General features: G+C 35.9%; 2 protein-coding genes and 1 non-coding gene across 3 annotated transcripts; 2 read left to right on the top strand and 1 right to left on the bottom strand.

Annotated features, from left to right (window-relative positions):
• Positions 1-11,085: 11,085 nt before the first annotated feature.
• On the bottom strand, positions 11,086-17,891 carry LOC107799364 (protein transport protein sft2-like). Its single transcript, XM_075242108.1, has 4 exons — positions 17,575-17,891; positions 14,989-15,256; positions 14,744-14,848; positions 11,086-11,391 (listed from the first exon to the last, which is right to left on the bottom strand). The coding sequence occupies exons 1-4, from the start codon at positions 17,760-17,762 to the stop codon at positions 11,281-11,283; spliced, it is 672 nt and encodes a 223-aa protein (XP_075098209.1). The 5' UTR covers positions 17,763-17,891; the 3' UTR covers positions 11,086-11,280.
• An 18,251-nt stretch (positions 17,892-36,142) lies between these two features.
• Positions 36,143-36,249, top strand: LOC142175590 (small nucleolar RNA R71). Its single transcript, XR_012704698.1, has one exon. It is a non-coding gene; the product is annotated as a small nucleolar RNA R71 (small nucleolar RNA).
• Positions 36,250-46,170: 9,921 nt separating this feature from the next.
• LOC107799365 (zinc finger protein CONSTANS-LIKE 9) lies at positions 46,171-52,279 on the top strand. Its single transcript, XM_016622471.2, has 6 exons — positions 46,171-46,389; positions 47,207-47,907; positions 48,377-48,604; positions 50,570-50,868; positions 51,537-51,686; positions 51,805-52,279. The coding sequence occupies exons 2-5, from the start codon at positions 47,323-47,325 to the stop codon at positions 51,661-51,663; spliced, it is 1,239 nt and encodes a 412-aa protein (XP_016477957.1). The 5' UTR covers positions 46,171-46,389; positions 47,207-47,322; the 3' UTR covers positions 51,664-51,686; positions 51,805-52,279.
• The last annotated feature ends 19,810 nt before the right edge of the window (positions 52,280-72,089 follow it).

Below are 72,089 nucleotides of genomic sequence, written 5' to 3'. Positions count from 1 at the left end.
AGTGGTTGCTTTCACGACTCAAATATGTGACCTATAAGTCATACAGTACCAATTTTACCATTACTCCAAGATTTTTCTTTCTCACAGTATAATGTATGTACATAAAAAATTTGAGGTAGGTGTCAATTGATACCTCTAGACTAATTGGCTGCGTCACTGAATTCAATGACTTCGCTAGAACCAAGCATTTTTAACACAAAATATATATACACACATATAAGAAAAAAATACTAATTTTTTTAATATATCAAAGTATTATATACTAAAGACATTATTATGAGTGTAACTAACTAACCAGCAGTGAACATATACACAATTTAAACCATCAATTTTAAATCTTAACTATCTATCTATACATATTGTTGTTTACTAGAATTGCATATGAGAGATTAATTATATTCTAAATTCATTAGTACTAAATACTAATACAAAAGAATTATAACAAAAAGAATAATAAAGCTATAGGCCAGGATCTACGTGGGCATAGGAAAACCATCCATGTGAAAGAGATAAAGTAGGCTAATTTTACCAAACGAGTCGCTCTCGCACGAAACCAACACTTCATCTATTCAAACACCATGTTTGATCTCATGAACATCCTTATCTTATCTTATTTTTTTTTATACCGGTGGCATTCAGGTCAATTTACGATTAATTTTATATATAGAATACTTATTATTTCTGACCAGCACAAGTGTCTGGTAATTTCGAAGTAAGGAATTTCCCTTAGAATAATTAAAATTTAATATATATGTTAAAGTAAGTTTGAATTTTATATATATATATATATATATATATATATATATATATATATATATATATATATATATATATATATATATATATATATATATATATTCAACTGACCATCCTTCATTGTATGTGACTGCGTTATTGATATCGTGTAACTCTATCCATTAAAATTGTCTACTAATACTTTTGTCTCCGTTAAGATTTTAAACCTTGAGATCTTAACATCCTTATCTTATTTTATTCACGATAAAGACTAAGTATCATAGTAGACATGAAGAGTAAAAAGAGAGAGATATTTATACGGACACTATATAATTAACCATAATATTCCTGATTCAAAATATTAATCAACTTGGTTTTCCTAGTTTTATTTTTATCTTCACTCGTCATGTTATTGTTCAAAAGATAACTAAGTGATAAAAACATATTGTTACTCTAACAATTTAAAATTTTAAATGTTGCGGTCATATAATTCAATTTGGTAGCAGAGTTGGCAGAAGTCTTGGGGTTCTAATTGTCACTACCACCATCCATTCACCAAAAATAGATTTCTATGTATTGGCTAAAAACTGGGGGAAAAGGTTTATCATATACGTGAGGATACGTGATGAAAATATATTATACATTAAATATTAATAGCATACTCTTTTAGATGAAGTGATCATACACTTCAATTTTTTAAATATACTATCGAAGATCTAATCATACTTTTTGTCTAAACCTATTTTCTTGATCTTCACCATGTTTCAACACCTAAATAGCTATCCTGTAACATAGATTTGATTAGTCATTTTAGTTTCCGAATTTAAATTTAGTTGTGGGAACAAACTAATTATATGCTGTAGTGATATGTTAAGCTAAGTCAAGTGGCAGTCTAGAAAAAAGGCACATGGCATAAGTAGTTAATAATTAGTTATTTAGTTAATATTATTTATTGGTTATTACTTTTGAATTTAAATATCTATAAAATAATAAAATAAAATATTTTATAATAAAAAACGAAAATTAAAAAAACATTGTCCATTCAAATTGGGTAGTAGTTTCAAGTTGGAGTTTTTAAATTATTTTAAAATAAAAAACTAAAATTACAAAAAATAAAAAACTGCCAATTCAAAATTTCTTTGTTTTTTTTAAATAATTTTATTTTTTCTTTTTAAAAATAAAAAGCTTATTTATTCAGAATATATTATTGAGAATAATAGAATAAAATAAAAATAAAAAATATATATATTCTATTATATTACAAAAAAAAAAGCAGCATACAAAAATTTAAATAAAGTAATATGCTAATAAAATTATTTCTATTAACAATGCAATAATACTAAATATTGGATAATATAATAAAGAAAAATACAAAACAAAAAAAGTTATTCGATGCCTATATAAGTCTCTTTAATTTAATAAAAATTTTATTCATTAAAACTCAGATAATATTATTGTTAACAATCTATATCTATATCTATTCTATATATTATTAAAATGAGAGAAAAAGTACTCTACTGAATAAAAAGTTTAATTATTCAGAAAATATTATTGAGTATAATAGAATAAAATTTAAATTAGAAAAAATATATATCTCAATAATATTATATAAATTTTAATGAATACAATAATAAATATTTTATATTTTATATTTATTATTTTGATATTTTAATGAATATCTATAAAATAATAAAATAAAATATTTTATAATAAAAAATAAAAAATTAAAATAAATGTCCATTCAAATTGGAGAGTAGTTTCAAGTTGGATTTTTTAAATTATTTTAAAATAATAAACTAAAATTACAAAAAAAAAAAAAAAACTGATTTTATTCATTAAAATTCAGATAATATTATTGAGATCAGTAGAATAAAATTTAAAATAAAAAAATATTTCAAGATTAATAAAATATATATATCTTCTATTATATTACAAAACGAAAGTAGTAGATAAAAATATTAAACAAAGTAATATGCTAATAAAAATTTCTATTAACAATGCAATTATACTAAATATTGGATAATATAATAAAGAAAAATACATAACTAAAAAATTATTCGATGACTATATAAGTCCCTTTAATTTAATAGAGATTTTATTCATTAAAATTCAGATAATATTATTGAGAACAATAGAATAAAATTTAAAATAAAAAATATTTCAAGATTAATAAAATATATATTTTCTCTTATATTACAAAAAGAAAGGAATCAGACAAAAATATTAAACAAAGTAATATACTAATAAAAATTTCTATAAACAATGTAAAATTACTAAACATTGGATAATATATTTAAAAAAATATAGAACAAAAAAGTTCTTCAATGACATATAAGTCCCTTTAATTTCATAGAGATTTTATTATTGGGTATATCGTATTGACAAATAAAATGATAATTTAAATTTATTAAAGCAATACGATTTAATATGTTCAAATACGCCCGATCAGAATTTAATTTAATTAATATTGTTTAATATTGACCGTGCATCGCGCGGATACAACTACTAGTTTTAAATGAAAACAAAGGAAAGGCTAAATAATGAGTGGAGACAGACCATGTGTTCTAACTTCTAATTAACCATATCCAGTGCCACCACACGTGTTGACAATGTGACTTTGCTTGGTTTGGTCATATGGATTTCCCATTTGCAATGAACCAATTAAACAGACTGAATAATTGATTGTAATTAAAGTTTAATTGTTATAATTAAGTCCACCGTATCGTTTAAATATAAGGTTTCAATCTTGTAAAGTTCTCCCCTCTTATATCCTCCCAAACTATTTATAGATTCTACAACTAGACCTAGAGTGTTGAAATCGGGTTTAACTGAATTTATTGTTTTCAGCATAAATCATAAATATGTGTGAAATTGTTTTGAGCCCACATAATTTTGGGCAAAAATTACTTTTAGCGTGTGGCCAAAAATTTATATTCGAGAGTCGCAAAAGTGTAAAAAAAAATTCTATATTCTTTGTATATAATATACAGAAATATATACACACACATGTGTGTGTGTGTATATATATATATTTATTTATTTATTTATTAGAGAGATTATACATTGTTTTCAAAGAAATTTATATCCATTAGGTTTTAGAGCCCGTTTGGATTGGCCGGAAAAAAAGTGACTTTTAAGCATAAGTACTTAAAAGTACTTTTTAAGTTCTTGAACTTGTTTTACAAATAAGCAGTAACGTGCTTGAATAGAAGTGCTTAAGCTGAAAAAAAGATATTAAAATATTTGGTAAACAAGTGCTGGTAAACACCTTTTTCTGTTAAAATGACCGAAATGCCCTTAAAGCTGTCAATACTAAAAATAAGTTTATTGATGCATTTTTAATTTTAAATTAACTCAAATACAGATTAATTTATGTATCAATTCAGTTTATGTTATAATACTCATTAGATAAGATTATTTTAATTAATATAAAGTACTTATTAGGTAATGCATTATTTAATAATTGTAATTAAAAAATACTTAAATTATATAAACAATTCATATAAAATTACCTACAAAGTAATAAATTAACGTAAAGTACTTTTCAAAATCGAAGAATCACGTAAAAGTTACTTTCTTGCCTTCTGCTTTCATTTTTGATTATGCAAATGAATCAAAAAATGGAATCTGAAGGAGTTAGAAAGTTTTTGAAGTTGAGAAACAAGTATTGCTAATCAGTTTAGAATGTTTCTGAGGTTATGATACCCCAGTTAGGAAGAAATGGGAAGAAAAATAAACGGGTTAGATGTCTTAGTAATTGAGGGTACTTTGATAATTATAGAAGTATGTAAGGGATAATAAAGTAAATTATTTGGTCAAACTCAAATAGTTAAGTTGGGATAGACAAACTTATTGTTTTTGAATTTTTTTTAGTTTTTTGGCTTAAACTTTTTATATTTGTCAAACGCCAAAATAAGCTAAAAAATACTTTTGAGGTGGAAGATTCAAACCCCGTCGATAGCGTAGCCTCCCGTACCCTTCCCATGTAATAATAAAATTAATATTAAAAAGATATGAGCTTTGGTGAGCTGTAGGTGGATTTAACCAACTTGTCATATTGCACTCAATAATCTCCTATCCTCAAACCCAACTAGGATTATTATATACCAAACATTTCGCTTTCACAATTTATCCAAAAAAGGGATAAGCATAGCCCACTTGTGCAAAAAGCACATCACTTTTTCTGACAAAGAAAAGAGGGCAAAAAAAAATATTATTATGCCATTTTATTTTCCACACAAATAATTAAGCAGAAGTTTCTCATTCTTTCTAAGATTTGATTTGATGTTAACATTTAACAGGATTCCATATTCTCGAAATACTGCTTTGTACTACTATTTTTTTCACGAAAATATTAGGTACGGTCAGACTTCTCTATAATAGTCATTCTTTATAGTAAAAATAATACGGGTAACTAGTTTTCGAACTGATAATTGAAAAATAGCCAGCGTTTGCAAAGTCATTGAAAAATAGTCACTATTTTATTGCAACACGGACCGGTCCAGCATAATATACTGGAGATTGATGCACCTGTGTATGAACTTCCAGCATATTATGCTGGAACTCCAACAAGCTGAAAGTTTCAGCATAATATACTGGAGATTGGAGCACCTGTATATGAACTTCCAGTATAATATGTTGGACCAGTATATTATACTGAAACTCCAGTGTATTATACTGGAAAGTATAATATGCTGGAGTTCCAGCATATTATACTGGAATATTTTCCGGATTTTGAACAGTATTTTCGTTCAGATTTATCTTTACATGAAAAGTAACTAAATTTCGATTAGTTTTGAAACTATGGCTATTTTTCAATGACCACTTGTAAATCGGCTATTTTTGAATTTCTCCCTTCTTTATAGCAACACTGTACTATAATGGGCAAATTTTCATTGGAACCAATTTTTCATGTTATGTTACAATATATATTTTCTATAACAGCATTTCAATATAATAACAATAACAAAAAAATATATCAAAACAAACGAGGTTGTTATAAAGAGTTTGTATATGACTTTTTTTTTAGAAATCAAAATATGATAAGACATATCCTTGTGACTAGGAATTTTATAGTGCCTATTTAAGGTCTTTGCTTCTTAACCTTTTTTTCCCATAAAGTTATCTTCTAACTATATGCAATCCAAATAGATAGCCTTTCCCACTTCTTCCTTTTGCCTTTGCTTCTATATATTTACATCTTTTTCCTTGAGATGGATTTAGAAATTCCTATTAGCTCACAGGCTTTGACAAGCATAGATGAATTTGAAGACTTGGAATTAGTGACACAATTTGATGAAAACACACTTAGGGAACTGCTTGAAGAAGAAGAAGAAGAACCAAATTATGATATCCAAGAAGAAAGAGTAGATTGTGTAATTCAACCAATGGTGATTGAAATGGCTCCAAATTATGATAAGCTCCCCCTCGAGGAGGAGGGGGAGGGGGAGCTTATCGATGATTTCGAGTGGCTAGAAATGATGGAGTTGTCACATACAGATACAATCGCCTGCCCAGAGGGAGTAAATGAGATTTTTGATGTGGGAGAATTTGCCTTTGATTTTTCTCATTTTTGCAGTGCAGTTCCATTGGAAGAAATAGGATATGATGTCTTGTGGCAAGACAGTTCCTAATATTACTCCTATGATATGTGCATGTCTTGAGCTTTTCTAGCTAAGACATGTCTGAAAAATGGTAGTGTTATTGTTTTAGTTTGATGATAACATGCTTGAAATTATTCTGTTATGAAATTTCGTAGCCATTAATTATCACCACTCTATGTTGGAAAATTTTATCCATTTTTCTGCCAAGAAAAATACTAAACCTTGGCATGAGATTTCAAGAATTGGTTCGTTGTAAAATCTTAGCCTCAATAAGTGCATTCACTTATGCATAAAGTACTTCCGCGAGGGCGAGGGAGCGACCGTAAAAAACGGGGATAATACGATGAAAGTTGACTTTCAATAAATCGATTTCAATACTAAATAAGCTCCTCCTTATATAAGTAAGAAAGTTCAGTATCTCGATCAGTTCGACGAAATTGCCTAATCAGTTGTGCTAGGTAATAGAGAAGAAATGATAGAAAAGGGCAGCCCGATGCACGAAGCATCCCGTATTCACGCAAGGTTCGAGGAAGGGCCGCATCCCAAGGGGTATAATGTGGGTAGTTTATCCTAAATGTAAGAAGCATCAATAGCTGGTTGATTCTATGGTTCGAACCCGTGACCAATAAATCACACGGAAACAACTTTACTGTTGCTCCAAGGCTCTCCTTCAGGAGAAGGGATGATAAATATTACCAGATGTGGAAGGGCTCTCTATAATTAGAAATCAATCGAACTCGCGAAATTACTTCTGAGTTATATTGCAACACTAAGGGGGAGAAATTTAAAAATAACCAGATTTACAAGTGGTAATTGAAAAATAGCCATAGTTTCAAAAGTAATCGAAATTTAGCCACTTTTCATGTAAAGATAATTAAATCTGAACGAAAACACTGTTCAAAATCCGAAAAATATTCCAGCATAATATACTGGAGTTTCAGTATAATATACCGATCCAACATAATATGCTGGAAGTTCATATACTGGTGCTCCAATCTCCAGTATATTATGCTGGAACTTTTCGCGTGTTGGAGTTCCAGCATAATATGCTGAACAGGTGCACCAATCTCCAGTATATTATACTGGACCGGTCTGTGTTACAGCAAAATAGTGGCTATATTTCAATGACTTTACAAACGCTGACTATTTTTGAATTACCAGTCCGAAAACTAACTAGCTTGTGCTATTTTTTCCACTAAGGGTGCCTTGCCAAACTGTTAGGCCAAGCCCATAAACCTCTGCATTTCATGTACTGTAACTACGAAAACAAGAAGACTATTTTGTGCTAGTACAATTGCCTAACAGAAAGGAACACATTAACTTCCCCGACATTTTCCTAATCAATGACCCCTTTCATGTGGCAAATTCTTTGTTAGCCCCAAACCTAACCTACTTAGGGGTGGCAAAATCAGTATTGGGTCAAAATTGAGCAGGCCAAAGACAGACGGAGGCGGATGCAGCCTTATAGCAGCGACTTCACCAGAATTCAATATTTTTGACACGAAATATAAATTTATACGTAATAATTTACTAAGATTGGAAAAAATAGAAGATCTGAACCTATAAGTTCAATTCTAACAACATTAAGAATTGAACTTATAGAGTTTAAATCCTGGATCGGCTTGTGAAGATGGATTAAGTAAAGAGGAATTTTCAGAAACCATTATTGTTTTCTGGCTATTAACTTCTTATAGCTACCATATACATAATTACTTCCTATAGCTATTATTCAGTTGTTACGGTAGTGTATTCGTTGTATTCGTGATGCTGTATTCATGAACACAATAGCAAAAAATGCCTAAAATCAGGGCAGTCCAGTTGTACGCACATGTATTCACATGTATTCGCGCCATGTACTCATGAATACAGTAACGGCAATCACCTTAAAAATAGGCATGCCCAACTGTCTAATAACGGAAATAATCAATTTGCGTGATACACTGCTAATATAACTCAACAAAATCAATTCTAACATGCCTCATTATCAACCCAATTAATTAGAATAATTTTTCAGTTGTATATAACTGTTGTATTTAACTTTTTTATTTAGTGTGTTTCAATATTATTTTTTTACTGTTGCATTTATTAGATTCAATATTTGTATTTACTGTATTCGTTATTTTATATTCAGTATATTCAAATGTATTTGTATTAACAATATTTTAGTTATTCCTAATACATATTATTATTGTTGTATTCAGTATATTTCATTGGTTGTATTCACTGTATTTCTATTTTTATTTAGTGTATTTTACTGTATTTCACTGTATTTTAAAATTAAATGTATTCACTGTTTATATTTTGTTCTATTTTAATATTTGTATTCAGTGTATTTCAATGTTTATATCATGTATTCATGCATATTGTATGTACAGTATGCATGAATATAGGTGTATTCAACTGTATTAAAAAAATACAGATCTTTGAAATACATAAATAGATGCAAAAAAAAATTCATTTATATAAAAATACAATGTGTTTGAGTGAAATTTGTACATAATACAATGTATTTATATAATTGTATGTGACTAAATAGCAGAGAAGAGAAGAAAGTTCGTCGGAGATGGCATTTTCCGGCCAAGAAGAGAAGAAGTTCGTCGGATCCGTACAACAAATTTATGATAAGAGTTCATCACATTGCTCCTTTCCGTTCAAAAAATTCACTCTTTTTTTGTTTCTTGGCTGCCTTTTACTCTATTCTAATGTCTCGTCAGCCATCAATACTAGGGTGTGTATCTTGAGTTGCTCGAAGAGAGAGAGATACTTCTTTCTCGTCAGCCATCAATACTAGGGCATGAGTTGCTCGAAGAGAGAGAAGGAAGAGAGAGAGAAAGAAGAAAAAAATCTGAGAGAGAATCGAAAAGAGATATTCTTCTTTCTCGTCGGCCATCAATACTAGGGCTTGAGTTGCTCGAAGAGAGAGAAGAAGGGAGAGAGAAAGAAGAAAAAATCTAAGAGAGAATCTTGTGTTAATTGAAAGAGAGAGGAAAAACATAAATAGCGTATTTCATGCCTCAATGGTAGTATATACCATAAATACCTATTTTGCTATAAAATATAAAAGGTAGCTATAGAAAATAATATTTTAAAATAATTTTAGTTTATAATAAATAGGGTGTATACCTTTACTATAGGAGATAAAATTTCCTTACTAAAAAGTAAGGGTGATGAATAATGCCGTAGATTTGATCACAAGATTTTCTAGATGTTAACATTGCCCTTGTATAATTCCTTACCTGCTTTTCTGTACAATTTGAAACCAAATAAGTAAGTGCATGATACTATATTGTCAAGATGATCATGGCATGAAAAACTTGCTTGCCGTACCACTCTGCACTAACTTAGGTATATGATATTTTTCTAGCCAATCTAGAAGCTATCCAGTTTGGTTTTGTGGTTAAGGATGGTGGAAACTTCAAAGCTCGAAATAGCTGTAGACATCAACATGTTAATTAGGGTGAATAGACAAAATAGAGATGCAAGAAGAGAGGGATGGGCAAAACATTTGAGTTGGGAAATTGGTGTGACTATTCAATAGATTATTCTCAACGTGAGAATCGTATTTAGGATCTAGATTCAGTAGGTTCGAGTGAACTCAAGCACGAGCCTTCCTTGATTGAACCAAAAAAGGGGTATCGACGTACCTACCATTACCATATAGGGAATGAATTGAGTTTGAGAAATATGCTTCCTTTATTGATAGCCAATACCGAACTATCTGAAAGCCCTCTAAAAGGCTCAAGAAAAAGGATTGAATAATCTGCGAATGAGAAACTACAATGAAAGCCCTCTAAAAGGCTCAAGAAAAAGGATTGAATAATCTGCGAATGAGAAACTACAACAATTGCCTGACTAAAGTTTTACCCTTTCTTTCCCTTTCCATTGGCATTATCACACCACCATCACTAGATTCAATAGCTGCTCCTAGCCCGATTCCAAGAACTGAACAGATTTGTAAGTTCAAGCAGCCTTGATCAAATATAGGAAAGTACTAGTTTTCTACAGTGACGAGGACTTCGCGTGAAAGCATTGATTTCCAATGTCATGGTGGCAAAGAAAAAGGAAGAGAAAGGGCTCTTGTTCTTGTTGCGCGGACCCCACAATAAAGTGAGTGATCTAATTATATGTTATATTTATAATTTTTTCATATATGTATATACATAATTCGCGAGAAAATAATGAATTCAGTTTAACTCATACGACCTGCACTAGAACTCATACAACCTGCACTATATCCACCCCTGCTCATTGCAAGTCCATGTATTGTGTGTACTTTCCGTGTGTATGTTAGGCCAGAGAAAGACCTCGAATTTTTTTATATCAAACAATATATTAAGCTCCAATTTCCTGGATGTAATGTGTCTTTAGAGCTCTCTAGGAACCTCGTTGCTTCTGTACATTTCCTTGAGGAATGAAGCTTCAACCTTTTGCCGAAAACACCAAAAAAGAGGATCATTACTATTTTTTTTAATAATGGTGGTGCCCTAGCCAGCTTTCGTGCATCTCAACTATTCCATCCAGTATTTGCCCGGCTTGCTAGGTTCCACCAACACAAGTATCGGATAACTTGTCCACCAAAGCCCAAACAGATCAGAATAGATCACTAAGTATCTTTTGTCTGTTGGGACTTTAAACTTTGGTCGCCCATGATTTTCACCCACTTCATGCGAAAATAAAATTCTAATCCTTCCGTCCGAAACGCAATACGTCTAGATTTTGGGCTTATAGTACATCATACACACTCAACTATGTAAATAACTAATCCAACTACCAATCAAGTTCAAATGTGCACAGAAGTAGGAAAAAAGATGTGTCAAAAATAAATCTTGATTCCCTTCTCATCATTTATCATTCAATCAACTCATCAAGAGCATACAGTTAGTTTCTCAAACTTTGGACTATTCTCAAAAGTAAGGGAAAATGGTTAGGAAAGCGGATGTTGTCACCTTCCAAAACATCTGAAAATAGTGGATGTAAGGGTTGAAGAAAGAAATCTCATCCCAGCTGAACCTCCGGGGAAGTAGGAGATAACATAATAAGATAGAGCAAGGACCTACCAAGAACAGAATATTACAGCATATTAGTTATGTATTACAACTGATATAATCATGGATGGATAGTAACAACCATTGAACTCTGAGAAAGCGACAACATTGTTGAAGAGACCCAATTATTCATGAAACTAGTAAAAGAAGCAGCATAACATTTCTGTAACAAATCTGCCAAATAGATCCCTGTAAAGTATTGTTGTTTATTTTCTTTTCTTGCGCTGTTGAAGAGGATTGTCTGGAGGAAAGCTTTCTGATAAAAAGTTGAAGCAGCTAAATGCTTGTAAGCAACAGCTACAGACCATTTCATTAACCTTTTCGTGAGAGTAGGCTTTGTTTAGGTGTGGGCACCCATTAGTATTTCCTTTCTCAGTTCTGTTCTTTCTTTTTCCTTCTTTCTTTTGCATTTAGAGGATAGGAGGGTGCGGATAGTTGTCAAATCGCTAATCTTCCAATTTCGTAGAGAAGAATGGGAATCAACTCAGGTCATGAGGAATAACACTTCTGTCCTCTCTGATGGTTCTAAAAGCTGTGTTTTGGTCCTCCCCTAAATTGAGTCAAACTTGATATATCTGGAGGTGAATACAACCAGATTACTGCTTGGCCTCTGAAGGCTGGCTCAGTTTGGCCCCTCATGCAAAGGGATGGCTAATTGGCCCGGTATCTTTCCTATTTATTACTGTAATTTCTTTCTTTTTTGGATATAATTTAAACATCTTTTTGTTAGTTAATCTATGTTTTATATACTCAATACTCCTTAAGTTCATAAAATATTTCAAGAACCGCATTTGCTAGGGGGGCCTTTTTTCCTTCCTCTTACCATTTACAACTGCATGTGCATTGCATCCATTCACCTTCATTCTATCACGAACGAACTTATTAACAGTCGCACTGTTTCTTGCTCATTTGTCTGACTTATAGGATTTAACTTAATGAAGAGAATGAAGTCAGGTCCTAAACAGGTAGGTACAATGTCAACCTGTATCTAGATTTCTTTTCAAGACTAGAATCGCATTTGTGCAATTTAATACTATGTATCATATTCATCTCTAGATACACTTTATTGGTACATCTAAAATAGATGATAACATCTAAAGGTGAAGACCATCAATAACTACATCGAGTGTACCTTATTAAGATTTTATGACCACAGGATTCTCCAGAGATATACAAGAAAGCAAGAGGAGAGGGCCCCCCACATGTAGTTCATATGAAGATACAACCTTTTGCTACAATACTTCCTTTTTTTTTTTTAATAACCACGAAATCCCCAACGCCAACTAGCGCATAGCCCACCCCTCTACCCTTCTCCACTTAAATACCACGATTTTGTCGGCAACAGGTTTCAACCTGGTGATGAGCATGAGCTCATACCACTAGACCAAAACCCTGAGGCACTTCCGCAACTATAGTGCCTACTGTTAAGAAGATGGACCTGAGATCTAACTCAATCCCATTCCCAAAAACTAACTCAATAGGTGAGGATTTTCCAAGACCATATAAGTAGACAACAACTCATCACCAGGTTTCAACCTGGTGATGAGCATGAGCTCATACCACTAGACCAAAGCCCTGAGGCACTTCCGCAACTATAGTGCCTACTGTTAAGAAGATGGACCTGAAATCTAACTCAATCCCATTCCCAAAAACTAACTCAATAGGTGAGGATTTCCCAAGACCATATAAGTAGACAACAATTCATTCTTCCAACTAATAAGGCGACAGTACACACACGCCCAAAGACTGGACATTTAGAACGTAGACAACATCGCATGAGACATAACATTGGATAAACCAAGAATAGGGAAGTGTGTCTGCTCTGTTACCATGTTAAAAGAATTGACCTTGAGCCTAACTCAACCCCAAAGGGTAGCTCATGGTGAAAGGTTTGCCAAGACCATATAAGAAAACATCAGCTCATTCCCTTAACCAATATGGGACACTTCACACCTTTAACTCACAACTCCACTTGTGCCACCACCTTCTAGACTATTTACTTGTCTCTTTGTTTAGCAACTTCTATCACTCACATATCCACTTACTAAGTTATGCTCATAGCTGAACTCTTTTTTGGTATGAAATATTAACGAAAAGCAGACTCGGGAAAGTTTCCTCAACATTTTAAAGGAAAATATTCCAAATTACTTGGTGTCTCATAATGTAGACTAAAAAGGAACTTTTAATTTTACAACTAATCATAGACCAAATATTGAAATTAATATTTAAAATTTAAACACTCACAGTTTTGAGTATTTTTCAACACATAAAGCTTATTAAACTAAATTGAATGTAACTTTCCAAATTCATTCCAGAAAAGGGGAAGCTCCACCATTGCGGTACAAGACGTGATTTGGCAGGTACTAAGATCCATGCTTAGTACTATTTAAGGAAAGACACAAATCACATGATGTCCCATATACCCAGAATCTGTTTAACTGCCCATATGTGGGTTGTTTGAAATAGGATAATCTTTTGGTACTCTGTGTTTACCATGCATGTAGATAAAACTCATTCTTTTAGTGTCCAAACACAGTCAAAAAAGCTAAAAGATCAATGCAATATGGACTAGTACTTAAGAATTAGTAGACAGCAACCTACAAAGTCAGGGTGGTGAAAAGCAAATAACGCCTATAGCAGGTATGACATTGCGCAAGCATCAACTGTTTGGTACCAGAACAAAAAAACATGGGAAATAAAAAAGTAAATAGTACTGCTCACGAACCAAGCAAAAATTATATCACTAGCTTCAGTCCATTTTAAATGCCAGATAAGGTTTTGGCACACTCATTAAGAAAATCATTTAATAGGATTAAGTACAAGAGTTATTTGACTATATTGCCCTTGTATGAATCATTTATTGGAGCAAGGATAGATTTGGAAAAAATATAATTGATGTCTTCCTAGATTCCAAAAGTGACACTTATTTTGGACCAAACTTATTTTGGCTAAAAAGACATTTAAGATGGACCGGGGGTAGTAACTTCTAGTTGATAGAGCTGTACCCCGTGAAAGTGGCTAAAAATGTAACTTCACACATGAAAGCACTTCCCAAGAAAACAAATGGCAGAATGGCTGCTAAAGACAAAAGAAATCATGGATTGGAAGAGAACTTGCAATATCGGAGACTTGATAAGTTGGAGAACTCATAGTAGCATATTTTTTGTTCTAGAAACTTTGCTTTTCTTTTTGGGGCTATATGTCCTGGAAATATTAACAAGCAAGTTTAAAAGCGTTCGGAGAGCATTTGACTCTTCTTCCATCTTTAGAGGCTAATAAAAGAATTTATTATGGCCAAAACATTAAACTATTTAAGCATTAGCATTAAAATTAAAGAATAAGGGGGCAAAAATCCAATACCTGTATCACCGAGAAGAGCACAGAAAGAATATAACTGTGAAGCACCATAGAGACGTAAATTGTCCCTACCATGCTGCCAACAAATACCCCTGTAAATGGAAGTCTCTGGAAAAGGAAGGAAGAATAATGAGATTGCAGAAAATTAAACTATCACAAAGGAAGGGAAATGTGCTCTTAAATATTTCCCCAAGCAACAGGTTAGACATAATAGAAGGCAAAACCATGAGTGAGAATGACTAAAATACCTCTTTTGATGTCATGTGTGTGAGCTGATTCTTTGGACCTTTGAGAGCAAAGAATGAGCCAATAATGAATGCACAGCCAATTGTGAAGCAGATAGCAAATTTCTGAGGCATCAACACCATGACAGGGAGGAACATAGTGAATGCAATGAAGATGAAAAAAACACCAGCTGCAAGAAATAACCCAAAGTACATAAGGGACCTCCCCGAAGGGACATTGCTGGTCGCGGAACTAAAGCTTCCTGGTAAATCTCTTACTCCTTTAGAAACCCTATGCAGAAAAAGGAAAAATTAACAAATGTCATCAGCAAGTGAACAATACAACCAAGACACCAGGTGGGCACCTATTTTTATGTTGCAATTAGATTAAAACACTCGAGACCAACCATATTCATCACTTCTTCAATTGTAATATCTAAAGCCTATTGCCTAAATTACCACATAGGCACATAGGTGCTACCTGATGCATGAATATATCAGAATGCTTCCACCACTGCTTTGTCCAAATCATCAAACTACCAAGTCCATGGAAGTCCGTAGAAGAAATATCCCAGAATATTGACAACTCAGAGTTTGAGCAAGATCAATGAAAGATACACCCATGCCATAAATTCCAAAAACTGATACAAGATTAACTGAAAGGGAAATCACACAAATACAGCAAGCAAACATCATTACGCATTATACTAATATCATCAATCAACTTTGTCGTTATGCCTCAATCCCAGACTAGTTAAAGTCGTCTATATGAATCATCTGTATCCATTTCACTCCTTTTCTAAAAAAAAGGTAACAGGTATTTTATTAACCATTAAAGTAGTCCTTTGCACAAAGACTGTTCTAAGAGATACCAGAGTTATAGGACCCCAAAAATCAAAAAGAAAGTCCTGTGCTAGTAACAAAGATCCTAAGATGTCAACTACTGAATCTGCATCTTCTACTAGAGCTTCTTTGCACTAAAATGAAACAATAATATACCATTTCACTCAATTTTGTCCCTTCAATATCTGATTCATCATAATTTGACGAGTTTACCCTACCTGATTTAACAAAGATGCTAGTTTACCCTGATCATCAACTTAAATAACCCTCTTCCTTTATCCAAGCATGTGATTCATACTCCTTCCATTTCAATTAATAGAGGCGAAGTTTGACTAGGCCCAGAGTTTTAAGAAAGAAGAAAACTACAAAAGACTTGTGAAACTTGTGATATTAATTATGTCATAATTTTGTGTGGCTATAAAACTCTTTATGTTTGTGTTGTTAAACATGTCATAATATTTTTGTGACTATAAAAACTTGTCATTAAGGGTAAATGTGAAGTACAAGTTAGATTATTTTCAAATTTAGGAAAGATGTCATACTTTTTAGAACAAAAGAATAAGAAAATAGCGTCATTTTTTGGAATAAAGGGAGTAAATTTTAGATTAATGATTGGCTACAAATGGATTCGTTTTTAAAATGTCACAAGCTTACTTCTACTTTTTTCTTTAAGTTTTGTAAAAATTTTGTGAATACATAATTAGTGAAAGGGATGGGAGACTTGCTCCATAGACTCTCCCCCAAGGTATTGAGTCTCAAATGCACATACACCTCCTACAAATTATTTTGACAAACAACCAATTTTAGGACCGCTGATTGAAATATATCCAACGTTTGCAAGGTAATTGAAAGATAATCACAACTTAAAAATGCACTAAAGTAATTGAAAAATAGCCGGAGTTCAAATTCCAATAATTTTCTTGAAGTTCGAACTTTTACAAGTGAAAGTGAAACTCCAGCAAAGTGTCACGGATTTAGAACTTTTACAAGTGAAACTCCAGCACTGGTAGAACCAAAGAGAAAAGGTATGATAGGGAGAATACATCCACGGAAATCATCAATCATATTGGTCAAGTGCAAAAGCAAAACAATGAAGTAGGTGTAGTAGATGCCATGATTGGAAAGAACATGGAACCTAGTTTTCTATTAGATCACCTTGGACACATAGCAGAGACTCACACACCATTACATAACCTTCATACTCATTCTCGACCGAACAATGTGGTGGGTTACGCAGGCTAAGAAGGAAAAGAAAGTCCTCAACCTTACCATTGGCTAAGAAGGAAAAGAAAGTCCTCAACCTTACTTTCCAAATGGTGGCTATATTCTGATTAGCAGCTCTAAAGGTAGCTACCCAGTATCATTGTTACCACCTCCCACAGCAAAATGAGGTTGCATAATGGAAAAAAAGATACATTTACATTTTACTAGATGTAATTAGGGTATCTTCCTGCTTTGTAAACGCAATTACAAGTCCAAAACTTGAAATTAAGCTTGCCACCAATTCAAAAAATTAAAAATCTACGTTCAAATTTGCATCAAATAATTTACTTTCGTTGACTCTGATACCCTAAACCCGCCATCCTTTTTGAACAAGGGAGTAAAAAACTGAAAAAAAATTAATCCAATTGGAAATGTCACGAGTGCCTTCTTCAACCAATTATCATATTCTTAACAATTTTTCAAAAATTAAAAACTGCACTGGGGTTTGAAATTCAAATTAATCAAATATTTGAATTTCCACTTTTCAGATAAAAGTACACTTACACGTTAAAAGTGCCGGAGACTTTATCTCTAACGGCGGCTTCAAGATCAAACCCTAGATCGGAAGATGAAGAACCCTCCTCATTTTTAGCAGCAGCGTAAGCATTCCAATCAGCTAACAGGGACGATTGTGTCTTTTCTAGATCGTTACTTGGCCCTCCTGTAAACCAAGATTGTGCTGTTTTATGCATATTTATTCTGATGAAATTGTTTTCTGTAGCAGAGTGAAGGAGATCTGATGTTTTAGGTTATGGGGTACGGGACTGTTCTGGTCCTCACCATTACATAAATTCTTACTTCCTTCTTCTTCTGATTCTGTTTTTTAATTTGTATATGTGTGTCCTCGCTAAGGCTGTCCAACTGGACGGTCCCGTCCCACTTAATTCTAAACGGGATAGGCTCATGTTAAACAGGACACAGGATGGGATGGGATGGCTATTTCGTTCCGTTTGTCTCGTCCCATCCTGTCCCGTCCCATCTCGCCTGTCCCGTCCGTCTCGTCCCGCATTTTTTTTTTAATTCTAGCCATTGGGCAACGGCTTCAATTACAAAAATAGTCGTTCCCAACGGCCAAAAACGGCTATAATTGGCCTCCACCTCTCCCCTCCCCTCAAAAGATATTTGTACTAGGTGGAATTCTACTTATGAAATGCTTAAAGTTGCTTATGATTAATGGTGCCTATACAAAAGGTATTTAATATGCATAATGGTATCCCCGCTTATCAAATTGTTGATTCTGATTGGGATCATATCAAAGAGCTTACTAAATTTTTAGAAAAATTTTATTATGCTACAAAATAATTTTCTGGTATATATTATCCTACTGTTACCCAAATATTATGGTATATTTATGAAATTTCTGTTGTATTTAGTAAGTATAAAACTAATCCAACTTATGCACCAGCCATTAATGAAATAATTGCAAAATTTAAAAAGTATTCTTCCCTATTCCCCAAGTTTATTTAATTTATATTATACTTAACCCATCTTTAAAATTAAGAGGTGCAAATGGACTTGTTCGTAAAATTTATGAGAATTTAGCAATTCAAGAAAATGAACAACCATCTCTCGAAGACTGTCAAGCTAACATATATTCTTATGTTAGATCAATATTTGATAAATATAAATATATGGAAACAACAGGTAGTGAAGCTGCTCATTCTACTTCTAAGTCTAGAGTAGAAGTTCTATGGGAAGATATGGATGATATAACAGGTTTTGATTCCTATATTGATGATGAACTTGATTCTTATCTTAATCAAGGATTGGAAAGTATTAAATACGAAGAAGGCAGCGAACAACTTTTGGCATGGTGTAGGGAGCGTGGCAAGGCTTTTTCAACACTTTCAATAATGGTCCGAGATACCCTTGATATTCAAGCATCATTAGTAGCATCGAAGAGTGCTTTTAGCGCGGCAAGATTTTAAATTGGAGATCATAGACATTCATTAGCGGAGGACAGCCTAGAGATTTTCGTATTATTCAGAGATTGGATTAATTTAGAAAGAAGAAATCTTGATTTTAAAAAATTAACTACTAGGGAAGAAGAAGAATACAATGAGATACTTAGCTCTGGGAGCGATGACGACATGGAACTCATGGAACATCAATCAACATTGCCAATTCCAGAACAATGTCCGAGAGAAATTATAGATAAGTTACAACGAAATTATATAGGAGCTTACAAATATTAGTATGATAATTTATAATTGGCTACTAAGAGGCCTAGTTCAAACAGAACCCTTCCTAGAAGGTGGCTGCGTAGATTATGTGCTCTTCAAAAGAATTATATTTGTATGTGAGATTTGAAAGTTCTATTAATAAAATAAAAGGTTCTAAGCGTTGGATTTTTTTTATGAATTGTCTTACACTCTTACTTAGTTACTTAATAGCTTGAAATGATATTAAATAAATTATAACTCTATTATAAATTTATAATTACTAGAATATTTCATTACAAGTCTTTTGTTTTAATATTTTATAATTCTTTACTTAGTTTCCTAATTTCCGTTTAATTTTTAAGTTTATTAAATAAGTCAAAAAACTAGTTGTTGCAAACTTTAAAAACTTAGTCATTGTCAAAAGAATAGCCGTTGCCAAACTCAATGCTTAAATACATATTTTTTTTAAAACGGCACTTAATGCCCGCGAACCCGTCTCGTCCCCTTTGTTAGTTGGACGGGATGGGCCTATCGTCCGTCCCGTCCCGTCCCGTTTGTTAGCGGGACGAGATGGGCCTGCCGTCCCGTTAATTTTGTCCTGTCCCGTCCCATCCCGTTGGACAGCCATAGTCCTCCCTATCTTTTTTAAGGAATGGTACTTTAATTTAAAGAATTGCACAAAGCATCCTGAAAAAGGGTCGCAACTCAAGGTTGTAATATAATCGGTTAGCGACTGATTTTATGGCTCGAATCCCACCGTGAGATTTCCACGTTCTACTTTGATATAAGTTTTAGTAGTTGATTTTACAGCTGAAACTCATGGCCTATTTTTATATTTTGTGAACTTGTTTATTTTAACATTCTTATTTACTATTAATAATATTCTCTTATATAAAGGAGATGAAGTGTTAAATATCATAAAATTCAAATAATATTTTTATTGTGTCCTACATAGCTTTAGTTTAGGATCACACGATACAAGTTTTTTCTTTTTTTCTGTCAAGATGCAAGATTTTTTACACTTTAAAAATTTGTATCCGATTAAATTGAAGCATATAAAATAAAGGGAGTACTAAAGTTTTCTAGTTATAGATATAAATTACTCGCACATAATTAATTCGAGAGCAATCAAAATTTCTTTTAAGGAAAGCAAAGAAGAGCCCATTGTAGAGGAAATTATAACTTTTTTGTTCTCATGTATGATGTGATGTTCACATTCTCTCTGTTCTCTCTCCTCTCAGGCCTTCTTTTACTACCAATAATTCCTCGTCTCCCTCACCCGTCTCATCAGATCTTTACCATGAATGTCCGATCACAAACCACCGACCCACCATCCAATCCCTCTCCTAAATTAAATTTTATGCAAATAGATTCCAACGCTCCAAGTCCCGAAAATCCCTCCTTTAATAAGTCGTGCACAGATATTCACTGAATCATCAAAAACGTCTGCACTCAACGATTCACTTGACCTTGCTGACGAAACTCGTGCAAATGTAGACACTGGCCCTTTCATTCCTCTCACAAGCATTGAGAAAAACAGACTATATTCCCCATGAAAATTTTTCGTCATCATCAAAGTATTTGGCCGCAAAGTGGGCCATCAATTGTTGAGGCAAAAAATATATTCGCAATGGAAACCAACGGAAGAGCTTCCTCTAATAGACCTGGGAGCGGATTTTTTCTCAGCAAATTCCAACATGAAGAAAACATGAAAAAAGCTCTTCATGACGGTCCATGGTTCATACTCAACCACTTCCTATCTGTCCAACGTTGGGAACCAAAATTTATCGCATTTAAAACACAGTTGACTTACTCAGCTATATGGATCCGACTGCCAGAACTATCCACTGAATTTTATGATTTAGACATTCTAACACGAGTGGGTAACAAGATTGGGAAATTACTTAAGATTGATCCATTCACACCAACCACCTCTCGTGGCAGGTACGCAAGAATTTGCATAGAAGTCCCAGTTGAACAACCCCTACATACACATATCTATATAGGTACACACAAACAAGTCATTTTATTATGAGGGCCTACATTTATTATGCCTAAATTGTGGCAGACTAGGCCACAACACGCAATAATGCACTCATCTCACAAATACAACTCCACACACATCCCCACAATCATCACTCAAACATAGCAACATACCCATTCCGCCTCAAACCCTAAAGCCCCTACAAGAGACCAGCGAGTGAAAGATAATAGTTTTCCCAAAAATAAAAATACATAAATCAGCACACCAAATCCATGCATCTGACATCCACTTTGCACAGCGTACCACTATGGACAAGGCACCTACGTCACCTAAAGGTAAGTTCACTAACTCGAATCTACTCAAAGAAAAAATCACTGGTTTTATTAGTAATGCCAAAGCAGATTTTCCTAAATTCTTTAGTGACTCAAATTTATCGCATTGTGATTTGTCTGAAATTAATGAAACTTCTCTTAATCCGGAAGCACATGTGCCAATTTCACCCACAAAACAGGCCAGCACAATAAGAGTTAAACCAAAAATCCTAGCAAGTCCCTTAGACCAAACCGCCATCGCAAGCCCAGGCCAAAATACTTCTAACAATACTATACCAACTAACATTGTCTCTTCCTCACACGCGGCACTACATGTCACCAAGCAACTACTATCTTCTTCCACAAATGCTGACTCATCCATAGAGACACGAGTTCAGGCCTATTTTCATAAACCTACAACCCATCATTACCATATCGAACAGCCCACCTTAAATCACTCCCATACCACCGCCAATAAGCTATTGGGCCTCACCTCTAACACACGTCCATCAACACAGCCCATCTCTTCTACTATCACTTACAACCCTCAATTAAGCCTACCAAAAAGTCCCCTCTTATTGACATCTACTCACACGGACACTGAGTTACATCATTCCACAAACCCCACTACCTAGGCCCCCACCTTTATATCACATGACTCATCACCTTCGATACTTTCGCAGACGCCATCACCCTCACCCAGTCACACCTCGTCCCTCACGACACACCCAGTATCACCATCTACTCATGAACTCCACAACAACAAACATGAATCTATACCAACAAATTTTCACAGCTCAACACTACATGGAACGACAGACACCCATTCCTGGTTGGAATTAGACCTCCAAAATCAAGCTCTCACTTTTACCATGGAAGTGAACAACCAAGCGGTTAGGATACTACTACACAACCCCTCCGACCTTGCTCAGATAGTCACAGAGGGCATGGGATTGGCGATGAATCTTTATGGCCAGTACCATCGGTCTACGACATCGACCCACACTACCCAACCACTGAATCTTCCCTTTTATCCGACCCCCCCCCTCTTGCTCCACAAACTCCTTGGATTCAGCCCTATATCTTAGCTCCAACACCACTCAACAACTTTCCACCATCCCCCAACAGTCCCCACGACCTATTCTCTTCATCCAGCACAACTCCACAACACCACCACATCAACCCTCACACTCCAGATGAACCAGGGGAACCCGACCATCAGGAAATCGCAGAGATCATGCACCACTACCGGAAAACAAAAACGGAGTTGATTTATCTCAAAGAAATCCAAGCCTATGTCCTCAAAGAAAAGTACGCAAAAAAAACTATTTCTCATATGCCCTTCAAACCTTCGTCATTGCTTATTCATCCTACACCCAACTATCAACCCAGTTGTGGGGAAATATGTAGTGGTATCCAATCCTACACTGCATGTGGAAGATCCTCCAAACCCACTTCCCCCTAATATGAACTTCATCATATGGAACTGTAGAGGCTCCCAATCACCTGATTTCCATCGTAACTTTCGTTACCTCTTAGACTACCACCGTCCCGCGCTTGTTGTTCTCAGAGAAATGCATCTCTCTAATCACACGACCCTTGGGGATGATTTTTAATTCACAAATATGGCATAGGTGCCTGCTGAGGGCAACTTAGGTGGCATAGTTATGCTTTGGAGTCGCGACCTACTCACTATGGAGGAGATGGCTATGACACGTCAGCAAACTCACTGTATGATTCAGGTAACCCCCTTCCTAATAAATGGCTTCTTTCAGCTATATATGCTAGTACTACTTATACAGATTTATGTATCCTTTGGAATAACTTAAAATGCATCTCAAAAAATTACAAGGAACCCTGGATAGCAGGAGGCAATTTTAATGAAATAATCCGAGAAAATGAGAAATTAGGTGGTAAAGGGGTTAATTTATCTTGTGCCAATAACTTTTTCAATTGCATAAATTCCTGTAATCTCACCGACTTAGGGTTTAAAGGCAGCAAATATACTTGGACAAATAACCGTACGAATGGCCATACTATTTTAGAAAGATTGGATAGAATTTTTGCAAATTATGAATGGATCAACCTTTTTCCGAACTGTTTAGTCACCCACCTACCTCGTACTCATTCAGACTATTGTCCTATTCTTCTTACACTACACGGCTTTACTTCCCCACCTGACAAGTTGTTCCGATTTAAAATTATCTGGACATCCCACCCAGAGTTTCAGCCTATGGTATCCACCATATGGAAAAACCACTCCTATCTCCTTCAAGCCATTCACCACTTCACCAGCACTGTCAAAATGTAGAATACCAACACCTTTGGAAACATATATAAGAAGAAACGCACATTGCTATCCGGACTTTCTAGAATCCAAGCATCCTACCATTATCCTACTAGATCCTTCCTACAAAATCTTGAGCGTGAGCTACTAAATGAATATAATCATATGCTAAATAGAAGAACAATTTTAGACACTAAAATCTCGCATTAACTAGCTCAACGAGGGTGATGCAAATACCAAATTCTTCCACCTTTCTACCCTCCAACGTCGTAGGAGAAATCGTATTACTGCACTCCAAGACACTACTGGCAACTGGTGCCATGATATTGTAGTCAGCGAGAACACAATTATTTCACACTTACAATCTTCATCTCCTCCCCCGGCTTCTTTCCACATGCCCTTAATAACTCAATTACAAATGTTGATTGTCTTATTCTCTTCAAACCTTTAGAGGATGATGAAATACTTAATGCAATACATTCCTATAAGCCAATAAAGGCTCCAGACCCTGATGGCCTACACTCATATTTCTATCAAAAATGATGGTCTGATATCAAATATTTAGTCCTAACTTTTTGCCATCAAATAGTCACTACTAGATGTATGCCTGAAGATATTAGTTCAACCTATATTTGCCTAATTTCAAAACTTAAAAATGCTGCCATAGTTAATCATTTCCGCCCAATTAGTCTTTGTAACACAATTTATAAAATAATCACCAAGATTATTGTTAACTGCATCAAGCCCTTCTTGGATAAACTAATTCACCCTGCTCAAACTAGCTTCCAAAAAAAATAAAAGAGCAGCACACAATGCCATTATAGTACAAGAGATTCTCCTTAAATTTCAAAAACGGAGAGGCTGCAATAGCAACATGCTCTTGGAACTAGATCTCGAAAAAACATTCGACCGTCTTGACTGGTCCTTCATCAAGTTTTCCTTAACTCACCTAAATCCCCTCCCCCCCCCCTTAATAAAGCTTATAATGTCTTGTGTTACTACCTCCTCAATATCTATCTTATTTAATGGCTCTCCAACTCCCTCATTTCCTACCATCGCGGGGCATAAGGCAGGGCGACCCTCTATCACCATACATATCCATTCTATGTATGGAGATGCTATGCCGTACCATTGACGTTGATGTTGATTACAATTCTTGGATACTCATTAAATTGTCATGCTTAGGACCCCCAATTTCCTACTTATTCTTTGCGGATGACATTATTCTCACATTACGCGTTACTCCGCGCTCACGTGCATCAATTATAGATACCTTAACCTACTTCTCAAACTGGTCGGGCATGAAAATTAAACTTCTCTATGTTTAAGATTTTTTTCTCAAAAAACTACCCAACCACATGCAAGGTGCCCATCCTCAAATCCTTCAATATGACAGAAGGCTCCACCTTTGTTAAATATTTGGGATTTCCCATTTTTGTAGAAAGGCCTAGGAAACGAGATTTTCAGTCCCTCATTGATAATTTCAAAGCTAGACTTGTAGGCTGGAAAATATTTTTTCTTACACTGGCAGGTCGTACAACACTCATTCGTTCAACTCTTAACTCCTTGCAAAATCACATAATGCAATACATATTGTTACCACCATACATCCTCAAACATCTTGATCGATATCAACGTAACTTCTTATGGGGCACGACCAACCACAAAAATTGGTTGCAAAAACTTTCACTCAAAAATAATACACTTCATGCTATGTTGGCATGCCGCCTATTCCATAATCCTTGCACACTATGAGCCTCTATTATACTAGCAAAATACCGCAAACCCTCTTTGACCACCCCCTCCAACCTTTCTTTTATTTGGAAAAAACATTTGGAAAGGGTAGGGCTACTGTAACAAGGGATCACTTTGAAAAAATAGTACTGGATCCTTCATAAAATTTTGGCACGATGCATGGGTTACTCCAGAATGCACATTACGTTCCCTCATAGCAGGGCCCCTAAATCAATTTGAAAACAACATCTCCATTGCAAACTCCATTTATAATAATCAATGGGACTTGCAAACCACTTTTTTTATCCTCCCCAGTACTTTGATTCAACGAATACATAATGTACACCTACCTAAGTTTTCCTTCAGGCCATGATAATATCATTTGAGGACTTAACCCAAATGCCCAATTCACAGTTAAGTCTACCTATCTCTCTTTACTCCAACCAAAAACTAGCTTCTCTTATAAATGGATTTGGAAGTTCCACATCCCCCAAAATATTGTCCATTTCCTTTGGCTTTGTAGCCATGAACGCCTACCCACAAAGCAATACCTTCATAAATCAACCATTACCCTAAATAGTTTATGCGAAACTTGTCACGACACTGAATCGATCTCGCATATTTTTGTTCACTGCTCAAATGCAAGGCATCTTTAGGCACAACTAGACCTACTCCCAATTGTACAATAACTCTTACAACGCTCTGACGCCACACTACAATGGCTCTTTCAACTTATCCATCTCAAACATCACACCTTTCCCAATCAAATACCAACTTTAACCTTCATTCCTTATTGCCACTGGCACTTATGGTTAACACGTAATCACAACTCCTTTCACAACTGATCACGCCCAACTATGCCTTATAAAACGGACTTAGCGATCGTTGAAAATATATTCCGACTAATAAGTCCGGAGTCGAATCCCACAGGGAATTAACCTATCAAACATAGCTACTAGACTCGCACGAACTCACGCAATCAATCTTTAGAAATATTTAAGTGACAATTTGGATGTTTACTAACTAAATATTACGTAATGAAAGTGCAACAATTAATAACTAACTACTACGGTTTGTAGACAAGAATTGGAATGATCTAAGGTTATGATTTCTCCTATTGTCGGAATCTTTTCTGCTACATTTTCTATAAATTTGCCAAAGCTTTCTCTATCTATCATGAGCTCTCTAACTGTCGTAACTCTCTCCCGAGTAATTACTACAATTTACTAGACATATTCTCTCGAGTTACGCTACCTGGCATTAATTACGGCTCACTTGGATCGCACCAAGGTTTCGTTATCTCTAATCCCACCTTTAAACCCTTCGTACTGATCCCTCATATACGTTAGGAGTGATGTTGTTCAACAACTACCTAAATATGCACTCTCTTCCGAGTAATACACATTAAATAGGCACAGTCGATTGAGGGCCTTTCAATCAACAACAATAATAATATAGTTGAACAAATAGAGAAAATACTATGGCAAATCTATATTAACGTAACAGGAAAATCATCCTCCAATAGGTTCCATCAAAACCCTAGATTATGCGTTTAGCTACTCATACTCATAATCACAATATCCAAAGTATTTTGCATAATTAAATTACAAAGTAAGGATAAAGAGATGCAGAAATCGATGAGTCTGACTCCCAATGGTTATTCCACGCCCAGACCTGGCCTCGCGAGGCATAACGCCTGGTGGACCTCGCCCCAGGCCTGGCGTCGCCAGGTATAAGGCCTGCTCGATCTCGCCTATTGCCTCGCCTCGCCAGGTCTCTCGCTAGCTACAAGCCTGGCGTCGCCAGGTATCTCGCCAGCTACAATCCTGGCTTTTCCAGCTTCTCCTATTCAACTGCTCCCGCTCCCGCTTTCGACTTGTAAGTATCTTTTTTTCTCTACTTTCATCTCCAATTCACCTACACATAAAATAGACTCTGTTACGCATAATTAAAGTGTAGTTTATCATTAAAGCATATAAAATGCAAGGCAAATAATTTACGAAACTATAAAATTATAGCCACACATCCATACCCACACTTAAGCATTGCGCGTCCTCGCGCAATCAAACCACACTTACATGCAAAACCTCACAAAGAAATTCCCATAACTCATTACACCAATAATATTTAAAATAGTCTAAGCACTATGGTGTAACATCCTTGCCTCAAGATTTGACTCACAAATACCATGACTTGTTCACAATTCACTTACTTACTCTAACATGGAGGTCAATGACATTACCTATCCTTTATGAATCATATGCCCTCACCTAACAAAGAGCTCAGTTCCACACACAATGAATTTTAAGAGCGTAGGAACTCAAGATAGGCAAAAGATTCACTCGCTCTCAGAAATAACATTTATATGCCACAAATGATGCACCATAGGCTTGCCCGTAGTGTAATACTCTGCTAATCGAGTTCGTTCAGTCTAAGATCAAGTAGGACTTTGATTGATTGTAATGTAGGCTGCGGGTCGGGTAGGATATATTTGGATATAAGTGACTACACCTCCCTTAAGCAATTTAATACATATACTTTAACATTCAAGACCATACTTATGTCAAACCAAAACTTCATCTTAACTTCACTTTATATTACCCCCTACTTTTTTAAGCACCATTATATCACTAGCCACCACCATCAAGAATTATTTTTCATACAATACAACTATTATCATTTTTTTTCACTTTTTTTTTTCCGAGAAAGTGCACATTTCTCTTTATTTCAATTGTTCCACTCAAAAGGCAACCCACCACCCCACACTTTAACTTTTTCATACTTCATCACAATTCAAGTGCTCACGAGAGGTGACAAGGTTCGAATATATGGTCGATTCAAACAAATGGGTACGACTTGTAATGTGGTTACCAAAAAAAAGGATTATAGCCTCAACGGGGTTAACTATGATACAAAACTTTTAGGTGGGTAAACTATATATATTTGGCTTAACAAAGAAACACCTATATCACTTCTCAGACTGAACACGACTACTATTTCACTTTGCACACACACATGGCAAGTTCTAGATATCAAATGCAATGCACAGAATATATACAAACCTCACGCAGACATGGCACATAATTCACTCAGGATTGGTTTTACCACGACACTCCAGTCAAAGCAGTTAAGCAAAATTAAGAATCTACGATTTAAGGTACTTATACTAGAGTCGAAAACCGAGCCTAAGCATCACAACCGTAGTACTAGCTATTCTCAAGGCATAACAAAGCTAAGAGATATTGCTGCCATTAAATGCATAGCCTCGTGGTTCCTACTCCTAAAAATTAAAACTAACTCTACCCGGTTCAACTAAAAACCCTTGAAAAAGAACTGCGACCAAAAAAAAATAAAGGGGGAATTACTACACTACCTAAAAAAAATCTTTTTGGCATTTTTCTCTAGACTTACTTCCCTCAAGAAAACTGTCTAGGAGATCCATCGTCGGGAAGAGTCCAGTTTTAAAATAAATAACAAAAACAAATCACTAAAACCAATTCACTAAAACAAATTCTTAAAACAAATAACTAAAATAATTATGTAACAAAAACAACACTTACAAAAACAACAAAAACAAGCAACTATATATAATTTCTACAAGTCCCCACCCCACACTTAGATCATGCATTGTCCTTAGTGCATTCACAAATTGACAAAACAAGAAAAATAAGTAGGGTGCAAGGAAACTCCCTGATCAAACTGCGTCCTCATCCTCTAAGGCTCTCCACTCTTCATCATGCACTTCTTCCTCCTCATCATCATCGTCCTCTTCATCTGACTGCTCTGGCTCGGCCTCAGACTGCTCAGGTGTGTTGACATCCTCATCATCGGGGAGTCTGTAGCCATCACCTATCCCAACCAGCTGCTGGGCATGAGCATTGAGCGGGTAGCGCTGCTCCAATAAGGTCCTCTCCTCAGATGTGGTCGGCCGACCCCCTATCCTCAACTGCAAATTGATCATCCCATAGAGATGGGCTATAAAACAATCATCACGGGCATTGTGCTCGGCACCTGTCAAAGATGTCATGGTAGTCTCTTCTTTTAGCCGGAGACTAGTGATGTCCGTTTGGCGTAGGGTCTGATCGATGGTGTGGTCAAACTCTGGCTCCTACGCAACCTCCTCGTGTCTTAAGAACTGAGTTAAAAAATTGGCAAATGGCATTCGATCGACTTTCTTACTCGTTCTGACTAAAGACATCTGGTAGCGGATCAGATGACCCACATTCACCCTTTGACCCGTCATGAAGAAGTAGAGCGCACAGGTCCTCTCACGGCTAATGAGCGTGTCATGATTTCATGGTAGGATCCGTGCATTTATCAGTTTAAGCCACACTTGAGCCTCCGCCCTCATCTTCTTCTTGGAGAACCTCATGTGCCGATTTGTTTTCTTATCCCAGACCCATGCTGTCGTAGAATCGATACCACAAAGTGTATGTCTCAGCTCTCTATATGTAGGCCGGCGAATGAAGTGGTCCAATGGCTCCACAGGAACATCCGGAGCACCTAAAAAGTTAACATATGGTCTTGGCTGAAAAATCTATCAATCGTCCACGAATCGGCACCAGCTGTTCAGTATTCTGCGGATCAAACCCTGCATAGAATTCCTGGACTAGATTGAGATTAATGTCCCCTGTGTTCTTGAATACATAGCTCAACCCCAAATCCTGAATGCCCCTCCAAATTGCCTGATACTTTGCTTTCAAGCTGCGTTCATGGACAGCTGCTTCCGGGTGTACATGTTTAGGTCTACAACGCCTGCACCAATCCTTAGTAAGCGGGGGTATGTTGTTAATTCCAAACTCTCGTTGTCCTTGGGGTTGTGGATGTGTGGCTGCTAGCGCTTCCACAGCTTGTGCTCCACTTAGACTGGAGGTAGCTTCTCCCCATTTTCTCTTATTTGGGGGAGGTGTGGGGGATTGCCTTTGCTTTAGCCGGAGCAGTGGGAGTAGCTTTTCCTTTGCCTGTGTCTTTTCTAAGAGATAAGAATCATACCTTAGAAGCTTGTGAGAGGAAGGATCTGCTTGAAAATTCACTGGTGAGTGTGAACGAAATAGCAGACTAAGCTTGACTTCAATGGGGATGGGAGAGCCAACAATGGCAGTGTGCTGATGGGGGAAATTTTGTGTAGTGCGTTTGTTTGTGAGCAGTGTGAGTTTGGGGTTTTTCTTTGGAGTTTTATGTGTGTTTGGTTTAGGTTTTTACTAAACGAAAAAGAAACTTACCTGGCGACACTCGCTCATTTACTCGTGTAAGACCTCGCGAGGCCAACTCTAAAGCCAGCCTGTGATCACGCGGTGCGAGGCTAAGCACGCGATTCTTCTGGCCCCAACCCACGCGACGCCAGGCGTAATGCCTGCTGCTCCAAGCCTCAACCCACGCGAGGCGAGATATTTCGCTAGCTCCACTTCGCCTCAAGCCTCGCGAGGTGAGCTTCCTCGCTTGGTCTTCTTCATGCGCCGCTTAATGCCATGCTCGACTTGCCCAAAATCACCTGCAAACTTGTTAGTACCTAAAAACGAAAAGTAAAATTCTAACTACACTAAAAATCAACTACGAATTGGGTTGCCTCTCAATGAGCGCCTTAGTTAACGTCGCGGCACGACGTACAACATTACAACATTACAATGGGTTGCCTCCCATGAAGCGCCTGATTTAACATTGTGGCACGACGCAGGTAATTGCACTTAAGGCTCGCTTAACCTTGGTAGCTCGAGCAAATGAGTCACCGACACTACTTTCGCGTCATCCATGCCCAAATAATATTTTAACCTGTGCCCATTGACTCTGAACGTGCTAGAGTCATTTTTCGCAGCAACCTCTACGACACCAGTGGGGTGAATCTCTACCACACGAAATGGTCCTGACCATCTTAACTTTAATTTGCCCGGAAATAACCTCAATCTTGAATTGTATAACAATACCATATCTCCGGGTTTAAAACTCCGCTCAAGAATATTTTTGTCATGCATCATCTTCATTCTCTCCTTGTATAGTCTTGTTCTCTCAAAAGCGTGGTAGCGAAACTCATCAAGCTCGTGCAACTCTGTGACTCTACTTGTGCCTGCAGCTTCTATATCAAGATTTAGCTGCCTCAATGCCCACAAAGCTCTATGCTCCAACTCCACTGATAAGTGACACGCCTTCCCAAATACCAATTTGTACGACGATATGCCGATCAGAGTTTTGAAAGCAGTACGATAGGCCCAAAGTGCATCATCTAACTTTCTCGCCCAATCCGTTCTTGTAGCATTCACAGTCTTTGTCAAAACACTCTTTATTTCTCTGTTCGAAACTTCCACTTACCCACTAGTTTGTGGATGATATGGGGTGGCAACCTTATGGCGTACCTTATACTTTTCTAACAACTTTGCAAAGGCTCGATTACAGAAGTGAGTGCCTTCGTACTGATTATTGCCCTTGGAGTGCCAAATCGGGTGAATATATTCTTTCTCAAAAAACCAATTACCCCATTTGCATCATTTGTAGGGAGCGTTGCAGCCTCCACCCATTTGGACACGTAGTCCACAGCTACAAGTACGTACTTGTTTCCGTATGAGCTGACGGAAGGCCCCATGAAATCGATTCCCATACATCAAACACTTCTACCTCCTGAATTGGGTTCATAGGCATCTCATGTCGGCGGGAAATATTCCCAGTTCGTTGGCATTCGTCATAACCCTTCGCCCAAAAGTGTGCATCTTTGAACAATGTCAGCCAGTAGAAGCCTGACTCCAGCACTTTCGCAGCTGTCCTTACTCCCCCGAAGTGGCCACCATATGGTGACACGTGACAAGCCTGCAAAATAGAAGATTGGTCTATCTCGGGGATACATCTCCGGATCATGTTATCAACACAAATCCTGAACAAATAAGGTTCATCCCACTAATACATGCGACAATCACGAAAGAACTTTTTCTTTTGAACAGAGGAAAGGTCATAGGGAACAATACTGCTTGCCAGGTAGTTTGCAATGTCTGCATACCATGGAGCTACCTCAAGGATCGTGGCTACTAGTTGTTCATCCGGGAAAGTCTCCACAATCTCTTCCCCCTCAACCTTCTTTTCGGCTCCTTCCAGCCTAGACAAGTGATCAGCCACTTGGTTCTCCGTTCCTTTTCGGTCACAGATTTCCAAGTCAAATTCTTGCAGCAGTAGCACCCATCGAATCAGGTGCGGCTTTGACTCCTTCTTATCAATTAGGTACCTGAGAGTAGCATGGTCAGTATAAATAATTACCTTCGAGCCTATCAGGTATGACCTGAATTTGTCAAATGCGAATACCACTGCTAGCATATCTTTCTCGGTCACTGTGTAATTTAGTTGTGCACCACTCAAAGTTCTACTTGCATAATATATTGGATGCATGACTTTGTCTTTGCGCTGCCCAAGCACTGCTCCCACAGCATAGTCGTTTGCGTCACACATCAGCTCAAATGGTTGCTCCCAGTCAGGTGCAACTATGATAGGTGATGTCACCAACCTCTTCTTTAATTCCTCAAAAACTACCCTACAGTCATCAGAAAATACAAAAGGGTGATCTTTTTCAAGCAATTTACACAAGGGGTTAGCAATTTTGGAAAAATCTTTTATAAACCGTCTATAGAACCCGGCGTGGCCAAGGAAACTTCTTATTGCTTTGACGGAAGTGGGTGGTGGAAGCTTTTCGATCACATCAACCTTTGCACGATCTACCTCAATGCCCTTACTCGACACTAGGTGGCCCAAGACTATACCTTCTTGTACCATGAAATGACATTTTCCTAATTGAGTACCAGATTAGTCTTGACACATCTTTTCAGTACTCTTTTCAAATTCCTTAGGCAATCATCGAATGAGTCTCCCACCACCGAGAAATCATCCATAGAGATCTCCATGATGTCCTCTACCATATCCGTGAAGATGGCCATCATGCACCTTTGAAATGTGGCAGGTGCATTGCATAGGCCGAACGGCATCCTCCGGAAGGCATAAACGCCATATGGACAGGTGAATGATGTTTTCTCTCTATCTTCCGGGGCAATGGAGATTTGATTATACCCCGAGTATCCATCCAGAAAGCAAAAGTGGGACTTCCCAGCCAATCTATCTAGCATTTGATCAATGAACAACAAGGGAAAGTGGCCTTTTCGGGTGGCCTTGTTCAATCTTCTGTAGTCCATACATATTCGCCATCCCGTGATTGTTCTTGTTGATATCAACTCATTTTTATCGTTTTGCACTACAGTCATCCCCCCTTTCTTAGGCACACATTGGACTGGGCTGATCCGGTTACTGTCGGAGATGGGAAAAATGATCCCCGCATCTAACCACTTTATCACTTCCTTTTTTCACAAATTCCTTCATGTTGGGGTTCAGCCTTCTTTGATGTTCTCTGAAAGGTTTGTGGCCATCTTCCAGTAGAATCTTATGCATACAGAAGGCCAGGATGATCCCCTTAATGTCTGCAATGGTCCAACCAATTACAGTTTTGCACTCACTCAGTACCTGCAAAAGCTGTTCTTTTTGCACATCTAACAAACCAGATGAGATAATAACATGTAAAGTTGAGTTAGGTCCCAAGAAAGCATACTTGAGGTAAGGTGGTAGCGGTTTCAATTCCAACTTTGGTGGCTCTTCTATCTATGGCTTAGCTGGAAGAATTTTTCTTTCTTCTAAGTGCAACGGCTCAAATTCGAGCTTTTTTTTCCAAAACCCTTGGCCTTCAAGAGACAGCACCCACTCCGCCAAATCCTCTCCATTTACTTCATCTAAGTTCAAGAAACAGGCTGCTAGAGGGTCTTTAGCGTTCAAGGTGTTATCTCCCTCCTCTAAAATTACATCCACGACTTCTATTAAAGAGCAGTTAGCAAATTCACTTGGTCGCCGCATAGATTTCTGCACGTTGAATATTATCTCTTCATCATTTAGTCTCATTTTGAGCTCTCCAGTTTCACAGTCAATTAAAGCTCTCCCAGTGGCCAAGAACGGTCTTCCCAAAATTATGGGAATTTCCTCGTCAACCCGACAGTCTAGAATGACAAAATATGTTGGGAACACAAACTTCCCAACCTAGACTAATACATCATCAAGGATACCAGAGGGCCTCTTCACTGTCCGGTCGGCTAGCTGTAGTAACATGGACGTGGGTCTAGCTCTTCCTATGCCTAACCTTTTGTAGATATCAAGTTTATGCTTGCCCCTAAATCACACAATGCTTTAGCAAAAGCATAGTTGCCTATCGTGCATGGGATTGTGAAACTCCCTGGGTCTGATAACTTCTCAGCTATGGGTCTCGTCACGACTACACTACATGTCTGTGTCAATGTAACAGTGGACAGGTCTTGGAAGTCGAATTTCCGAGACATTAAATCTTTCATCATTTTGGCATACCCAGGCATCTCTCGCAACACATCAATCAATAGAATGTTCACCTCTATTTATTTCAACATCTCCATGAATTTTTTATATTGCTCGTCCTTATTATATTTTGCCAATCTCTGCGGGAATAGTGCTGGAGGTCACTTCTTTCCTGTGATTTGAGTTTTATCTTGCTCAGGCACTGCTTTTACTGTCGTTTCTTGTGCTACCTCAGTCTCCTTCGCAACCTCTTTTTCTTTGCTTGTGCTCTCTTGTGCATGTTGTACCGTCACCTCAGTTAATCCTGTTAAATCATCGATCTCAATAGGTACTGGCACAAGTGTTTCAGTAGGTCGGCTTTCGCGAGCAATGTCTTGCTCCAGATCTAGGTCTCTACCATTTCGTAGACTCACTACCATACGCTGTTTCAGGCCCTGATCTTTTGGATTGATTTGTGTGTCTGCAGGTAACGTCCCTTGGGGACGATTGTTTAGAGCCATAGAAATCTATCCTAATTGAACCTCAATACCCTTTATCGCTGATTCATGTGAGTCCACTCTGTCTTGCATTTTTTCGGTGGTCCCTATTAGTTGTTGCAACATTCCCTTAAGTTTAGCAAACCCATCATCTTGTCTCACAATCTGTTGTTGTTGAGGTTGTTGATAAGCCAGCTGCTGATTTTGCTGGTTGTAACCTTGTTGCCTTTGGTAAGGCACCACTTGACCCTGTAGTTGCATAGCTCCAGGATTGTTGTTGTTATTGTACTGCTGCTGTGCTGGTCTATATTGTTGATTCTGTTGACCCCAATTTTGATCACCTTCCCTTTGTCCCCCATAATTGGCTACATAGTTCATATCTTCCTGATAGTGCTGGTGGTCACCTTCTGCAGTCCACGAGCATACATACGGTTGGTTAATGCATGGTGTACATAAGCCCCCATTAGTTGCGTCAACTATGTGTACCTGCTGCTTTTGGCCTGATTCATCGATCTTCTTGGTGAGGATACTCATTTGCGTAATTAGAGTAGCCATATTTTTGGCTATAGAGTTGTTTGGATCCAAAGCCACAGAGTGAACTACATGAGTGATCGTAGAGTCTCTTATCATCCATCCTGAGTTTTGAGCCATTTTATCGAGTAGGATATTGCATTATCTGAATGATTTGCTCAAAAATGCTCTACCCGCTAAAGCATCAACATTAGCCTTTAAGTTGTTTGCCAATCCCATGTAGAACCTCTTCCCCCAACATTTGCTCTGGAATGCCATGATGTGGACACTTAACAAGCATGCCCTTGAACCTCTCCCACATTTCTTGTAGTGTTTCTGTTGGTCTCTACCTGAAGCTCAATATCTCATCAATTTGTTTGGCAGTCTTATTGGGTGGGTAGAACTTGTTTACAAATTACTTGACTAATTCCTCCCATGTAGTGATGGAGTTTATGGGGAGTGAATTAAGCCAAGTCTGAGCTTCTTCTGTCACCGAGAATGGAAACAATAACAACTTTATTGCGTCCGGTGCCACATTAGGTTGCCTTTGTATGACACATATCGATAGGAAATTTTTCAGATGCTGCTGAGGATCTTCAATGTAAGACCCTGAAAACAGTCCCTTGTTCTGCAACAAATGTAGCATGTTGTTTGTGATTTGAAATGATTCCGCTTGTATTTGAGAGACTGCAATTGCGGTTGCTAGATTTTCGGTGATGGGTTATGCCCAATCATACAAGGATGCTTCTGGCATAAGAGGTGCGACACCCTGATTGTTCGGGTCATTGTTTCTATTATTTGAATTTTCTATTACGTCATCCATGTCTAGTTCGATTCGTTCTGTTGTTGTCTGTCCTTCTTGTTTGCACGATTCAATGCCTTGAAAACTTTCTCAGGATTTGATAATGCTTCGAGCAATTCACTAGTTCTCAAGGAGTTCCTAGGGATGCACCTGTAACGCCCAAGACTACAAACGTTAAAATTTCAATGTATTTGGTTACAAAAATGAAGAAAATTGACTACACTAAGAATTCTAGCAATTCTTTTAGCTGCAATTAATACACCATTAAATTCCCCGGCAACGGCGCCAAAATTTGATCACGCCCAACTATGCCGTATAAAAAGGACTAAGCGATCGTTGCAAATATATTCCGGCTAATAAGACCGGAGTCGAATTCCACAGGGAATTAACCTATCAAACACAGCTACTAGACTCGCACGACCTCACGCAATCAATCTTCAAAAATATTTAAGTGATAATTTGAATGTTTACTAACTAAATATTACGTAATGAAAGTGCAATAATTAATAACTAACTACTACGGTTTGTAGACAAGAATTGGAATGATCTAAGGTTATGATTTCCCCTATTGTCGGAATCTTTTCCGCTATATTTTCTATAAATTTGCCTAAGCTTTCTCTATCGATCATGAGCACTCTGACTGTCGTAACTCTCTCCTGAGTAATTACTACAATTTACTAGACATATTCTCCCGAATTACGCTATCTGGCATTAATTACGGCTCACTCGAATCGTACCAAAGTTTCGTTATCCCTAATCCCACCTTTAAACCCTTCGTATTGATCCCTCATATACGTTAGGAGTGATGTTATTCAACAACTACCTAAATATGCACTCTCTCCCGAGTAATACACACTAAATAGGTACAGTCGATTGAGGGCCCTTCAATCAACAACAATAATAATATAGTTGAACAAATAGAGAAAATACTACGACAAATCTATATTAACGTAACAGGAAAATCATCCTCCAATAGGTTCCATCAAAACGCTAGATTAAGAGTTTAGCTATTCATACTCATAATCACAATATTCAAAGTATTTTGCATAATTAAATTACAAAGTAAGGATAAAGAGATGTAGAAATCGATGAGTCTAACTCCCAACGGTTGTTCCACGAGCTATCCTTGCCTCCGGTTGCAAAAAGTACTCAAAAGTGATATTTTTTAGGTCTATTTATATGTGTAGGAAAAGACTTAAGCGTGTAGGCCAAGTCCTAGTCAAACCCAGAGACGAAATAAGTCTTCAAAGCTCGGAATGTGCACACCCAGACCTGGCCTCACGAGGCATAACGCCTGATGGACCTCGCCCCAGGCCTGGCGTCGCCAGGTATAAGGCCTGCTCGATCTCGCCTACTGCCTCGCCTCGCCAGGTCTCTCGCCAGCTACAAGCATGGCGTCGCCAGGTATCTCGCCAGCTACAATCCTGGCTTCGCCAGCTTCTCCTATTCAACTGCTGCCGCGCACGCTTTCGACTTGTAAATATCCTTTTTTCCTCTACTTTCATCTCCAATTCACCTACACATAAAATAGACTCCGTTATGCACAATTAAAGTGTAGTTTATCGTTAAAGCATATAAAATGCAAGACAAATAATGTACGAAATTATGGAATTATAGCCACACGTCAACGACCTACCACAAAAGGCTGATAGTTTTCTAATAACATCACGAGCCTCTAAATTTTTTTACCTAACCTCTCCCACACGTACCACTAACCGCAAGACCCCTTTATATATCAAACGGCAACCCCCCAAAGTGGGGCACTATAAATTAAACACTGACAGTGCCTCAGCTAAATGTCATGGAAGAAACGGCATAGGAGGTGTATTTCGTGATTCAACAGGCGGCTGGGTGCTGGGTTTTGCGGGGTATGTTTTCCAAGGATCAAGCCTTGAATTAGAACTCAAAGCTTTGCTCAGAGGCTTGCAACTGGCTATGCACCATCAACAATTTCCCTTGGAAATCAATGTGGATGCTGCTGATCTTATTTCCCTCTTACAAAACTCACATACCCATGTTTCTTCTCTTGTTAATGATTCCAGGTTCATGCTCAAGCAACTGAATGATCCAATCATCAAACATGTTTACATGGAGCAAAATATAGTAGCTGATACCTTAGCCAAGTATGGAACCACTATGACGGATAGCAACAATGGGTGCCTCGTACACTCACCACCACCTTTTGCTATGGCTGCTTTCAAAGCAGACTTCCTTGGAGTGCCCACACAGCGTCTGGTCAATGTTTGTTCTTTTGCATCCCATTCCCCCTGTGTAAATTCATCCTAAGCAACGACCTCTAGACAACATCTTTTTGTTACTGATCCCTCTAGGGATCAGCTAAATAGTTCTTCTGTTGTAAACTCGGTGCATGACCTAGCAGATGCACCATGTCCCTGTAAGCACTACGTTTTGTTATTAATATAAGTATGTTATCTTTGACCAAAAATAAAAACACGAAGATAGCTGGACACTTGGTTTGTAAAATGTACTGAAAGTCAGCTTAATCACGTAAATGAAGAGAAACATTAAGCTAATAAGGGGAAAAATAAGATACGCAGATAACGAAAAAATCATTGGCAAAGAGGCATAACTAGTGGTTGCAAAATGGTTAAAAGAAAACAGTTATTCATCCATATTATTCATTTAAAAATAGGTTGGATAATGAACTTTTTAAAAACGGATTAAATATGGATAAGAAACATATTATCCACTTAGAAAATTGATAACTAATGGGTTTAACTTTTACATTTGCAAAATCTTAAATTGGGGGTTCCTTATGTTTGGAAGACTAGGAATTTTTCCAAAAGTGATCATATTCAAGAAATCATGGATAATATGGATATCCATATTATCCACCGGTTAATCCTTTTTTATCCGTATTAAATGTGGGTTGGGTCGGTTAATTTATCCGTTTTTTGCATTACCCATTTTCGACCCGCGCCATATCCGACCCGACCTGTCCGTTTGTCACCCCTAGGTACAACCAACCAAGACTGAATACTAGTCCTCAAATCAAGAAAGTATTTCAAGCTAAAGATCTAATTGCAAATTCGGATTGATAGGTGAAAATAAAGTAAAATTAACAATTGCAAGGGATACCGTCGTCAATATTACAAAAGATTTGAGTTGCTATCAACTAATTACAATTTCAAATATTGCAAAAGACTTGTTTGCTTTAAATAAAGTTTGAATTACACCACAAACGTTTTTATCGTCTTTTTGATATAATCGTCTGATATTCAAAATCTATTGGCTCACTAATTGAATTTGTATTATATAGCACCCATAAATGTGAAGATTTCTCTACCAAAGATTTCTTTTATTCCTAGTATTTCAACCTCAAAACTTCTAACTAACTAAAAATGAAGATAACTATCCTATATCTCATAGTGGTAGAAGCTTTTATCTTCTTCCTCCTTATTGGAAAAGGAGAAAAGAACATTTTTTTAATAGAAAGAAGACTTTTTCTTGGAATCAATCTCAATCATTTGTCTAACCATTGTTTCCCTCAAGTGGGACTACCTCATTTAATACTTCAAATGCCTTATCTAAAACAATGGAGTAACATTTTGTATTCTTACTATTTGTTTACAATGAGAGATCTTTCATATTTTAAATTTTTATTCTTATCCCTTCTTGCCATAATACCCATTGTGTTGAAGAGAGACGGAATCAGAATTTTTCGTTGATAAATTCTAGATCATAATTTTACTGGGTCATGAATAGATTATATGTATATATTAAATAAAATTTTAAAATATAACTACAAAAAAGTTACCAAAATTATTCTATTCTATAACATTGTGACTCCGCCCCTATACTTGGACACCTGTTAGATTTATTGGAGCTACCACTTTACCACTCAACTTCATAGAATCTACTTTAGTGAATCTACTTTAGTGAACTAATATCTATTGTTTGTGACGACATTGGAGTACTTTTCTGAGCTGGAGAAAATAATATTTATATATTCAATTTTTTATTTGATTAAGTTTTTAGATTTTTCTTGAACATCTTTACCAAACAAGTTTATTAGTGAATTACCCAAAAAAAAAATATTGTTGAAAAAACGGGGTAAATTTACCCTTTTCAAGAAAGATAGGATCCCACATCTCACCCCTTTCCTGTTTCTCTCTCCTACACTTTTTAATCAACAACATATCTTACTTTATTTTAGATATTTTTGGAAGTGAACGATTTATTAGCATATAATCCAAAAATACTTCCCACGCACTGAAGATATTATTTCTTGTAAATTTGAAGTCGGTAGAAAAAGGGGTTAACTTAAATAAACACAATATAAAAATGTTCTAATATAGTTAAACTACAGTCATCTCTTTAACAATAATTCACTATAACAAGCCATTTTTTTATGAAATCAATTTTTATGTTATATTATAGGATATATTCTCTATAATAATATTTTATTATAACAGTCAAAAATATTCGAAATAGACGAGATTGTTATATAGATGTTTGACCGTAATTGAAAATTTTGTGAAGCTTTGTGAATGATCCCAAAATATTTTATTTTATTTTTTCTGAAGGCACAACGAAAAGTTTTTCAGGAAAAAAAAAATCTTAAAAAAATTACAAATTTTCAGAAAAATTTTGGCACCCAAACGGCGGGTAATGGTCGTTTTCTTAATTTATTTTTTCTTCTCTTCTCTTTTCTTTGGCAGTGGGGAATGAAATGTGCATTCGTATTGACCGCTCCATTACAAGATATTCGTTTTTTCAAGGCAAAGAGGAAACAAACAACAAATTATCTGTGTTTGAATTCATCATAAATTGACTAATTTTATGTTGACATTCAATCTATTGTAACCCTCCTTTTTTATTGATATAGATTGTAGATAATAAATTTGTATCGAAAAAATAAAATCAAAACCAAAAAATATTACAACAATCATAGTATTTGATTTCAAATAATATGAGTGTACAATCTTTATGAATCTTCTGGTTCTTCTTTCCAATAGTAAATAAATTCAAGGGTCTTTGAGCTTGATCTTGAATATGTAGTTGTTGCCACGAATGATAATCTTGAATTCAACTAGCACGAACTTTGATTTGAACTCGTACTCCTTGAATCTTGATTTGTTCTTCGTTCTTGAGCTTGAACTTGAACTTGATTGCTTGAAGCTTGAAACTTGTAGAGAAATTTGCGGCGTTTGATCCACGAGCTCTCTCTTGCTTCTTGTTATAACTTCTGGTCTATTTTTTTGAGTTATGAAGAACCCTATTTATAGTTGTGGGAGGGAAGAGTTGTGATGATTTCAAACTCTTTCCGACAAATCAGATTAAAGAGTGACAAGGTCGCATTTGATTAGCCAGAATATGTCACTTGCACATGTGATACTGTTTCATTGGTCTTTTAATTTGACTTGGCATACCTTGTCATTTTGACACGTGACATGATCTCATTGGCTCTTCTGTTTGATTTGGCGTACCACATCATTTGACACGTGACACCAAACTGGGCATCTAGGAAGATGACATCTTGAGCTTAATGAAGTTGTCTAATCACTTTAGCTCAATTAAATGAGCTAGTCAAATGGATTAAGATTTATTTATTTAACCCATATGTATTATTAGACTTATATAATTAATTTAATTATATTAGCCCATAATATTTATTTGACTAATATACTTTGAATTTAAAATATAGTCCACGTTATTTTATTGGATTTAAAATATAATAAATTTTGCATGCCTACAATCTAGACTTGAAATCGATAATGAGAATAACTGAATAAGCTCACACACGAAAAATTAAAAGAGCAATCCGATACACGAATCATCCCTCATTCCAACAAAATTCAAAAAAGAAGCAACAAAAGGAGAAGTTTTTTCTATTTTCTAAAGATCTCTCTTGAAATATTCTAGCGACAATTGTTGAAAGGTAAAGAGATGAATAAAGAGGTTTGGGACCTTATGGTCTGGTTAGGTGATATTGTCTATTCGGTCAATTTTGTCTGACGTACCTATAATAGGTTAAAACCGCAAGTAAAAAGATTCAAATATACTCTTGGTAATATTTGGAGTTGTACCATTTTACTTCGGTTATACTTTTGATTCGTTCATACTTTTACTATTATCAATTGTCTCGTATTTATCCTTGTCATTAATATGCTCGCGCGTAAAATGAGTCGACTTCATGTATTGAAATTATTCGATAGAAAAGGTCCAAATTTACCCTTCATTTTTAATCATAGTTTAGGATGATCTTAAATTGAAGCTCACTTATGAATTAAGGTAAAAAAAAGTGAGACACTTTTTAATGGCATGAGTAACGTTACACTAGACGTTTAACATGGAGTTAGGGGTATTCATGGTTCGGTTTGGATCGAGTTTTTTTTTTAAAAGAAATCAAACCAAACCAATTAAATCATTTTTTCATCTATTCGATTTTTGTCTGTTTTTTTTTTTTAATTTTTTCTAATTTTTATCGATTTTTTATTAAATATGAGACATACACTACTAACACATATTTCGGCGACTATATTTTCAAAGTAACACTATCAAATTCAAATCAATTACTCTTTGAGAAATCTATCATTTACATAAATATATTGATAATAATTGAATGAAATAGTGATGAATAATTTAAGGACTCAATTAAAAATAGATTATTTTTAACATGAAATAGATTCTTGTACTTAGCAAAAGAAAACTACAACTAGAATGTAAAGGCAAAGAACTAGATTATTATAATAACAAAGAACTAGACTAAAAGTGCAAACGATTAATATGTACCATAAAATTTTAGAAACTTTATATATATATATATATATATATATATATATATATATATATATATATATAGATGTAATAATAAATTTAAATAGCTATTTTTATAGTCGGTTTGGTTCGATTTTTTAGTTATTTTTTTTATTAAAATCAAAACCAAACTAGATTTGTTTGGTTTCAAAAATTCAAAATCAAAATTAAACCAAATCAAAACAAGTATCGATTTTTTGGTCGATTTAATTCGATTTTTCATTTGGTTCAATTTTTGGGATGTTTATGAAGAGTACGTGGAGTAATAAAATTGCTCCATTTCAAATGAACGGGGACACATTGGTAAATAGAGAAGGGGACCTTGTTCCCTCAAGTGGACTGTCTTGTCAAATAGGAGTGCTTCAAATGTCTTATCTGAAACAACAACATTTTTAGAAAATACTTTGTAATATAACTATTTTTATAGTATTCACATGAGATTTTGGCCACTTCTGTTGTTATCTCTTCTTGCCAGTACAATCCTCAATTGCTATTCTTGTTGTTGTGTATATATGGTCCAATTCAATGTCATTGCACTTATTGTGTTAGACAAAAAGTGACATAAATCTAAGTGAGAAATATCATTATTCTTTTATGATGGAGTACTTTTTCTGATTTTACCAAGCACCTTTCATTTTTAATATAATGGCAAAAGGTGGTGGCGACTTTTGTAAAAATTGATATTATGGAGAACAGAAATTTGCTGCGTTAATAATGTAATGACTGTTCTTAAAGAATTTAATTCACTATTATGTTGTTGTTGATATTATGAAAATAGTCCTAAGCACGAATTATTATGTCATTTAAGGTTATTTTTGATAAAGTGAATTAAGTAGACAATATAAAGGTTAAAGAAGTGGAGGTTGAATTAAGCATTTGCTTAATTTGGTTCTAAAATTTATGCTTGGATTCATGGATTGCCGTCTAATAAACTATCAAGATTTGTACTAATCAAAACTTAATGTTTTTATCCCTCTACAACATTCTTAATTACTAGGCAAAACTTCCAAATTGTATAAAGGTAGTAAGCCATATACATGAAATAAATCTGAATTTTATTTTAAAATCTTTTAAATGATTTTTTTTTAAATAAAATTCAACAAGTATCACACACTTTTAATATTTTCTTTTTCATGAGACCGAGGAAAATTCTAACAATATTTAAAAAAAAAAATCGTATTACATGGGGGGAAGGGAAAGACAAAAGAAGAGAATGGCGAGATCAAATCTACACTTATTATATGAAATAAAAATGATAATGTGGTTAGCAATATAAACATACGTACACTTTTTATTTCCCCTTTAATTCGATTTTTTGCAAAAACTTAAGAGAAGCAAGTGGGAATTTAATTCCAAGCAAACCTCAAGTCTTCACTTTGAAAGGGATATTTTGGAAAAAGAAAAGATACTTTGACATGTTGGAGATCATGGGGTTCATTTGATAGGTTAAGCGGCTAAAACAAATGTAAGTGATTACACACAATCTAGGCATAGTGTCTATTTTAATAAAAAAGTATTCACTTCATTCTATTTTATATTGCACTCTTTTATTTATTTTTTGTTTAAAAAATTATATATTTCAAAAAGTCTTATTTTTCATATTCTAGTGTTTCCTCAACAAACAAATTGATATGTTATTTATTCCACCATCACTAAGGATTGTAATGAACATGATTTCTTCGCCCTTAATGGACGTTTGGACATCAGAATTGTGAAATTCCAAAAAAATAAAAAAGAAATTCAAGTGAAAATGGTATTTGAAAATTAGTATTATGTTTAAACATGAATATAATTTGGAGCTGTTTTTGAATTTTTGTGAGTGAGTTTAAGTGAAAATTTTGAAAAAGAACTTTTTGGAGTTTTTTAAATTTTTGAAAAATTCCGCAATTCAATTTCAAGTGAAATTTGAATTTTTCATGGCCAAACACCGATTCCGAAAAAAGTGAACTTTTTTTCCAAAAAAAGTAAAAAATTTCTTATGGCCAAACGGGCCCTTAATTAAAAGTTTGAGGTTCGAGTATTGAAAATGAAATGAAAAATTACGCGATACATAAAACATTTACTCTCTGTTTATTATTCGTAGTTATATTTGAATTTTATAGCAAATCATGAAATAAGAGATTAATTGTTTTGAACTAAAATAAGAGAGTAATAAGTTCTTGTAGCTCAGGCTCAGTTGGTTAGAGCGCCTTGTTAGTTAACGGAGGTCTTGAGTTCGATTCTCAGCAAGAACATTTTATTTTTTTGTATTTCGCTTTAATTGTATTCGTTGCGCGAACAAATACAGTCGATGCATATTGTATCTATTGTATACACCTATGTATAGTGTATTCGTTGTGTGTTGTATCCATTGTATACATCTATGTATAGTGTATTCGTTGTGCGTTTGAATACAAGCGATACAAATTAATAGCAATTAAATAATAGCTACGGATGATAATTACATAAAATATAGTTAGTAGGCAAAAAATTTAGAAAAGACATGATATTTAAATTACTCATAAGATCTGCCAAAATGTTTTCTTATTTTTTTATTTGAAGACTAAAATATCAAGGAGAGATATAGTGCCACATCACACACCAGTACCTTGGGGGGGGGGGGGGGCTAACTTTTCCTTTTCATGAAAAGGACAGGGTCCCACATGACACCCCTCTCCTCTCTTTCTCTCTCCTGCACTTTTTTATCAACTTTATTATTATTTTATTTTGTAGATATTATCAGAACTCAGCAGTTCAACAACATTACTGTCCAAAAGACTTTCCATAAAACAACCCTCCTAAAGAAGATATTTTGGAAACTGGAAAAATCCTATCTTTCTTGTTTAGGGGTTTTTGTTCTCTACTTTGAGAAAAAAAGCTGCAGCAAAAGGAGTTACGTATCAGTACTTATTTCCCTTTCCTTTGTATATCTTTTTTGGTCAGCTACAGTTATATCAGGTAAAAAGTTTGTTAATTTCTTGAATGTTTTTTTTTCTTCCTTTTTTTCAGTTTATTGAGGTTTATCTTCTTGAATCTCTGTTGGGCTTTCTTGTTTGATCTGTTTATCAGTTAATTTAATCTTGTGTGTTATTTTCTTATATACTTTATGTAGTTATTCAGATCTTTTTTCTATGCTTCTTTGGAGCTTAAGGTTATCTCTTTGTTTGATGTCTTTTAGTCAGAGGTAATTTTCCCACCTTGAGATATTTAATAAGGTAAAAATGTCATTTTTTTTTTGTTGTTGTTGTAAATAATTATGCTTAGAAAAAAGTCACTTATGACTCTGAAAATTCCCCACTGTTCGTCAGGATTTTTGATTCTCAATTAGTTTGGAGCTACTTTTTCTCCCTTTTGACTGAAATGACATCTTTTTATTCAGCCTTTTCCATTTTGTTTTAACTGCTATAGTTGTATTTAAAAAGTATTATTTTGCTGACCAAGATCTCATTTTAAATTCTTCAATTCATGAGATAAGGTAAATTTTTCTTTTTTGTATGTGCAAAGATCTTAGAAGTGGCGTAACTGGTAAAGTTATGCCATGTGACCAGGAGGTCACGAGTTCGAGCCGGGGAAATAGCCTCTTGCAGAAATGCAGGTAAGGCTGCGTACAATAGACCCTTGTGGTCCGGCCCTTCCGCGGAGCCCGCGCATAGAGGGAGCTTAGTGCACCGGGCGCTGACCTTTTTTATGGGCAAAGATCTTTACTTATGAAGTATAGAATTGTATTATACTAAATTTTTTACTTATTTTAATTCATTAGCTTTTGAAAATGCAGATTCTTGTTCCTTATTGTAGAAGGTAACAAAAACAGTTGAGCAAATCGTCTTCTGTTGCTTAAAGTTTAAAGCTTTCTATCTGAAGGCTGAAGATCTTGTAGACTGGGAAAAAGTTATGGGTTATATATGTGAATTCTGTGGAGAGCAACGGTCGATTGTATATTGTCGGTCTGATGCAGCGTGCTTATGTTTGTCGTGTGATCGAAATGTCCATTCCGCAAATGCCCTTTCAGAACGTCATTCGAGGACACTTATATGTGAAAGGTGTAATTCACAACCAGCTGTTGTTAGGTGCATTGAGGAGAAAACGTCGCTTTGTCAGAACTGTGATTGGTCAGGTCATGCAAGTAGTTCCAGTTCAGGTTCTACGCACATGAGGCAAGCGCTTAGTAGTTACACGGGGTGTCCTTCCGCTGCCGAACTTTCCAATAGCTGGTCATTTCTCTTAGATGACCCTTCAATTGGTGCTAGCTGTGAACAGAGAATGGGTACAATGAGCATCAAGGATAACCGCCCGAGAGATGGTCAAGGTCCTCAAGGGAAGGAAAACTCACAAAATATGCGCGCTGCAGTCGAAGTGAATGACATGGATATTTCAGAAAAATCAAATCTTTTGGTGGAATCATCTACGCCTGCTCTTGACAACAAGCAGCATAATGTGGAATCGCCTATTAGATTCTCGAATTCTACTATGTCAAAGGTAATCTAAGTTTTCATTAACGTGTTTTGATAGTAATGAAGAAATTTTTCATGAATTATCATGGAACTGATTTCCAATTTTCTGGAAGCACATTAGTATCCTGTCCTTAACTGAAGCAATTAATAGTTGACTATTGAAACAATAATCACCCACTTTTGTTAGTGTTGTGCTGCTAACACTAACAAAAGTGCTCCTGAGCTAGGAGCATTTTATATTAATGATAAGCTTTTCTGGAAATAATTTTTTGCACTTTTTTTGTTTATACCGTTGATACATCATGCATTACTTTGTCAAAAGCAGTCTTAGCAACTCGGATCCTGCTTCCCACCGGTTGGATGGGGATGGGGATGGGGATGGGGAAAAGGAGCGGAAGTGGTTGACCGAAACTGTCTTTGCTTGAAGCATGATTGTCTATCCCTTTTTTACGTGTCAAGAATTTTCTTGAGCTATTATCTTTATTAACTTTCAGGGTGGCTATATGGGAGCAAAAGGCTCTAGCTTATTTGAGGAGGATCCTTACTGTGACAATCTCATTATGGATGCGGTGGACTTGAGTATTGAGAATTACGAAGAGCTATTTGGTGCTTCTCTTAATTATCCAGATGAACTATTTGAGAATGAAAACTTTGATGGTTTATTTGGGATGAAGGACATAAAAAGTGCTGACTCCAACTGCCGAGGTGCCAATGCTGCCGAGGTGGGTAACTGAATCATGTTAACATTATTTCTCCTGCATATACTTCAACTGCCGTATACTTTTCATTGTTCTATTAGTTTTTCGTGCAGAACGCATGGCATCATTATTACTATTAGCTAGATCAAGAACTTACAAAATACTTTTCTTTCTCTCTATTCATAATCTAGTTAGTGTAAACATTTTTCATCTTCTTGAAGAGATATGTTGATACTCACTTATCGACAGAGGTGGAGCTAAAGAGGTAGATACGGGTTTCGGATGAACTCAATGGCTTTTACTAAGACCCTGTATTTCGTATTAAAAAATCCATTAAATATGTATAAATATTTAATTGCGAACCCAATAGCTAAACGAGCTATGCATTTGATGACAATTTCAGAATCCATAAACTTCAAATCCTTGCTATGCCTCTGCTTATCGAAAACATATTTCCTCATGTTGAAGGATGTCCACGAAAAGTATAATGTTCTTTTGTGATGTTTTTGTGATCATGCATCTTTCTTCCCTTTTTCTCTTCCCTTTAAAGTTGCTTTATTTTAGGTTTCTCCCATCTTAGTTTGATATTTCGAATTTCCACAAGTTACATTTAAAATAGAAGTAGAATAAGAAACGAGCAGGTTATACCATGTTTGGGTGAGCCATAGAATGTGGTTGTGGTCGCTTAATCATGCTAAATGTAGCTGGCAAAAGTACAAGCTATAATCACGAAAACAAAGATAAGAGGTAAATAGTTCCTTTGAGTTTGTTGCTATTTTTTATATTTGTCCACTTGATTGGTATTTGCAAATTTTGATAAGAGATAGATTCATTTCAACTTAAATGGTAGTCTGCTATTATGCTATATGGTGTAGCAGGTATTGATTAAATCTCTGCTTTTATTTCTTAAACTTTTGGCCGTGATATCAAATACCCTTTTTTGATGCTTTTAATAAATTTGCCATATGTGATAGGTTAGTGTCTTAGTTACAAAAAAGGAAATGAGATTTGTTTCAACAAATATTAAATAGTTATTCATCTAGTTGTAATTTTATTCTGGCCAGTAGATATTGTACACATACAGGCATGACTATTGCTCCTGCTATATTTTTTAATAACTGCTCCCGCTCTACCGATGGGAATTTTATCATAGAAAAGTCAATAGAACATTCAATTGAAATATTTCAGTGTTATTACATGTTGTACTAAATTCTACTGTTTGTTGTTTATATGCAATGTTGGCAAAACGCATTGCATTTTAGCTGTATTTTTCTGTTTTTATTACATTTTTCACCTTGAATTGGTCAAAATATGCGGAATTTCTTACTCTTCGTGAAGGATTAGATCCTGTAACTGGGTGTGTATGGGTAAATCTTTTGGTTTGTGGGATAGGGGAAGGGGTTGAAAGTTAGTCGAGTAATAGAAGACGGATAACTTGCTAATTTAGCACATAAGGTTTCACAATGTACAGGAAGGAACATCTTAGACAAGAGTGGGTTGTTCTAGTGGTGAGCACCCTCCACTTCCAACCAAGAGGTTGTGAGTTCGAGTCGCCCCAAGAGCAAGGTGGGGAGTTCTTGGAGGGAGGGAGCCGAGGGTCTATCGGAAACAGCCTCTCTACCCTAGGGTAGGGGTAAGGAAAGGACTGTACAAACTACCCTCCCCAAACCCCACTAGTGGGATTATACTGGGTTGTTGTTGTTGTAGGAAGGACATCTTACATATGTAATTCTGTTCTTTGATACTCTTTGAATCAATAACTTGAGATATCTGTTTTACAGAAGACGTGCACATCTTTTTTGTTTGGCGACCTTTAGTAAATAGATATCAAAACAAAGTAATTTGATTCTTTCCTGAAACGCAGAACATCTATTTTCTGTCTTTTCCTTCCAATATCTCTTTGTTTGGGAGTGGTATACATCTCCATATTCTTCTTCTTGTGTTCTGATGCTCTTTATCTCGTCTTCTGTGATTATTCTTCTTTACCAGGGATCATCAATTGCACGGGTGAACACGGTGCAGCCAACATGTAGCAATGCAGAATCTGCAGATTCTGCGATGAGCTGCAAGACGGATTCTATCCTTTACTTTGCTAGACAATCTAGCCTTTCATTTTCCAACCAAACTGGAGAGAGCACCGCCGGAGATCACCAAGACTGTGGAGTCTCCCCAATGCTCCTAATGGGAGAGCCGCCACCATGGGGTCCTCCTTGTCCTGAACCTTCATCGTCATCTACTAGCAGGAGCAATGCTGTGTTGCGCTACAAGGAAAAGAAGAAAACAAGGAAGTAAGTTCCTTTATTTTTTTTTTTACGAATAGTTGAAACTCACCTGTCAGTAGCATCTCAAGCTCTGTTCAGTTGCGTCACTATATCACATTGAAACAGAGAATGGCGTCGTTCTGACTAGAAGTGTCTTCGGTCGCTTAAGATGAACTTGAAAATGTATTGTGAAATGTTGAATGATATTGCCACATCTCATCTAAAAATTTAAGTTATTAGACATGATACACTTATATACAACTTATTAATTTTCAACACAGTCCTTTACATGCGGGCCTGATTCTCTTTTCCCTTGCCAAGCATGTGGAAATTCTTTTGGTAATGCTTGGCGGCGAGACTTGAGCATAGGACTATGCTTGCTCTGATACCATGTTAAATTGTCTGATCATCTCATTTAAAAGTTTAAATTGTTGTACAATTTTTTTACTTCGTTATATCTAAAGTATGGAGATTGCGCAATCTTTGGTTGATAATATTGCACCACTCGTTCTCTCAGCTTAGGCATAATCCAACCTTCTTCTAAGCCAAGAAATTTTGTGCATATTTTTGTTCAGCATTTAAGTTAATTGAGATATCTTTGATTATTTAGCTTATGTACACCTTGGTACCAGAACTTTCCCTCGATTGGTAGGTTTTCAATACCTTTTTTAACAATCTTTTTTATAATGTGATAGATTTGACAAGCGAGTGAGATATGTTTCACGCAAGGCAAGAGCTGATGTCAGAAGGCGTGTGAAGGGACGGTTTGTCAAGGCTGGTGATGCTTATGACTATGATCCACTCCCGACCAGAAGCTATTGATTGTAAACATTCTTATAATATATGTAAGGAAACAAATTATCCATATTAAATTGAGACCAAACATTTAAGGTTTCTTCCAAATAGATGAAAGAAACGCGATATTTGTTGTTGCAAATGATAAATAGTATGATTGTGTCTCAGGGGATTGCTATTGTTTCTGAGGAAGGAAGCTCAAGCTCGAAAGCAGATACCGTCGCTTCACCAAACAAGTAGGAGAAATTACGAACGTGCCTCCTTTTGCCATTTCTGGAGCAGACGATCAGCCTTCTTTCCAGAGGGCGATCAAGATTCACCTTTCTCGACTCTATTTATGAATGCATAGAGTACGCCGGACTTTCTCTACCTTGCTTTTGTTCTTGCAACTCTAATTTGGTGACAATATCACACATTTAAAGTACTCACAAAATTTAGCTGTACGTTCATGTCCGATTAGGATTGTATTGCTTGGCTATTATGTTGACTTGTCATGTATATTCTAGTCAGTGTGTAGAAATTAAGGGCTACAAAGTTCGACGGGAGCTTGTTTTTGTAAACTAGTTCATTTTTGCCAGATAAAATGTGGAGATGGAGTATGGTTTGAGAGGGCCAACAATGATACTGCAATAATCCTCTCATATTTTACATGTTATGGATTTTTGGTAGTTATATCTGATTATTTACTGTAGTTATATATGTAGCCTTAGAATAACGGTAAAGTTGTCTCCGTGTGACTTATAGGTCACGGGTTCGAGCCGTGAAAGCAGTCAATCAGCCACTAATGCTTGCATTAGGGTAAGCTGTTTACATCTCCTCGGACCCTGTGTGAATGCGGGATGCTTTGTACACCAGACTGTCTTTTGTATATCTGAAAAGGTACTGATATTGCCTCTTGAAATCCAGTACTATAAAGTTTGAAGAGAGATGATAGGATAATTTAGTCAAAACAATTTTTATGATTAATGCTGTTAAATGTTTTTTCTTAATTAAAGATATATAAAAACTTTAAACGACACTTATTTTAGACAGGAGGGAATACCTCTATGGCAATAGAAATAATCGTTCTGTATGGGTAAAAATCCGTACCCGGTGTTTATACTGAACCAATAATAACATGACATGCGTTTTTAAGTACTCTTTTCATCACCCAACTATGGTTAATCGATGTACATTCCATCTCATTTACTACTTAACTATGGTAAAGTATATTAGTTTGGTGTAAATGCCAGGTGTGTATGCGTTGTTACAAGTTGATATAAATACCGAGAGTAGATAAGTTGTTGCGGTGTGATCTATATTTAATGATTCACTTTGAATGTATTCTAATTCAACATTCTAATCTCTAATCTGCTTACCAGTGATGCACTGTTATACCAAGAGAATAAGCTGTCACATAATCTAAACTCAAATTTCAATCATATTATATATTTATTACTTTGTGCTATATATCCTCCAATATATAACCTTTTTCCAATACACAAACATCATTTTTTATATAATTTTCTTTTCAAAAATTACTTTGTTTTTCTCCAATCAATTTCCAAGTAAACTATGGCAGAACATAAATATATTAGCCTTCGTGACCTTTTGAAAAACCAACCAATTCATATACCAAAGTTCAAAAATTCAGAATATTTCACAGGATGCAATTCATCAAAATCTTCTCCAGAGCAACCAAAAACTGAAGAATCTAATGGTAATTTCTGGGTTTTTTCAAAAATACTTGAATTTACATTGAAGTTGGTCTTATATATAAAACAATGCTTTGTAAATTGATTGAAGTTGGGTTTTTTCTTTCTCTTCATGTTATGTAGTCTGGCTACCTAAAGAGTTATAAAATTTGCAAAAGAAAAGATTTGATTTATTGAGATGAGATTTTGTCAATTTTTTTGAGTATCTAATTGCCTAAATATTTTTGTAAATAATGTGGCCCAAGCTCTTACAGCTTTGTTTGGATGGTTGTTACTCATTGTATTGTATCGTATTGTTACTTTAAATACAATATTTGTTTTGATTGTTACCTAAATTTTGCTGTATTGTATCGTTAAATCCATCGTTAAACAACGATGAAAAGTGTGACTTTATGGAATGACCGATTTGCTGTGGACTCAGAGGTAGAGCCGGGATTTGAAATTTATGGGTTCAGTGTTGCAGTCCTTTTAAGTTATTGGATTTTAAATTATATATTTGTACATATTCAATGAAATTTTTAAGAAAAAATACAAAGTATGAACAAAAGCTACTGGGTTAAGTCGAACCCGCATCCGACACTGTAGCTCCGCCCATGGGTGTGGTTGTGTCGTTACCTTATTTTTTTCCTCTCATCTTGCCTTTCCTTATTATTAAATAATCCTATATAATCCTCTACCCTATCTTTTTATATAATAATTCTATCTTGGACCTATTTTTTTTTTTATAATATTGCAAGTTTATTCTTTATATTATTGGTGCATGACATTATGAAACGGCGACAAATAATGCAATTTATCCAAACATTGTATACATCAAAACGATCGACATAATACTATACAATACTATACGATATAGCATAAAACGAGACATAACAACCATCCAAACAAGATGTTAAAGATCCAGATTGAAAATCTAATATGGCAAAGGAATAAATGTAAGGCTTTACTACAACAAGGGATATGGATTCTTCTTCCTAAATCAAATCTCAAAATTCAATTGGTTATAAGTTGAATTTTCGGGTAAAGAAAAATTTGGATGGCACTTCGAATAAATATAAGGCGTGATATGTTACTAAAGGATTTATTTAGCGACCAGGTATTGACTACAATGAGACATTTTCTCTTGTGGCTAAATATACTACAGTTTGAGTTGTTTTATCTCTTGTTCTAAATAAAAATTAGAGCCTACGTCAATTAGTTTGGTTTTTTTTTCTTTTGATTTTTTGTCACAAAACTAAACCACACTTAATATTATCAATTTTTAAAAACTTACAAGCAAACTTTTAAAAAAGTAATAATTTGTCTAATCAATTTGGTCCGGATTTGATTTGGATTTCTACCAAATCGGCCTCTCACCTTCTAGGAAGGGGCGAAGTGCAACAATAGCCACTTTTAAGCCCGTTATTTAAAATATATTCACAATTTACACTGTATTTAGAGATTAGCCAATTCAACCAAACTTCAGGACTAAAGTATCCTGAATTTGGTAAGTCCTGAATTTCTGAACTACTAATTTAAAATTCAGGACACAAAATTTGAACTTATGGACATAATTTTCGAACTTTAGGACACGATGTCATGAGGTTTGAACTTAGAGGTTTAAATTCTAGGACGTTGTGTCCTAAAGTTTGAACGAAATTGGCTAATCTTTAAATACATTGTAAACTGTGTATATATTTTAAACAACATACTTAAAAGTGACTACCTGATGTCATTTCCACTCTAGGAAGGGTATACGTTAAATAGCCCATACAATGAAAGGATTCTAGTAACAAGGATAACTATTCAATCTCTCCAAGGATAACTTTGGTGTAAAGGGGAACTTTCAAAAATGACTATTATTTGGAAGCTTATTGCTGGACGTAGCAATAATTTAGCTAATTACATTCCGTAGCTACTAATTACTTGTCATGGGATGTATGTCATTGTATTCAATTCAATTGTATACACTGTATTCGATTCGAATGCATTCGTTCTTATATATTTTACATTGTATTCAATTTCACTGTATTGAATTCAGTTATATTCAAACAAAAAAGATTTAAGAAATAGGGTGTATACTGCTCTATTCAATTTGGCTGTATACACTGTATTGAATTTGGCTATATTTATTCTTAACTATTTTATATTGTATTCAATTTTACTGTATTTAATTCGACTGTATTAAAACAACAAAAATTCACAAAAACAGGGATATCCGACTGTATTCAATTTATTGTATTCATTCGTAGCTGCTTTTACACTATATTTAATTCGGCTGTATTCAAATAAAAAAATTCAAAAAATACAAGAATCTGTCGCAAAAAAATAACCTTCAAAATGCATAAATACAGGTGAAAATACAAAAAATTGTATTTGCATTAAAAAATACAGAATACACTCAAATTAGTGTGTATTTGTACAAAATACTTTGTATCATTATATGTGACTCAATAGCAAAGAAGAGAAGAAAATTCGCTGGAGATAGCGTCTTCCGGCCAAGCAAATCACCACCCTCCGCCATTTTCACACATCACCACCTTCCGTTTCCGCGCGTGAGAGTCTCGTGGGAAAAGAATGTGGGCTTTTCCTAGTGTTTCGTTTGTTTTGGACACGTGAAGAAGACTGGTGTATTGTAACGACCCGGTTAGTCGTTCCGAGAGTTATAACCCTATTTTCCTATTTTTGCTTCTTTATGTGTTGTTCAGCTGTGTTGAGTTGTATCGAGTTGGTAGGTTTGGGTCCGGAGTAGTTTTGGAGTGAAATGAACACTTAGTCTCTTAGTTAGAAAGCTAAGTTAGAAAAGTCAACCGGAAGTTGACTTATGAATAAACGAACTCATTGGGTAATTTTAGACTTAGGAGTGTGTTCGGAATATAATTTGGAGGTCCGTGGTAGAATTAGGCTTGAATTGGCGAAAGTTAGAAATTTGGTGATTTTGGTCGGCAGTGAAAAATTCAGTATCGGGGTCGGAATGGAATTTCGGAAGTTGAAGTAGGTTCGTAGTGTCATTTATGATGTGTGTGCAAAATTTGAGGTCATTTAGACGTGGTTTGATAGGTTTCGGCGTCGTTGGCGAATTTTGGAAGCTTAGAAGTTCTTAGGCTTGAATCCAATGTTGATTTGGTGTTTTGGGGGTTCAGAAGGTTCGACTAAGTTCGGGTAGTAATATATGACTTGTTGGAATTATTGGTTGAGGTCCCGAGGACCTCGGGTGAGTTTCGGATAGGTTTGGGTTGTGTTGCGCTCGTTTTTCTTATGTTTCGACGCCGTTTCTTCAAGCATAAATGATATCATATTGAACACATGAGCTCCGATTTTCCTTTTAATTAAAGCATTAGATCCGTATCGTAATTACGGACTCGTAACAAAAAGAATCGTCGAATTTGGACATCGTATGAGAATTTTATGGTCATTTTACTAAGAATTAGGTTACCCGATTTTTTCAGATTAATTACGAAATTGCCACTGACGGCATATTTAAAAATCTGCACTATTTACAAATATTGAAACCAACATATCTCCTTCATTATAAGGTCAAATTGAGTGATTCAAAAGCCTAACTTGACTAGATTTTCACAAGGAATCCATTGAAGGCATAAAAGGCGAGTTTCAGGATTGTTTGGTACGAGAAACGAGGCAGAATAACTGGCAAAAAATATATAAAATAAGGGTTTGTTCATTTGGTCTTATTTTGAGCTGGAGAGCTCAGATTTGGGCGATTTTGGAGGTGATTTTCACCATAAAAATTGGGGTAAGTGTTCTCTACTCGGTTTTGGTTATATTTCATGAATCCTTCTTCGTTTTTGGGATTTGATTGATGATTTCAAAGCGAAATTGAGGGAGACAGGGCTCGAGTTTTGGAGAGTTTTAGGTAGGGATTTGAGGGACCAAACGGAGTCCGATTTTAATAAATTTGATATGGTTAGACTCGGGAGAGGACGAGGGTTTTGATTCTGCCATTGTTGACTGGTTCCGAGACGTGGGCCCGGGGGCCAAGTTTTGGCTGGTTTCAGATATTTGGCATATTTTGTAGTTTTTATTGTGGAATTTAATTCGTTAGCCTCTTTTGATTGTATTAATCTTATTATGGTTAGATTTGGAGCTTTTGGAGATCGAGACCAGAGACTAGGGCATCCCGGAGTAGGATTTTACGCTATTAAGGTAAGTAACAGTTTTAACTCTGGCTTAGAGGGTGCAAACCCGGAGAATTTGATATCGTTTGACTGTTTGGAGATGATACCCACGCTAGGTGATGGGCGTGTGGGTGTATACCTCGAGGGATTGAGACTTGATCCGTCCCGTGAGGCCTCATGGCCATCATATGTGTTTACGTAGTTACTTGTTGTTGAACTTGTGTGCCTTCATGTTAGAGGTCATGCTTAGGCTTTATTCATACTCATATTATTTGTACTCAGTCATAGAAATTATTGTACATGTTTACCTCAGTCTCTATTATTTGCTAATATGCTGTGATACTTGATGTGTGCTGTGTTCCTTTATTTGTTGATGATGGTGAGGCTAGTGAGGTACATGATTATGTGAGGCCGAGGGCCTGGTTGTGAGAATATTAATACCATAGCGCATGAGTTATCCGCGTAGCACGTGAATTAACCGTGCGGGTCCAGGTATTGATACCATAGCGCGTGAGTTGTCCGCGTAGCACGTGAGTTGACCGTGCAGATCGAGGTATTGATATGATGACACGTGAGTTGTCCGTGCTTAGCGCTTGGGCTTTGGGAGCCCCTCCGGAGTCTGTACACACCCCTAGTGAGCGCAGAGTGTTGAGTGTTTTGACTGTTGAGTATTGAGAGCGAGTGATGAGTGATGGAGTGACACTGCTGTGAGGTTGTATTTATTTGTGTTGTTATTGCATTTATCTGCTAAACTTCTTTGTGGTATTTACTGAGTTATGGAATTTACCTATTTATTTCTGTTTATTTTTAAATTGTGAAAATAAATAATTAGACTGTTTTACTTAGCTCGTCACTACTGCTCAGTTCCTCAGTTATTTCTGTTACTACTGAGTCGGTTGTACTCATACTACACCCTGCACTTTATGTGCAGATCTAGGTGAGTTAGAGCGCGGCGATCGTTGAGTTCAAGCCGTCTATCTGTGGAGATTGCAAGGTAGCTGCTAGCGTCCGCTGGACCTTGTTACTCCTTTTGTCATTTCTTCTTTGGACAGTTAGACAGTTTATATATCTTAGTTTATAGTTTTAGACGTTCATGACTTAGTGACACCCCGATATTTGGGGCTCGTTTCCGTATTTTTCTATATTATATTTAGAGTTGATTTAGTTTATGAAAAATTTAAATGTTGAAATATTTTATTAAATTCTTATAATCGATTTAGTAGTAATATTTTGGGAAATAGGCTTGTCTTGTAATACAATAGGCGCCATCACGACCATGATTAGATTTTGGATGGTGACATGTATCCCACGAAAGTATTTGGGTTCGTAGAAGAACTTGGGCTAAAACTAGTGTCTTGCTCTACAATTTTGGAAAGGGCACACAAATTCCAAAGAGGATGATTTCCTCAAATTTTGCGTTTGGTTTGGATTCTAATTAGTTATTGCTGGTCTTTTGTTTGTCAATGTCCCCAGATCTCAACAAATCAATTTTTCTGGAATTGTCATTCCATATGTGAGGAGTCAGGGATGGCAATGGGGCCGTGTGCGGGCAGTCGGGTTTAAACATTTGTGAGGTGGTGCGGGTTTGAGAGTTTGCGATGGTAGGGCGGAGCAGGTTCAATTTTTTTTTAAAAAAAATACCATGCGAGGCGGGGCGGGGCCGGGTTTGGACACATAAAGGCTAAACGTTAAAACCTTAGTCCCTATTTCACTCTATTGACCTAGTCAAGTGCTCTCTCACTCTCTCCGCGGCACATCTCTCTCCTCTCTTTCGTTAATCAGAGGAAATTATAGACGTTCCAAAAAGTGACAAGAATCTATGAGTAGTGTTCGCTCATAATACCATATTTGTTATAATCCAAAACATAATTTTAACCTAATAAATTGCACGAATTCGTCTCAAACTATATTGCATCAAATGTAAAAATAATCATTGTTTTTAATTGCCATAAGATGATAATCTTAGTTGATATTTTTATCGACGAATTACACTTATATTCTCTAAAAGATAAAAGATAATTATATATAGTGATATTTACGTCGTGAACGTCATTATCACTTTTTCTTAAATGGGTAGATGATGACAAATTGGAGTAATAGCTTTGTAGAGAAACTTGCTGTATAACTAAAGTTGGCCAAAAGGTACAGACACGTGAATATCATATGAAAGTAGTTGGCTTTTTCCCAAATCTTTAATTCATTTCCTTTTGGCCACGTGAAGAGTGGTGTATTCCACAAAATTTGGTTCCTATAACTTTGCCTAAAAATTTTAGGGTAGAATACCTTAAGCTTTTTTTTGTTTTAATTCGATGTCTAAGTACCTGTATTGAAACCCGATTAAATTTAAATTCATATTAAAAAATCTCATATTAAAAATAAAATACTCTTCACGCAAAGAACTCGAACTCGAGAATTCTGGTGACTACCTTAAGCTTTACTAAGGAGTGGCATGGTTCTTGAATTTTGAATGTTGGTTCGACTTCTTTTATACAATAGTGTATGCAAGAATTTGGACAAATTATATCGATTTATTACTATAAATTAGTTAGTTTAAATTTTAAATTAGATTATTACACACTTCAACAGTTCTAAATGACATCAATTGTGACAAGGTGTCTTCGCTACCGCATATTGGGTCACAATATGTCAATATGGAGTAAATAAATTAGCATTTTAAAATAAAATAATTTAAATAATTTGACGCGATATTAAAGATTAGCGTATGATAAGCACATGTGTATCCTAAATGCTTAAAAGCTAGTACATGATATCACACGTTTAATTTGTTTATAAAGATATTCAATATGATTTCATAAAATTCTTGAATTACTCGTAGAGTTCCAAGAACGAGAAGATATTTGAGAAGTCACTGACAAGGGTTGTAGTGGACTGATAATTACTCATTTATTCTTAATCAGAGGCTTCAGGTTCGAATCCTAGGTGTGGAATCGCCTTTGTTATGGAGCGCTTTATCCTCAAGTATGGAATTTTATGGTGCGATGCCAGATTTAGTCAGGCCAAAATATAAATACCGAACACCATGTGAGAATTATAAAAAAAAAAAGATATTTGAGAAGTCTCCTGACAGAAGCAGGCCAAGTAGTCAACGATCCTTTTTTGTAGCTAATGCCTTACTGGTGTAAACTTTTGATTAAATCCTTCACTTCATTTTTTTTTTTTTAATAATGTAACCTTGTATTTTGACTTGCTTAAGATGAATTAATCAAAGTTAATGCTTGATTTTTCCAATTGCGCATATCATATCTAATCTCTGGGTCAATTGATTTTGTGGCCCCTTGCAAATTTGTATTTAATTTTATGACTTTATCTTCTTCTTTTTTTATACACGAGAGATTTGCTTTTACATATAAGAGATCTTTCTTTTAAGAGATCTAAAATAGATATTTTCTTAAATTCAAATTGTAGAAAGACATGAAGGCCTAAAACCCCCTAATCTTTATAACTTCCCAGTTTTCTAATCTCTCTATATATAAAAAAGGGACACTTTGTACTAAAAGAGGCGCGAAATGTATTATTCTTCATTTCTTCCCATATGTTCAAATTTTAATGCATAAATATATTCAGTACATTTGTTGGTGAGAAATAGTAATTATACGATAAAATTAATTGAAGTACACGCAAACTGGCCCGAGTCCCGAGTACAAAACAAATATAACAAACAGATTGACAATTCAGAAAAAAACTGTAACAAAAATATCCAGGTGAATGCTGATCACACGTGTCCATAAATAGTAAGGAAATAGTACATAATTAAGTGACAATCTTTAGTCAAGGGTGTTCAATTTTTTAGATAGAAAAAGAATGAAATAAACCAAACTTGTTGGTCTCCGTTTAGTTTTGATAAATAAAATAGGCATAATTTAGAACCCGTAAATAATATGTCACTTTGAACATTCTGAATTGCTAGACTGTCTCACTCAACTGTATTAAGGGTGTTCTAAATATTATATTGTTTGCCCTAAAATTCGAGTAACAATTAAACTTATTTAGTGATTTTAAGGATACGTGATTTAATCAAATACCAATTGATAAACGATGAATTGAATAGATAATCTGAATAGTAAAACAAATCAAACCAGTGTTCTAGCGGTGCTTTCGACTTCGATTCGAGATGGTCTCGAGGTTGGGTAATAAGAACAATAAATAACAAAAAATAAACAATGATGAACAGTAATGGATAGTAAGTGAAATAGAGAGTATCGTTTGTGTATATTCTTATCAGTCCAATCCCTTTACAAATGAATGGGATCCCTCTTTATATAGTAGAAAAATCCTAAATAAAGTACAATTTTAATAACGGAAACAAATCCCATGATTGGTGTCAATAACCGCTTGATTCGATCTGTTCCGGGATTTCCGCCGAGATCTTCGGTCGGTTGCTAATATCTCGCCATTCCATTATTATGCTCGGTCTCGATCTTCAGCGAGCACTTCGATTTTCATGCTCCATACTCTATCATGGAGCTCAAGCCTGATCTATTACAAGCTTACTCTCGAGGCAATTCCTCGTGCCTACGAAATCGGACATGCCCGATTTTAACCGTATATATATATATATATATATATATATATATAACCATATAAAATAGTATTTAGCTTATATATACAATAATAATTTTTCGGCGAAGGGTGTACGCTTGATCAACCTTGACATAGGGTGGCTACGCCACTTATCTCGATCAAACGTGACTATTAGCTGTTGAAATGGTCAACTATAATTCGTTCTTTTAATAATAACCATACCTTTCTACCACTTGTGATGCCATTATCTAAAAGAGATTCCAACATTGGTCAAATTAACTTATAAACAATGTTTTGATTTATATATGTGTTTTCTAAGCATATATCAAAAGTGCTTATACGACCAAAACAAATCAGTCAAAAGTAATAAATTTGTCATTTCCAACTAAAGGTTTTTCACTTATAGGCAGTTTTGATTTGATCAAGATATTACTCCTTCCGGTTCATAATATGTGATTCTTTGACCTTTGACACAACTCTTAAGAAAATATTAATTTCTAGAGAAAAAATATATTTTGACTAAATTATTTTTAGTTAAAATTTATATATTATTAACTCGACATATTGGGTTTAACCCAAAATACAAACAAAAAAAAAAACTCGACACATTGGGATACATAAATAAGGGCAAAGTTTGAAAAAATAAAGTTAATTTTTTCTTGATTATGTAAAAAGACACCTGTTTTGGACCAAAACAAAAATGTCAAAAAATTACTCCTATTTATTATGGACCGGAGGGAGTACTATTTTATCTCTAACATTCTTGAAATAACAGAGATACTATTCACAACACTCACCCCCATAACTCCCTCTCCATCTCATTTTCACCATTTGGTCTTTTTTCACGTAAATAATTTTTTAAAACTATATTTTTCATAAAGAACTTTAAGAATATTTCCGTAATTTTAATAGAATATTAATTGCTTGTTATCATATTCAGCCTTGTAATCGAGGTTGTCAAACCCAATAAAAGAGGCTCTCGAAAGAGAGCTTAGATATTGAGTTTAATAATTTTTTAAGTAATTCACACTTATCATGTTATCATATCCTTTTAATTAAGGGCCGATCCAGAATGTTGGTAGTACGAGTGCACTATTAAGAAGATGTGGATCCGTAATATAAATTTTACGAGTTCAACTTTTAGTTCTTACGATTGCGTACCCATTGCACTTTTGGAATTATAAGTTCAAAATTATTATTTTTAAAATAGTAATGTTCTTATATCTATATCTATTTTTCATGTTGAAAATATTGAGATCAATTGAACCCATTGATTATATTTATTATACATATTTTGTTTAATCATATAAGATTTTACAACGACAAAAGAAGAATAGGAATTTCAATGTGTGAAAATTTTGAAATAATAAACCAAACAAAAAAAAGAAATAAAAAAAAAGTACTTAATTAGTATGCAAAAAATAACACCAGATACGCCCATCTCCCGTGGGCGTCTACTTTTAGAACAAAAACGGAAAAAATAAAAAAATTGACATAAGATTTGAATTCACAACCTCACATAGAGAGATACATTTAATAATCATCACATCATATAATACTTTGAGCATGAGTGCACACACATATATTTAAATATTTTTGAAAAAATATACTCCCTCCGTTTCAATTTAGATGACGGGAGCATGGGTTCACGTGCCCCTGGAACCCTCGGATACGCCCCTGTGAGGCATTGTTCTGTTTGATAAATTGATCTTATAGCCAATGTCATGAAATTTTTATTCTCTTGTATACGAGCTGTATGAACTTCTTATTTATATTTAATGGGGCACATCGTTGATATGCTAATTTTAACTGAGATTCATGTTTGACTAGTCTGCAATTGTTGAATTCACCAAATAAAAAACAATTAATTCTTCAAGTCGAGTGGATGAGAAGTAAGTTGATTTTGGTCGTATAAATTGTCAAAAATTGTAAAATAAACTCTCCTCCGTACCAACTTTTGTTTTGGTCAGACCACATAACTTTTTTTGGGTTTTCTTTTTTTGATTTTGCTCTCAATATCGGTTCCCGAACTAACGCTTCAGCTAATCCGAACTTGCGCCGTATAAAGATCATTAAAGGAAAAATTGCTTCCTAACAAAAACTTTTTTATAATCGGAGTTCGAACTAGAGATTACTGGTCAAGAATGGAGGATTCTATCTATTCCTCGCAAGCTCAATCGACCGTAGACTATCACACTAAAATAGTAAAATTTCTCCAATAAAACTACCTTTCCATTTACTAAACAAAAGCTATCTTGGTCCTCCTAGTATAGTGTACATGCACAAATTAGTATCTCCGCTCACGACCAACCAAATAAGATATATTTCTTTATAACACTTAGTGGGAAGAACCCTTTAGTGCAAATGGATAAAACATTATCTTCTTCTACTTGTTCATTTCTTGATTGGAATCATTGGAATAAAGAATCTAAAAGAAGTGAAAGTTTGAGATAACGATTTCCCTCCCTTCTTTTTGAACCCTAAAGTTGATAGAGACGTGACTTGTATATAGTATAGTGACTAATAATGTTATCATTTATATATGTACTTAGTTTTAAAAACAAGAGAAACATTTTTCTTGTTGCCACTTGGATAAAAGATAGTGAAGAGGGTTGTGGGGGTCATCTTTGGGAGATATATCCTCCCTTATATTAGTGAAGGTATTTTCAGAGATAGATACGTAGTGTCTTTTGCAAGAGAGTAGAACAAAGAAATGGGTCCCATGGCTTAAATGGGATATATAATTGGTGACTAAATGGACGTGCATGAATTTGCGTTGGAACTACAATTACATGTAGCATCAAGTAGCTCATAGGGAATACTTTTGGTTTGACATTTCGCTTCGCTCGGTCCATTAGTGATATAATCCGCTTTGAACCTAGACCCGTACGATCTTAAAATATATCACTATAGTCTAAAATTTATTTATTTATATACTCAATATCTCTCACGTGTTTTGCCGATGCAAAATTCGCTTGGGTGTCACATTTCCTAGGTAATTCATTTTTTGTCTTTTGTCATTTGGTATTCGAAATTTTCTGCGATTTTTTTTTAGAAATAGCCAGATTTACAATTGGTAATTAAAAAATAGCCACAATTTCAAAAGTAATCGAAAATTAGCTATTTTTTCATGTAAAGATATGATCGTTTTGGATCATATCTTAAGATTAGAGGTGTTTCCCTTACATCTTGTTTGAGTATCGTATTGTTTCTTTAAATACAATATTTGTTTTGAATGTTACTTAAATTTTATTGTATCGTATTGTTAAATCCGTCGTTGTGTAACGACGAAATGTGCCACTTTATGTAATGACCGATTTGGTGTGATCACGTCGTTACCTTATATTTTTCTCTCATCTCACCATTTATTATTATTAAATAATTTTATTTTATTATTTATCCTATCTTTTTATATAATGCTTTTACCCTGTATCATAGTTTTTCTTTATAATATTGCAAGTTTATTTTTCATATTGCTAGTGCGTGATATCATAAAACGACGACAAACAATACAATCTATCCAAATATTATATTCATCAAACGATACAATATAATATAATACAATACATTATGAAGCGATATGTAACAACCATCCAAACAAGCTGTTAGCCTCTTATTTTGAAATTTTGTTAAATCCATAAGCAGCTTTTGCTTATTTTTGGGTATATATTAGACGGGTTAGGATTTGAAGTTCAAATTAGATTTTTTTCCCTTCCTATACAATATTTGAAACTTATTTACCAAAATTGTCCTAATTTTGTATATTAGGACATTTTATGGCTTCTGAATTCCTATCAAATTCGTAGATATCTTAGTTACTGGATTCTACTAAAATATCTGTACATATTTAATGAATTTCTTAATATAAATATATAGTCTAAGCAAAAGCTAACCGAGTCATTCGAACATGTATCCTATACTTTAGCTCCGCCTCTAATATATATTACTTGGGTCAGACTTTAATTTGAAGTAAACTAAACAACTTATTTAATGTCCAAGTGATAAAAACTTAAATGAACTTGATCAAATCAACTCGGAATAAACTCAAATTTTGCACACAAGTCCCAAATGACATAACGAAGCTATTCTAATTCTCAGAACTAAAATCCAAATCCGATATCCACAAAGTCAACTTCCGGTCAAACTTATGAACTTTCCAAGCCTTCAAATTTTCAAGTTTCACCAATTAGTGCCAAATCCTTCTACGGACATCCAAATGTAAATCCGGGCATACATACAAGTCCAAAATCACCACCCGGACCTAACGGGACCATCAAAACTCCGTTCCGGGGTCAAATTGACAAAAGTCAAACTTGGTTAACTCTTCCATCTTAAAGCATAAAGCTTAAATCATGAAATTCATTCTTCCAAATCGATTCCGCATAATCTGAAAAGCAAAACCGACGATTCACATAAGTCATAATATATCATACGAAGCTACTCATGCCTCAAACTACCGAGCGAAGTGCAAATGCTCGAAACGACTGATCGGGTCATTACATCCTCTCCCACTTAAACATACGTTCGTCCTCGAACGTGCCAAGAGTTGTTCCAAAGCCATCAAATCATTGTGTAACCTTACCATGCACATACTTGGGGGTGATCCCACGTCACTCTAATCTATATAAGGCCGACAATATAACATAATTGAAGATCATTACTCCAACCTTAGACCGTAAACCTTAGAATCCAGTTTCTACATCCAGAATTCCTTACAATACCCAAATCTCACACCTACACAATATATATGTCAGAACAAGCTGTATCGAGCCATAACCATAACCCAAGATGTAATCACATGATGTACCACATAATTCAGATGCTTACAACAATAACTTTTGACCACAACAGCTGCTCAAAACACACCCAATACCGGTAATGAACCTCATATCAAACTAAACCTCATTCTAAAACCTCTGTACACTGCCAATGATGAAAGAAACACGCAGAAACTCGTAACCACTTATCAGACCAACAAGTCATGGAACTCTCCCTCCTTCGACAAGAACTATAGCCAATTTCTAAGACGACTTCCGATATTATCCTCCATACATGCTGCAATCAAATCCGATAGCACCAATCCTAGATCCGACGACCTCATATTATCAAATACAAGTTACTCCACTGACATGCCATAACAACACTATCCGGGGCCACAAAACGTGCAATCCGCGCACCAATACGCAACAATTCAAGTTTACTCAAATATAGAAAATGACTCAAATGATAGAACCGTCCTGCGAGCTCAACAAATACCACCACAACGAAATGCTAAGGACCCATCACACACCATAGAACCATAACACACGAATCTAACACTAAGGTTCATATCTTAACATAAACTCGTTGCAATGCGTGACCCCATCCAAACACTGGTCCATATGAAATACCTCAAGCCACCATGCTCAAAATCAATAACTACACGCAACTCAAATACCCGAAGTGTATGACCATAACCACGAAGAAGTAAATTGTTACATCTCGCATTTTCGTACGTTAAAGTTTCGTCGTAAGTTAATCAACGGAAGTTTGGGAATGAGGTTATTTTGAAATTATAAGCATTATGTTATTTCAAACAAGTGATGAGTAAATTCGTGAAGGTGAGAGGGTAAAAAAATTGAAGAAAATAAATTTCGTCGAAGTTTGACATTTTGGGATAAAATACGGCCTGAGCTAAAATACTCGATATTTATGGATTAGTGCCATAAAAGGTACCACATGACCATGATAGGAAGGTATATAAAGTGTGTTAAGAGCGAGTAGTATTTTAAGTAATTATCAATTATGTAGGTAATTGGGTAATTATTGATTTGAGTAGGAAGTTAACAAATTAATTAGAAGTTGTGGATAATTATTTTGAGATTTGGATAATTATTAAGGGGGGCAACTATCCACGTGGGGGGTATGGAAGTGTGGCAACAAATTTCCAACTAATCAAGCCTAAGGAGGTGGTGGCACAAAATAAATCAAACATGGATAATTGGAGTCATTGTTGCTGGACCAACTATTGGGAATGAATATATTTTCCAATGATGAAAGTGGATGTGTGAGTTTATGCATCAGAAAGGAATCCAGCAAATGTTAATGTTTTTTTTTCAAATCAAAGTTAACAGGAATCTTGCACAAAACCATATCCACCAGTGACCAAGAACGCAAGTGATGATGCAACAACCATTAAAGCAGTTTTGACTTCAAATAAATTAGCTGCAAAAGTGCTGCAGCTTCGCATTGCATGGCGAAGCATACAAACTTTTGATTCGGGATGTGTGTTAGAGGGATTGTCAAGAAAATCAGCTCAAGTATGTTAAGGCTAAGCCCTTCCTTCATGTTGGCATGATCTCATAATTACATGTGTTTTTTATAACGAGGCATAAAGAGAAGTTCATACTCCCAAATTTATATACATTATCCTAGTCTCATAAATTACAGTATTCTTCTTATCGAGACTTCATATTTAATTGAGTATTGTCTTCTTCCAGTCAAGATAGTAGAGAGCCTATATATACAGTATTACAGTATTTTCATTACCATAGAGCTATAATCGAAACCTCTGATCAGATGGTAAGTTATATACCGAGCCTACTATGGCCGAGCACCTATGAGCGAGCCCAGTTGGCCAAGATACAGAGCCTAGTATGGCCGAGCGCCTATGAGAGAGCCTACTACGACAAAGCAGTTGTATATATATATCGAGCCTTATAAGGCCGGACATCTATTTTACTTACTATATTGAGAGAGTTGAGTCAGTATCAGCAGGTAAGCATATCTTCAGATTATCTTTGACTCCCAGTTACTTTCAATTATTATATTATCAGTTCAGTTTCAGCTTTCAGTTATTCTATTGCCTTACATACTCGGTACATTATTTCGTACTGACGTCCCTTTCTCTAGGGACGCTACATTTCATGCGTGTAGGTTCAGACAGACAGACGGGTAGACCTCCTCACTAGGTGTTGCCCGAGTTCATCTTTATCGGTAAGCTCCACGTCCTTCGGAGCTGTCGGGTCTAAAAATTTTGTGTACATCTTCTGTATATATGTATATAGGTTATGGGTAAGTCGGGGCCCTGTTCCGATTACGGTACATCCATCAGTAGAGGCTTGTAGACATAACCTATCAGTTAGTACAATATGTTGGGCTTGTAGGCCTTGTATGTATATGTTGTTGGTTTGTCAGTTATAGTAGTTATGACGGCCTTGTCGGCCCAGCTTTATATTGATGTTTAGTCAGCGTTAGTTTCCGTTTAGTTTTATATTTTGCTTCGCAAATTGTCTTGCAATGTGGTCCCATGGCCAAAGTATGACATTTTATATCCAGAGTCCCTTAGTCGCAAGTTGGTACGTGAGGATAGATGAGGCACCTGGTGCCGGTATCGCCCCCTAGGCTCGGGGTATGACAAAAGTGGTATCAGAGTAGTTCTGTCCAAGGGAGTCTAGAAGCCGTGTCTAGTAGGGTCTTGTTTATAGATGTGTGGTGCACCAGATTATATAACCAGGGGACTACAGGGCATTTAGGAGTTGGTTACCCTTCTTTCAAATCTAAATCGTGCTATAGAACTGAGTTATAGGAAATTTAAGTTAAACTTACGTGTTGGCATTTGCATGCACAGATGACGGTGACTAGGAAGACTACGGCTAGTCAGAGGAGAGATACAACAGTAGGTGAGGGAACCAGCAGGGTACCCCAGTAGATGGGGCCCAATCGGAGGCCCAAGGAGAGACCCCTATCCAGAGATTACCGGTTCCTCCACCACCTGAGGATATTCCTAGGGAGACCGCACATCTAGTTCCCCCTCCGCTTCCATCAGATCATGACTTGAGGAGTGCAATGCATTTGTTGACACAATTGGTACCTACCCAGCAACAGGCTAGGGTATCCGCTAGTGCAGGATCTTCTGAGGGATCTGGGAGTTCAAAGGTCCGAGAGTTTATTGCTTTGAGTCCCCTAGAGTTCACGGGGACATATCATAGGGAGGACCCACAGGATTTCATAGATCAGCTTCACAGGATCTTTCGGGTTATGCATGCCACGGAGAAAGAGACAGTTGAGCTAGCAACTTTTTGACTCCGAGATATAGCCATCCTTTGGTACGAGGAATGGGAAAGGTCCAGGGGACGTGATGCACCTCCAGCTATTTGGGAGAATTTTTCAGATGCCTTCCTTGACCAGTACTTACCGTGGGAGATCCGACATGCTCGAATAGATCAGTTTCTAGCCCTCAAGCAGGGCAATATGAGTGTTCGATAGTATAGTCTCCTTTGCTACTATACAGGACAAGATTCACAGGTTTATAGCAGGTTTGACCCCAGAGTTGACTGAGGCATGTGCCACTGCTGCATTACAGGATAGTATGGATATCTCCCGGATTCAGGCATTCGCCCATAATATAGAAAGGGGTAGGCGTCGGCAGCAGGGTACCGAGAGGATTGAGTCAGGACAACGTAAGAGGATGAGATTTGCCAGGTCTCAGGAGTAGTCTCAGGGTAGTTATAGGCTCCAGTACTTCGAACGGACACCTAGGCCTCCACCACCTCAGTTAGAGGGTTACAGGTATGACCGCTATATTCAGTCAGGACCAGGTGAGAGCTCACGGGCGTCAGGTTTGCAGCGATACCAAGGTTCAGGGCAGACATGGTCATTTTCGCTGCGGTGTGACATATGTGGTAGAGGACACTTAGGCCAATACTGAACCGGTTCCAATGCTTGTTATACATATGGACGTCCAGGGCATATGATGCGAGATTGCCCAAATAAAGATTCTGGGGGTATGGTACAACTAGCGAATTCAGCAAAAGGATCATCTATGTCCGTGCATCCTTCAGGGTGCGAATCTTAGTCTTCGATTGGTAGAGGTCGAGGCAGAGGTAGAGGTTCCAGTTCTGGTGGTAACCAGAATCGTAGCTATGCTTTAGCGGGTCGACAGGACCAGGAGTCTTCACCAGACGTTGTGACAGGTATATTAACCATTTGCTCTCACGATGCTTATGCTTTGATAGACCCAGGATCTACTTTATCGTATATTACCCCATTTGTCGCGAGGAAGTTTGGTATAGTGCCTGAAATACTAAGTGATCCTTTTGCGGTATCTACACCAGTCGGAGAATCGATTATTGCTAGACGGGTTTACCGAGGTTGTACGGTGACAATTTGTAGTCGTCAGACCTCAGCTGACCTAGTTGAGCTAGAGATGATGGACTTTGATGCTATCATGGGCATGGACTGGTTGGCAGCTTGCTATGCCACAGTTGATTGCCGAGCAAAGGCAGCCAAATTTCATTTTCCGGGTGAGCCAGTCCTTGAATGGGTAGGTAATACACCAACACTTTCTGAAGGCGAGGAAAATGATCACAAAAGGGTGCATTTATCATATTGTGCGAGTTAGAGATGCATATGCTGAGATACCTACACTTCAATCTATTCCAATAGTCAAAGAGTACGCAGATGTATTTCCAGATGAACTTCCAGGTATTCCTCCAGAGCGAGAGATTGATTTTGGCATCGATTTGCTTGGGAACTCAACCAATATCCATCCCTCTGTATAGAATGGCACCTGCCGAATTGAAGGAGTTGAATGAGCAGTTAAAAGATTTACTGGAGAAGATTTCATCAGGCCCAGTACCTCACCTTGGGGTGTACCGATACTGTTTGTGCGAAAGAAAGATGGCTCGTTGAGGATGTATATCGATTATAGGCAGCTGAACAAGGTAACTATTTAGAATAAATATTCACTTCCAAGGATATATGACTTGTTTGATCAGTTGCAGGGGACTAGATGCTTTTCAAAGATAGATTTGAGGTCGGGGTACCACCAGGTCAGAGTTTGGGAGAAAGATATTACAAAGACAGCCTTCAAGACCCGATATGGCCACTTCGAGTTCCTTGTCATGTCCTTTGGGTTGACGAATGCACCTATCGTATTTATGGATTTGATGAATAGCCTATTCCGTCCATTTTTAGATCTGTTCGTGATAGTATTTATTGATGATATTATGGTTTATTCACATTCAAAGGATGACCATGCGGACCACCTACGAGCGGCACTCCAAACCCTCCCTGATAGTAAATTGTATGCTAAGTTTTCTAAATGTAAGTTCTGGTTGAA

The sequence above is a fragment of the Nicotiana tabacum genome, chromosome 21 (assembly GCF_000715075.1).
Source record: "Nicotiana tabacum cultivar K326 chromosome 21, ASM71507v2, whole genome shotgun sequence".
Lineage (NCBI taxonomy): Eukaryota > Viridiplantae > Streptophyta > Magnoliopsida > Solanales > Solanaceae > Nicotiana > Nicotiana tabacum.
Note: the sequence above shows the minus strand (reverse complement) of the source record. Positions and strands in the feature narration are given on the sequence as shown.

Coding starts and splice junctions, on each gene's coding strand:
- LOC107799364 (XM_075242108.1), bottom strand. CDS start 17,762: ATGCATAAAACAGCACAATCTTGGTTTACAGGAGGGCCAAGTAACGAT. Junction 15,257..17,574: donor GTCTCCGGCACTTTTAACGT/GTAAGTGTACTT, acceptor TTTTCTGCATAG/GGTTTCTAAAGGAGTAAGAG. Junction 14,849..14,988: donor CACACATGACATCAAAAGAG/GTATTTTAGTCA, acceptor TTCCTTTTCCAG/AGACTTCCATTTACAGGGGT.
- LOC107799365 (XM_016622471.2), top strand. CDS start 47,323: ATGGGTTATATATGTGAATTCTGTGGAGAGCAACGGTCGATTGTATAT. Junction 47,908..48,376: donor CGAATTCTACTATGTCAAAG/GTAATCTAAGTT, acceptor ATTAACTTTCAG/GGTGGCTATATGGGAGCAAA. Junction 48,605..50,569: donor GAGGTGCCAATGCTGCCGAG/GTGGGTAACTGA, acceptor CTTCTTTACCAG/GGATCATCAATTGCACGGGT.